At 49.7% G+C, this 66,965-nt stretch overlaps 1 protein-coding gene across 9 annotated transcripts; it reads right to left on the reverse strand.

Annotated features, from left to right (window-relative positions):
- Positions 1 to 3,772: 3,772 nt before the first annotated feature.
- On the reverse strand, positions 3,773 to 50,183 carry RXRG (retinoid X receptor gamma). Of its 9 annotated transcripts, none has more exons than XM_072814929.1 (11): positions 38,932 to 39,205; positions 32,010 to 32,257; positions 22,949 to 23,093; positions 20,387 to 20,566; positions 14,042 to 14,202; positions 13,773 to 13,902; positions 12,541 to 12,673; positions 11,232 to 11,323; positions 9,602 to 9,707; positions 5,141 to 5,333; positions 4,854 to 5,034 (listed from the first exon to the last, which is right to left on the reverse strand). In XM_072814929.1, the coding sequence occupies exons 1-10, from the start codon at positions 39,101 to 39,103 to the stop codon at positions 5,186 to 5,188; spliced, it is 1,515 nt and encodes a 504-aa protein (XP_072671030.1). In that variant the 5' UTR covers positions 39,104 to 39,205; the 3' UTR covers positions 4,854 to 5,034; positions 5,141 to 5,185. The 9 variants fall into 9 exon arrangements, with proteins under 9 accessions (XP_072671037.1, XP_072671030.1, XP_072671034.1 ...); XM_072814933.1 differs by having other exon boundaries at positions 4,854 to 5,333; positions 38,932 to 39,013; positions 39,130 to 39,175; XM_072814930.1 differs by having other exon boundaries at positions 4,854 to 5,333; positions 38,932 to 39,013; positions 39,098 to 39,130.
- Positions 50,184 to 66,965: the final 16,782 nt, after the last annotated feature.

Raw genomic sequence — 66,965 nt, forward strand, 5'->3', positions numbered from 1 at the left:
GATTTGACTTTTTTGGAAGCAGCCCCAGATCATCCAGAGCCGAATCTTTTAAGCGGAGGAAATAAAGCTGGTATGAAAGAACCGAGCCCAGGGCCTGGTGTAGGGTAGGAGCCGGGGAACCGGGAGTGGCGTGTGAATCTGGGTCACGTGGTGGTTATCATCCTTGTTGTTATTCGGCAAGTTTTTTAATACAGAACCATGAGATCATTTTTTCTTAGGTGGCCTCCAAAGCAGCTCTGAAGACACATAGAAAAGAGAACTTTCCAAAGAAAATATCGTTGCAGCAAACGTCTTAAAGAATGTTTCAAGGCTACATGTGATTTGTTTGTCCAAGCTCCACATTTATTTAAAAAAAAAAAAAACCCTCCGTATTATTGCATATCTGCTCATTTTTCATGCCGATCCCCCAACAGACAGATATTTCTTGGGCACAGAAAATACAGTTAGCTGAGGATACGGGCGCAAAGGTCTTGCTGTGTATTGGCAGTGACGTGGCTGAGCTCCACCCACTGCCCACCATGTGTGTCCTGGCACAAGGCGCTGAGTTTCCAGCATCTTCCTCTCTTCATCTTTAAAATGAAGATGACAACAGTTCCCTGGCCCGCCTCTCGCAGGCCACGTTACAGTCACAGATCTGCACGTGCTCTGTAAACTCTGAATTGCTGCAAGACATATCGTTGCTGAGCCTCCCTTGATCCTTGGGCCTTGTATTTTTTTTCCAGCTAGGAGTTCCCTGAAGGCAAAGAACATGCCTCAATGTCTCTGGTTGCGGCCCACTGTGCCTGTGAAGAGCAACTTGACAGGCAGTGGAGACCTTACACCTTCTGTTAGCAGTCTACCCGAGGCTGGTTTTCTGGCTCGTGGCTCCAACGGGGAGGCTCCCAGGCTGGCTGGGGGGACTGCACCGCTTGCGACAGGCTGCCATCTCTGGGGGGGACGAAACCAAGGGGACCAGTCCCGCTAAATATTCACTGAATGCCAACTTCGGGCTGGGCACTCTGTTCGGAGCTGCGGTGGATCCACAGCTGAATCGGACATGATGTCTGTTCCCGAGGCATTTGCACGTGAGGTTGATTGTACATACACCTACTTCATGGTGGAAAGCACAGGATAGGTGTGTGAGAGGCGCAGAAACAAAATCATGCTGACGTTACAAGGATGGAGAGGTCCCGAAAAGCGCCACAGGGACGTGGCACCTGCGCTGGCCGTGCGAGTCCAGTCGGACTTGGGTGCGTAGTGCACGTGCAGCGGTGGTGCCAGGCCGGAGCCGGGATGGACGGCAGGTGCTGGAGGCAGGTGTGCCATGGATATGGGAGGAAGAGGAAGCTGGCAAGTTTCCCTTGGGGGCCCTGGCCATGGAGAGCCACGCGTGCCCTGGGCTCGTCTCCGAGGTGAAATGAAGTCCCTGTAGCTGCTGCGCAGGGGCCCAGGCACACAGATGGGCCACCTGCGCTAACTCCGCGGGGGCGGCCCGGGGCTGAGGGCCGGATACCCAGAGATGGCAAAGCCAAGGTGGTGCCTGCCCGGGGCCCCAGTTTGGACTCGCACAGCTGGTACTGGGAAGCGCTGAAAGTCAGCGGGACGCACACAGGGAAAGGCGTTCTCTCCTCTATGGGATCTCCAGAGCTTGCCCGTTGGCAGACGGCGCCTCATGCAAAGCTCAGAACATCTCATTTTTGAGGCTAAGAGCCCCAGTCCCCAATCCAAACATCGACCTCACATCGAATTCCAAGCCCCGTCCAGTCTGGGGCTGCTTGCTGGCCCCAGGACGGTGCTTTCACCCCTCCTCCACCTTCTTTCCCCTTTTTTTGGGTCTTCCTCTCCTCTCCCCACCAGGGACTTGGGGCCTCGGGGGAAGATAGGGAGAAGGGAAAGTCCTTAAGACCTGTCGATGCCTCCCGTGTGGCGAGTACCTGCTGGACGCCTCTCTCTGGGGGCTCCCGGTGAGTTCTTGGGAAGCCCCATGGGGAACCTCACAGCTTCACAGTCACCAGGTGTGGGTACTGCTTGCTCCATTGACTCATGTGCAAGACAATACCCTCCTGTTTGACCCCTTAGACACTGCCCACAACAGTGTCTACCCCCCTGTTCCTGCGGGGGCCCCCTTGCCTTGGCAGGTCAATGTCTTGAGCTTGGTACCTGCAGGATATTCTAAGCACGACTACCTTCGAGAGTATTAACTGGGCTCACCCCCTTTCCTGTGGGTCCAGTGTCAGTGAGTAGATCCCACAGGCCTGCCCCCCCCCCCCGCAAGTACCCCTTATTCTTAGGAACTTCCTTTCTAGGAAGATTCCAGAATCTTCTAGGAATACTAGCTCAAGATGAAATATAAGGTAAACGTTACTGAATCAATTCTTCTACCTTAATAAGTTCGTGTGGGCATGTCTAGTAGTTCCTCTAGAACTCGAGGAGCCTCCTGGCCTCGCCTTGGGGCTTTAGCCAAAATGCTAAAATAACGGGAAATCCCATTTGATTTTCTGTTCCATTAGTGACACCTGATAGCAGAGTTTCTCAGTCTCCGCACTGCTGACATTTGGGCCAGACACTTCTTTGTTGTAGGGGGCTGGCCGGTGCCCTGGAGACGTTTAGCAGCATCTCTGGCCTCTCCTGGCTGGATCTCCCCAGTTGTGACAGTCTCTTCAGACATCACAAAACCTTCCTCGGGGGGCGGGCAGAGCAAAATCGCCCGCTGGCGACCATCACTGCTTAACAGACAGGAGGAAGTCACTGAAAGTTTTTGAGCAATGAAGGGACGTAAAATTATAATTAAATGCCATTTGGTTGGTTGGGTCCACCGGATGGTATGAACGGGAGTGGTCAAGGCCAAGAAATGTCAACTGCACCAATGACATCTTTTTGGTCATCCCTGGTGGTGAACAAAGAGGCGGTCTCGCGGATGTCCACACAGACCATCCCGGGAAGGTAGGGGACGATGCCACCAAGGCGGTTAAGCGTGTAAGGAGGGAGGGGGCTGCCACGTGGGGAGCTGAGGAGCGAAGGCGTGAAGGGGTCAGGCGTCGGGTGGGAGCTTATCCCTGGAGACTAGGACTTCCCTTTCAGAAGAGGAATCTTGGAGAAAGATTTGGATGGAGAATGGTGTGACTGGAGTTCATTGAGAGCCCACCACGCGCTGTGTCTGTCTCAGGTCACCCCGTTTGGTTTCCTCGACAAGCCCTATGACCAGGCATCACGGTCAGCCCCAGTGTGCGGACTCAACCACGAGGGGCTGGGAGGCTAAGCCTGCGTCTCAGAGAGAGCACAGGTGGAAACCTGGGGGTGACTGGCGGGGGGCCTGGCAGCTTCCTGGGGTCGCGGTGATCCTCACAGCTCTGCACCGTCAGCACCGTGGGGGGCTGGGGGGCCGGGGGCCTTATTCCCTTTGTACTAAGGAACACACCGACCTGAAGGAAGGTGTTAACCAAAACCAGGAACCAGAGCTTTGTGATTCCTTATGTAGGAGCAGGTGGGGCGATCCTGACCGGGCTGTGGAATAGGATGTGCGAGTGGTCCCCTCAAACACCCGAGACGGAGTTGGACCTACACTCGCACCCTTCAGAAGAAAGTCAATCGAAAGCTTTGCCCACCTCCCCCACCAGGTAATGTGATAGAAGCTTCCACGCGTTAGCTTCCGTATAAAATCCTCGCGAGAATCCCAGGGCAAGTAGTATAATTGTCCCATTTCATAGATGAGCCAGTTGAGGCTTGATGAGATTTAAGTCCGTCACGAATTGGCACAGTCGGGCCCCAAACCACCACATCTCAAGCTCTCACATGGGGCTTTATGTGTCTTTTTATCTTTTTATCCTTATCAGGTGTGTATTGTTTTGTTTTGTTTTTTTTTTTGAGGATTTTGTTTATTTATTTATTTGAGAGAAAGAGTGAGAAGCAAGAGAGATCACAGACGGAGAGCGAGAAGCAGACTCACCACTGAGGACAGAGCCCGATGCGGGGCTCGATCCTGGGACCCCGGGATCATGACCTGAGCCGAAGGCAGGTGCTTAACCGACAGAGCCGCCCAGGTGCCCCTATCAGGTGTGTATAATCACGGACATTTACAAATAAGGGAAGAAAAGGAGCCACAGAGGCCGAGCAACCTGCCCCCTAACACAGGACTATCGGCCATGGGCAGTTGTTCATGTCGTACACGGACAACGCTAGGGGGTGTCATGTAAATCATAGTACAGATTCGTGTATCCATTAAGTCCTAGTCCTGCAGAGGGCAGGACGGTGACTCGAAGAGGATGGACCAGCCACGCATGTGCGTGTAACTGTCGCATCACATGTAGTCTCGGCCCTCAAGGCACTCGCTGTCCAGCAGACAGTGGGGCTCGGGGACGACTGGGAAACCACAGGCTAGATGCTGCGAGAGGCTTTCTCTTTCTCTTCCAGGAACAGGCTACGTAGAGTCAGATAATGATGGAAAACAAATCAGGTGCCCTCTGGTCTTTTTTGTTCACGTGGCTGGTGAACAACAGGACATTCCTTCCTTTTGTCACCACCTCCCATCCACTCCCAGGATCCAAGAATCTTCTTCCGCCCAGAGAGCATCTTCTCTTGGCCTGATGCTCAGAGGCTCCCCACCAGGACAAGGCTGTTAGTGCTCGTGATTCTTAGGAGGGAGAAAACAGAAACAAGAAACCACGCTGACTCTGAAAGACAACGTTTCTTCCCAATCTCGCCGCCGCCAGCGGCTGCCCCGGGGCAAAGCTGGCTGTGCCCAGTTTAGACTCGGGGTGCCCAACAGTGGGGTTGACTATTTCAGGGCCGCAGCCCCATTCCCCACCCGACAGCTTTCCTCCCCCGGCTGACAAAGCCTCCCCAAAGCACAATAACACACCCCGGGCTCCAAGCAGTGCCAACATCATATATATTATTTTATTATTCGCTCGTTTGCTTTCCATGGCAAGTGAAAAAATAATTTAAACCAATTATATGTACAGAGGCTTGGTTAGCGTTTCCAAGAACTTCCAGAAAGATCCCCAGCCCCTCAGATGGCCAAGAAGGGTTTCCTTTCACATCTATACAAAACTCCACCTATAAAAGTCGCGCATGTAGAAAGGTTTCTTTATTGTAAGCATCACGTGTGCGGAACAGGAAGGGGTGGGGGGAGGAACGTGTGCGGGGTGGGGGTCACACACACCTGCCCAGGGGTGGTCCCGGGTGGGGCGGCTGCGGCCGGGGGCGGTCAGGTGATCTGCAGCGGGGTCTCCAACATCTCCATGAGGAAGGTGTCGATGGGCGTGTCTCCGATGAGCTTGAAGAAGAAGAGGTGCTCCAGGCACTTGAGGCCGATGGAGCGCAGGGCCGGGAGGCGCAGCAGCAGCTTGGCGAACCTGCGGGAGGCCCGACGGGCGTTAGCGGCCGCTGCCACCCGGCACCTGCCGTGGGTCCCCGCCCTGCAAGGGGAGACTGAGGCAGCCCGGCGTGCTGGGGTCCCGGGAGGCCATGGCTCGTAGCTCCCGGGCAGGCCGCGGGCTGCCTGGGTGGCAGGGTCTCGGGCCACGCGTGTGTGCGTTGTACCCCCACACGTGTGCATTCACACCCACACATTCTCTCCTGTGCACGCCTGCCACACCTCACCACTGTCACATGCACACACAACCATACACACGTGGCCTGACACACATGCACACATACGCACACCCACACGTTCTCACATGGGTGTGTACACATGCACACGCCCCCACCACTGTCACACACACACACCCATATACACACCCATACACATGTGCCTGACACACACACACATGCACACCCACACATTCTCACATGGGTGTGTACACATGCACACACTCCCCACCACTATCACACATGCACACACACCCATACACACATGCCTGACATCACACATACACACACCCACACGTTCTCACATGGGTGTTTACACATGCACATGTACCCCACCACTGTCTCACATGCACATATTCAGACATGTGCATCCTTATACACATCCATAGACACCTCCCTCACACGTGTCACACATGTTAAAATATATACTCATATAGACGCTCACACGTACCCTCACTGCTGCCACACATGGGTGCACACACGCTGACACTCTTGCACACCCTCACAAACATGAGCTTGTGCACATACACGTACACCTATATACACTCACACATCCTCCTACACTCTCGCACACCCTCACACAGGCACACACACACACATGTGCACGCCTGCACTCCTACACACTCTTGTATAATTAAGGATGCTGGCTATGAGGTTCACCACAGGGAGAGAGGCCAGGGTGTGAAGAACTAGTCTCACATCTGCACACCCTTCCCAGGCCCCTCAATCTGCCGAGTTTTCCATCCTGCTTCATGGGGTCCTTCTTCACCTCTCAAAATCCTTTTTGTCAACAAAGCCCAGTTTGAATGTTATTAACAGTAACTGCAAATCAGTAGGTCAGAATTTCCAGTTAAAGGACAACGACCGAGACCATACTAGCCACTCCGGCCTTAATCAGAGCCTCCGGTGAGGCTGGGTCTTCACTGAGGGCCACAACATTATTTCATGAGTGAGTTTCCAGTTGGAATTTTAATACTCCTTGAAATTGTGTATGTTTCTATAATCGTGCCACATGAAGGCTTAAGGACCTGGGGCAACATAAGAAAGACTCACAGCAGCACCCAAGAAGGTAGGCATTACTGCTTTCCATGGAAAAATCAAGGGTCTGCACCAAGGCCCACAGAGCCCCTCAGAAAGCGCTGACTGTGAGGTCTCTGAGCGCATCTGCGGGATGTCACCCAGCAGGAGAGGCGGTGAGATGTGAACGCTGAGCTCCTGGGCCTGACTGCATTTTAGGGAATTAGGTGAAGGGAACGGCTTCTCTGTAAAGTACAAAGCTGGGCTGAGCTGTAGCTCTGAACATTTTTGGCTCTAAAAATGCCAAAGTCTGGCAACACATACAGCGCGGACTCCACGAGGACACCGCTGTCCTTGCTGACTGCCCTTGATTTAGGCACGGAGATGAGGACGGTGGAAGCAAACACGCCCGTGGAGAGCCACGGGCCTGGGGAGGGCGCCGCACCCATCCTCAGGCACGGGCGGCAGCCAGGGCCACCAAGCACCTGCCTGCAGCCAGGGTCACGGAGCACCTGCCTGCCCCAGAGACAATGTGCGTGCAGGCTCCCATCCTCCTGGATTTTCATCTCTGCTTTCAGGATGGAGAAAGTAGGACTGGGCCCCTGCAAAGTGTACTTCTGAAGAGTCTCCATGGAGTGGCAGCATGCCGCCACTCAGAGCACGGCCCTGACCCCGTGGGGCCAGGATCCATCCACTGGGTTCTGCCAAGTGGAGGCGGCCAGCAGTCGGCACACTCACCTACCTGGCTGGGCCAACTGACGTCCCTGATGCACCTGCTCAGCCTCAGGGTGGTCGCCCTCCGTCCAGACTGTGCTGGATGCACCCAAGGGACATGCGGAGTGCCCAGCCTCGACACCCCCTCCCTGCGCTCCCCGATTCCGCCCCAGACCAGCCAGCAGGTGGGTAGCCCAGGCCCCTGGCGGTCGCGTTCCTAGGAAAGGGGGCACGTTCCAAAGTTCGGAAAGTAATACTTGCTGGAAACGACCTAAATGTTCCACAGGATCATGGCTAAATACATGAGGTTACATCCAGCCTGTGAAATATCACAAAATCATGGAAAATGAGAATTTCGCACTTTTCAGTATCTGAAAAGTGCCTAAAATGGCTAAGAGGGGAAAATAACACGCCAAACTGTATGATTCCCTATCCGTAAATATGCACTTCTATGTACACGTGCATCGATACACAAGGATCCTGGGGGGAAAAATATATATCCCCCAAATTTCTGATTAATTTATTACCTGCTTTATTTCTTAAATACTTGCCTTATCTCCCACAGAGGCATACTCTGCTTTTATAATAAGGAAGAAAACTGGTTTAGCTTTTCTTCTAAGAGATTAAATAATAGGACCTAGAGCCAATTTCAAAGGAAAGGGTGAGTATGAGCCTTCTTATTCCTAAGGCCCTGCACGCAATATGTGCCCAAGACACCACGCTTGATGCTGCCTCATGCTGGGAGACTCCATAGAAATCACCCAATCCAGGGCTTTCAGTCAGCTCCCGCCGGCCAGGGGTCCTATTGCAAGGATAGGGGCGACTGCCAGGGGTCCACCAAAATCCACTCTCCCCTTCTTCCTTGGCAGACAGTTGCCCCCATTCTCCAGAATCTTCTGTGGCTCGTGGGGCCACGTTGACTAAGGTTCGGCCAACGGCAGTGAGGGGACAGGGGATCCTTTCCAGGCCCAGGTCTGCCCCGGGAGCCTCACCTCTGTTCTCCTGCGCCTCTTTCCCCTCCCATCAAGATGCAAAACAAGATGTGGCTCTGGGACGGGTGGGGCCCCCAGATGGAAGGAGCGGATCCCTGAGGCATGACACGGAAGTCAGCCAGCCAGTCAGCCAGCCCTCTCAACGGGCTGCCCACCCAGGCCTGACATGTAGGCAAGAAACACATTTCCGTCGTGATCAACTACGGACTCCGGGGAGGTCTGCTACCCCAGCTTGGGCTCCCGACCACTCAAGGCCTGCGTGTGCTTCGTACTGAAGGCCGGAAACCCACCCACTTGGCGTTAAATTAAAAACGCCAACAAATAACGGAGCTCAGCCTCTTCGGGCCAATTGATACATGCTGGCTTAGGATCCAGGAAAAAAAAAAAAACACAGCTTAAAGGGAAATTAGACCTCACAGAGGAATGAAAGCCATCAGTGAGAATTCAGAGCATATAATATTAACCCTAAAAAACAAAACTAATGCCTTTAAGGCAGTTCTGTCAGTTTCATTTTCGAATTTCTAGGAGATTTGAGGATCACATTCTCTCTATTTAACTGGAGTCAGCAGAGGAGGAGAACTTTTGTTTAGCTGTGCTTTGGGGGAAGCATTTGAGACAAGTTTTTTGGTTGGCTTTTTCTTTTCTTTCTTTCTTTTCTTTTTTTTTTTTTTTTTTTTTTGCGACTCGGGAATACTTAAACTGGTTGATGGCCTCGGAGACCTTCTGACCACTGTCCTCCTCTTTAGACAAGGAGCCCAAAGCCAGAGCCAGCACCTTGCCAGATGCCACACAGATGACCTCAGGGGACAGCAGTCACATCTCACATCTCCTGGCCACCGCGGTCTGTGCCTCATAGCGCAGGGGCTTCGGTGGGGGCAGCGCACAACGCTTGGCTGCCAGCCTGGAAAGCACAAGCTCTTTGAAACCAGCCAGACCTGAGCTCACATCTCAGCCCCGCTGCACACCAGGTCCGCGACCTCGGGCCAGCGCCTTACCCCTTCTGAGCATCAGCACCTCGTTAGAAACTGGAGGTAACGAGACCCACGTTCATCTGTTCACTTGCTTGTCTGTTCAACGTCTCAAGCTGTGTGCTACGTGCCAGGCACTGCTCTAGGCTCTGACACCAGAGTGCGGAGCGCTGAGCAAGATAAGACCTCGGGTTTCAAGGAGCTAATGGGTTCGCAGCCCTCAGCTTGTTATAAAGACTAAACAACCCGTGAAACATCTAGACAGTGCCTGCTGCACACTGCCAGGTATTCAGGGTGAGCAGCAATCACTGATGCCATTAGATTCTTCTAGCACTCCCTCACCTGCCAGGTTGTTCTGGATACTTCTGCTTGGTGTAGGCCTCAAGGGTGGCGTAAACCTTCTCTCGCAGGGTCTCCACCTCCGAGGGGTTGGACAGCCCCTTGGCATCTGGAAAAGATGACTGAGTTAGCCTCGGGTGGCACACGTCAGGTGGACACCCTTCCATAGGGGCTGTCCCCATCCACTCAGGCCTCACCCCAAGAGTTACGAGGGACACGCTGGATGGGGAACCACAGTGAAAGAAACAAAGTGGGGGGTCCTCTGTGCCCCCCGGCTCTCTGCTCTATGCCCAGTCTACCCAACAGACTCTTGGAACAAAGGCTTAAAACCCTGTTAATAGGGGCACCTGGGTGGCTTAGGAGTTGAGCATCTGCCTTCAGCTCAGAGCCTGATCCTGGGGTCCTGAGATCGAGTCCCATTACCTACAGGGAGCCCACTTCTCCCTTTGCCTGTGTCTCTCCCTCTCTCTCTGTGTGTGTCTCTCATGAATAAATAAAATCCTTTAAAAGTTTTTTTAAAAACCCCGTTAAAAAATTAAAAAAATAAAAACCCTGTTAATACCCAAACACACCCACTACTGACTCCAAGGAGGAGTTTTATTTTATCCGATCATTCCAGAAATATCACACTGACACATTTACTGAGTGCCTACTATGTGCTAAGCATGGACTGAACGACGAGATGGGGTTCAAAAACCAGATCCTCTCACGTGCTGCCTCAACTAACTAACCACCTGATTCATGAGATGAAACTGGGCATGAATTACCACATAATTCTGAACAGTCATCTTTCTTGACCCACAGCAGCATTTGACGAAGATGATCACTTCCTCTTTCCTGAAATGTGTTTCTTCCCTGGGCCTCGAGGACACCACTCTTCTGCTTCTCTCCCTGCCCCCTCATTGCCCTGCCTCAGGCTTCTCCGCTGGCTCTTCCTTTTCTCCCCAACCCCTACACGAGGGTGCACCCAGTGCCTGGTCCTGAGCCCCCTTTTCTGCCCAAGCTTAACTGACTCCCCATGTGAGTTCACACCTGTCTCTGAGCCTCATGTGCCAGGTAGAGGCTGACAGCTCTCACACACACATCTCTGGTCCTGACTTGCCCTCTGAACCCCAGACATATAAACAAGACCTTCCCAACAGGCTACTCTTGGATGTCTACCATCCACCTGAGATTTGAAGGCACAAGACAAAGTCCTGATTCCTACCCACCCACCCTTAGGACCCCCATCTCAGCAAACTAAACTCCATTTTCCCAATCACTTAGGAAAATGAAACAAAACCCCTGAGAATTACATTTAATACCTCTCTTTCACAATCTCTAATCTGTCAGCAAACCCCATTGGCTTTGCTAAAAACTATACGCAGAGCCTGACCACTTTTTTACCACCTCCTTCACCATGATCCTAGGCCACTATCCTCTCTCACCTCCCACGTGCCCCCAAATATGCACACTCCATTCAAGATGCTTTCAGGATGGCTCTAGGAATAGAAACCATGAAGAATCGACTTCCCACCCTCACCAAGGATGGGTTCCTCAGCCCTGCCTTGTCTGTCTCAGCTGAGCTAGAGGACCAGAGGACATCAGAGCTCGGAGGCCGAGCCCAGAGGAGGGCAAACCACTGCATAGTCACCTGGGTTAAACAGCACAATGGCTCGCAGGCACCCCAGCTCCGACTTGTCCATCTGCATGTCTTTCATTTTGGAGACCAGCTCAGTCAGGACTCTGTTCACAGGAAACAATGAGAAGTGATGAGAAAACCACGAGTACCAGGCCAAGGGCTGATAAAATGAAGGCAACCCACCCCATTTTCCAGACCATGCATCAGGGACTAGGGGCAGAGAGATGAATAGGACGCAGTCCCTGATCTCAAGGAACTCACAGCTTAATTGAAGAAACAGACATGGAAACAGACAGGTGGCAACACAAAGCCAGTAACTGCCAGGAACAAAGTCCAAGGGAACACCCGGGAGGAAGCAGGGGGTGGGCTGGACGCTCTGGCAGGGAGGGCTGGAAAGACAGCCTAGAGGATCTGGACATTTAAGAGGCAACGCAGGGTGAGGGTGTGGCATGTCTGGAGGAAGACAGCAGACAGCAGCATCCAGACATGAGGGAGAAATCCCCAGGGACCATGAAGAGGGTTGAATCAACCAAAGACCATGCTGGCCTCTGTGTGGAACGTGTTGTGGCAAAGGGCAGGAAAGAGTAGAGGCATCTCGGGTGGACGTGCACGTGGCCTGGAAGACCATTTTCCATGGATGTGGAAGGGGGCCACAGGGCCCTGGCACAGGACAGACAGGCTATTTTCAACCCTAGCCACCTCTTCACCAGTTCTCCATCCCTATGTCTCAAGCCACTCACCTCTACTCATTTCATTCATCTCTTTAAGGCATATGCCTTCATTCTCCTTTCACATCACTTAAGGCAGAGAGGCCCAGATGTTGGCTCCTGCTGCTGCCTGGCCCGGGGGCGGAGGGGGGGAGGGCTGCTCCTGCTGCAGCCCTTCCCCAGAGATTCTGCTACAGAGTCCAGCAAAAACTTCAGCTCGTCGTTCCCGACTCCTAAAGTCAGATCCTGGCTGCTTGTCCTCATCCCGGCCCCTAAGCAGCTCCAGCTCCCCACCCCAAAACCTCTCAGGTAACGTCAATGATCCAGTCTCTCCTTTGGAGACCCGCAGAGATAGCAGGTTCTCCCTCCTGCCCAGCAGCTATGCTGGCCCCTGACGGCCTCCATCTCATCATTTCAAACCTTCTCATAATCCACCTGTCATTCTCCAGGTTTCTGTTCTCATGTGTTTCATGGTCTCTGCTTCTTGCCCCGTGCGGCTGTTGGGGTGGTACATCCTGCATCCCCCCACCACCCCCAGATCCCCACACCCACATGAGCACATGTAGACACACACACACACACACACACGAGCACTGGAAGCAGAGGAGAGCCACCTGTCAAAGATGGAGCCAACCCCAGCGCTGTGGGCACTGCTCCGGTGGACGTGTAAACCCGTGGCCAGAAGAATGCCATCCTGGACAGAGACCGAGCGGTGGGAGAAGGAGGCAATTAGCAATTCATTCCACCCTGCAGGGATAAGAAGGAGGCCTTGAGGGACAACCGACCACGTTCTTGCTTTACGGATGATCATCCGCAGCATATATCCTGACCCCCCTCCCAGCCCCCATGTAACAAAAGCAGAACCAGAAATCCACGGAGCTTGGAAAACCAGCTCCAGACAACACAGCCAATTAGTGAAGAGTCAGGGTCCCTTGACTCACAGCTCTGCATGTCCCCCACCGTCTCCCCAGTGGTGGTGGGGGGGATGCAGGATGGACCACCCCAACAGCCGCACGGGGCAAGAATCCCCAGTGCAGCTCAGAATGGCAGCTTGGGGATGAGGACTCTTGTTTCCCCCCAATCAACAAATATGGACTGAACATTTAATGGGTAATAGTCAATATGTTGGGTGCCGTGGTGGATGAAGCGAGCATACCCTGTACCTCCGCTCCCCAGGACATGACAACCCAGCTTTATTTCTTTGGTGTTGTCTCCCAGCACCAAGGACAGCACATGAGGGACTGCTCATCATCTAACAGGGATGAGACAAGGACCTGGCTCCCAATGCTCAGCCAATCTTCAAGGAAATTTCCCTGCTGGCCCAGTGACAAAGAGGATGTGCATGCAAACTGCACGGTGTACCAGAAACAGAAGCCCAGAGAGAAGACAGCACACAGACTTTAACGTAGGAAGGGTCCCTGAATAAACAAACTTGAGCAAAAAAATCTTTGGCTTGTCTTATCTCACCCGTGAAATGGGAATACCTCTATTTTCCAACAGTATAATAATAACGAGGCACTGCCTCGGACTGTCCTCAATGAAACTGTCTCTGAAAATTAAACGCAAATTATAAAACCATGGTAAAATTTGCACGGGAAGTGAGTCTCATCCTCCATTAACAACATTTCATTTGGGAATCAAAGTTTTGGAGGAGGGCCACCCAAGTTTAAGAGCCCATAATTCATCTGAAAAGAATAACTCTGGATGGGGTTATCCGTCAACACGGCACACAGCTTGGGTGGGTTAGAGCTTCTTCAGGTGACTTGTTTTAGGATCCCAAGGGTAGTTCCAAAATGGCAGCCCAAGTGGTTGTCCTAAGAAAAAAACAAACCCCGATGTCCTTTACCTGCCCGGAGCAGGATGACCTGGTCCTCCAAGGTGAGGTCAGAGAAGTGGGGAATGCGCTTGGCCCATTCAACAAGAGTGAAGAGCTGCTTATCAGCAGCATGGCATATGTTGGTGACAGGGTCATTTGTCTAAAAAAAAAAGAAAAAAAGAAAAAACCCAAAGTACCCTGAGGGGTGGATTCCAGGATTCCAGGACTTGAATACACCCCTTTCCTGTCTCCAGTACCCCCAAGATGTGGGAGGTGGATGGACGCCTAAGACCACATACCGAGTTCTCCAAGTTCATATCACCATAGGATTCTGTCTTTGGCTCAACAGCAAGCTCCGCTTCTAGAATCCTCTCCACAGGCATATCTTCATGGCCACTGTTGGCACAGTCTGCCTCACTCTCGGCCCGCTCCCGGCTCCTCTGCCTTTCTTCTTGCACAGCTGGCCCACGGGGAAAAAACACACAGACGTTACCACATGCCCAGGACAATGGCAGGAAAGCAAGTTACCTACCGGGGCTTCCGTGGCCTCATCTGCAAAATGGGCATCCTCATGGTCCCATGTCAAGAGATGTTGTGATGGTGACAGATGACACGGAGCAAGCAAGGTGATTTGCTTATGCGTGTGCACGACTGTGGGTTTTATAGCCCGTATCCTTTCTAGTTCATGATGGTGACGGGTCTAAGAAGTTTGCATTTCAGATTTTAATAACCTCTGATGCTCCCCTCTCTCTGGATGAGCCACTTCCTCCCCAGTCCCCCGAGGACAGTCTCCTGCGTTTTACCCCCAGCTGCTCCCTCCAATAAACTGTGGGCAAGCAATGGTTAAGTAGCGAGAGCATTGCTTTGAAAACTCTGTCAGATCCTATGCATCACGCTTGGCATTCACGTCCCATTAGGTCTGCCCCTAATGCACCAGCCTGAACACAGCATCACCTGATCCGACTTGTCAGGGAAGATCTTCGGGGAGCCAGGAGGGTATTTAGTAAGTGAAGAGGTGGAAATGGAATGTCACCTAGATGACATTTCAGAACCAGCAGCTGATTTGGGGGGTGGGGAAGGGTACACGGGCAAAGGTGTGGGCTAGAATGATCTCTGCCTCCCCATACTCAGGGTGTTTCACCAAAGTTCACTGTAACCCTCAGAACCCTAAGGGGCTGCACACGAGCATGTCAGGTAGATCCTCTTCCCAATTCTGTCCTCTTCGTTGACACACGTTCTCTGTTGGGTCAGTCTCCATAATCCACAAAGCTGTGGTTTCCATCTTCCTATTCCCAGCATGAAGGAGCAAAATTCAATGTTGGTATACTTTTTTTGTTTTAAATCCCAAGATTCAAGAAAATTATCCCCTAAGCAGGTGGCTAATCTGGAACTCAGTGACAGCTCCTCAGCCAGCAACCTCGACCTCTCAGCTTCTCTCCTTTCCTCCCCTGGGGCCCACCCCCAAAGTCACCTCCTACTCTCTGAGGGCATCACGAGGCACCAAGGCTGCAGAATGAGCTGGAACCAGATGCTGGGCATCCAGTTTGTCATGCAAGTGACGTCAGTGACCTGTCAGGGTAGGTCAGAGGAGGGTATGACAGCAAAAACACAACTCGTACCTCAAAGTCTCCAGTAGAGAAGTGCCAAGACGCCTTGAGATGCAAATGATATTCAGTGGTCAGGATGAAGGGAGGGAGGGAGAGAGCAAGGGTAGGAAAGAAGGAGGGAGACATGGAAAAGAGAATAAAGCAGGGCAGTGACAGAAGGAAGACAGAAGGGAGAGAGCATGAAATTAGGAAAGAGGACAGCAAAAGTCATGTACTTGGGACTCCAAGAAGTCTTTTTCAGAATGTGCTGTACCAGGTCCTAGCCAAAGAACATGGGACATAGGACTCAGCCCACCCAGCCTCCATCTCCCTACTGTATACTGGGGAGCATCATACTCGAGTGAGGTTGTTTTGGGAACATTAAATGAAATAATTATAAAAAAGCTCCCCCAAAGATAGGAAGTTCCCCTTCTCTTTGGCCCTGTTTGTGCTCTTGGTCTTCTCTCAGGTCCTCTCCTCAGCTCCCCTGGGACCTTTTCCTCCCTCGTCCTTCCTCTGTCCACTCTGTTGGCCTTCATCGACTGACAGCATTACAGACACCGCCATGGGTATTTGCATCAGCAGTGACTGGTTAAAGTCGAGTGCTCCTTGTATTAACTATTTTAAGGTAGGTGAAGAGGCTTCTGTTTTTGTCTTGATTTTAAAAGATGGGGAAAAGCAAATGAAGTTAAGTCTCCTCTGTGGTCCTCAGTTGATTTCTTCTGCCGATTTGTGCCATGGAAGGAGGATAACCTTCAAGCTTCAAAGAAAATAACCTTGGCTTCTGGGAATTAGATTCTAATTCCAATCTTGCCGTTAATCGAGTGATCCTTTGCTATTCCCCTCTCCGTGTCATAAATCTTAGTGTCATAGAACAGGAGTCATATATATATATATATATATATATCTGTTGCTGGGGGAAATCTTCCATGTGGCAGACATTCTGAGCTACCACTACTACATACATTCGGGATATATCCAGGGGATGTTGGGTGATCTAAAATAACACCAAACTCCCGCCTTCCGAAAGAATTTTATCCATTAGTCCAACATACATTTATCGTATGTGCACTATAATAGCCACAATTTTTTTGGAGTTTTTTTTTCCCTCTGGGTCAGGAATTATGCTCAACACTTTACATAGATTATGTTTCATCGAATCCCCACAATAACCTTATCTCTCAAGTACTATGAACCACAGAGTAGGTATGTAACCTACCTACCATAGGTCACAGAGCTAAGAAAACATGGAGCCAACATGTAGACCTGAGCGGACAGCCTTCTAAGCCCACCCCTCAGCCCTCTGTACTGTCTCCCAGGCTCTGGGCTGGTTGTACCGATCAAGACCACATGGGGCTCAAGAGGGATATCATATGTTATCCAGGAACTGCCTTAAATATAGTCCATTATCTAACCCTCCAAACTCTAGTATATGACAAGAAATCATGGCAATATATTTCCCCAAGACCCCTGAGGGTTATTTGGTAACCTGGAAGTCAGAGGGTCATGGTCCTGTATCAGCTCTGCCATTAGCTCACTAGGTAAGCTTAGGCAGGTCCTGAGGCTCTCAGAACTTTTGTTTCTTCTTTTAGGAAATGACTGTGTTGAATCAGAGAAGAGCAAATGTCCTTTCCAGCTTCACCATTATGTGTCCTGAAAAGGCTACGGGTCCTGGCCCCTGGCTCTTGGTAGATACATTTCTGAGCCCATCCCCACGACATCCTTTCCTCTCTCCAGACAGAAGTGTCAATTCAATAGTTTCTCTCAGTTAACTGTGAGACAGTTAATGTGTCTATTCAATAGTTTGACACTAGTGTCAATAGAATTGACACTATTCAATAAGTGTCAATTCAATAGTTTCTCTCAGTTAACTGTGCCAGAATTTTGTTATTCTTGTCCTCAAGGCAGTGTCCACTCTGAGCCCCTGATTCTGTAAATCGTGGGCAGTAATGATCGTGGTGAAGGAAAGACTGCTGAGCAGCTTTCTGAAAGGAGCCCTTCCTATAGTGAGACCAGGAACAGATTCGCTCCTTTGCCTTCTTTTTGTCGGGGTAAATAGCACCAATTTCTTTGGAAATTTTTCCAAAAATTAAGGAAAAATTTTAAAAGGGCCTCTTTCCCCTCTTAACTTTTACTACACAGCCTTTCATCACCCCCATTTCCCCACATTGTTTTCAAAGAGGCAGAAGCCCAAACTAGGCCTGTATCAGACAATCAGAGCAATGCTGAGTTTAAAGGAAGGTCTGCCCTGGCCCTTAGAATTCACATGTCCCTGTCTGACTTTTTCTTTCATGGAAATAAAGAAAAAAGTCTTTCATGGACTTTTTCTTTCAAGTGTGGAAGAGCCACACTTCCCACCCTTTGACTGTGCACCAACCACTCTGACTGTAATGGAGCTGAGGGCTGTTGGGCGGAGAGACAGCGTGAGCAGTAGACGAGGTCACTTCCCTGATGGAAGCCTCTCCTTGCCTTCAATTCAATCTAATCTGTATAAGGAAGACAATTACTGTTCCAAGTCATCTTGAAACTTATCTCATCTGTCCTGAGAGGCAAAAATGACACCCACATTCAGATTTTGGGGCACCTGGCTGGTTCAGTCGGTTAAGCATCTCCCTTCGGCTCAGGTCATGATCCCGGGGTCCTGGGATGGAGCCCCACATTGGGCTTCTTGCTCAGCGGGGAGTCTGCTTCTCCCTCCCCCTCTGCCTCCTCCCCCAGCTCATGCTTTTTCTCTGTCTCTCCCTCAATAAATAAATAAAATCTTTTTAGAAAGTGGCCCCCTATAGCAATCATGCTCTTGCTGATGGGAGACATTCCTTTGGGGATGTCATTAATTTTATGTTTGACCATCATGGTGGCAGAAGCTATAAGGAGTATCAATTCTATCTTGGTGAATAGAAGACAGTCTCCACCGGCCGATTTTTCACATCACGTGTTCGGATCAATAAGATCATTGACTCCTTAAAAAAAAAAATAAATAAAAAAAAAAGATCATTGACTCCTTGACACCAAGAATGACATGAGCATGAAGCAGGCACTTGGTTAATACTTGGTGACTGAGTGAATTAGTCCTTTTAGGAGCTCCCGCATGAGTAAAACTTTTGATTCCAATAATCGGTTTAAAGCACTCACCCATTCACTCAGCAATTACATATCATGCCTACTGTATGCTAGTCACGGGCAATACAGCAGTAGGGGGACAAAGCAGAAAAAATCCTTGCCTTAGTGGAGACAGGTAGTAAACTAAGTATGTTAGAGAGTGATACACGCTCTGGGAAAGACACCAGGCAATGTCCAGGGGGGCAGATGAATTCTAGATGGTGTAGACAAGCCTTTACTTAGAGGTTGACCATTGAATAAACGTCTGAAGGAAGAGAAGAAGGGAGCCATGCAGGCACCTGGCAAGAGGGCATTCCAGGCAGAGAGACAATAAGTGCAAAGCTCCTGGGGAGGGAGCACCCCTGGTGGCCCAGCAGAGACCAGCAAGGCTGGACCAGAGTGACATGGGACAGTCAGGTTGTGCACAACCATGAAGTCATAACCAGGGTTTTGCCTTTTTTCTGGGTAAGAAAGGAAAGCACTGGAGCATTCTGATGCAGGTAGGGCTTGACCTGACCCACTTGTTCAAAGCCTCTCTGGTTGCTCTGGAGAGTGTAGGGAGGGTTTTAGGAACTTACGTGAATCAATACAGAAGGTAACAGTGGCTTATGCTGGGAGCATGAAAGTCAGGAGACATGGAAAGATTCTGGACATATTTTGAGGGAGAGACAGGATTTCCTCACCCACTAAATGTAGCAGAGGAAAGAAAGGGGAGCCCAAGAGTTTCTCATCCGAGCAACTGAAAAAAATGGCTCTTTCCTAAAATGGGGAAGGCTGTGTGATAAACAGGCTGGGAGGGCAGATGATCGGGAGTCCAGGTTTGGGTCTGCCAACCTGAGATTCCTGTCAGGTAACAAAGGGGGAGCCATCCTCATCCCAGAGCACCCCTGCACCCCGGCAGGAGGGGAGGCTCCAAATAGGCTCTGATCTGGGAAGAAGACCTACTCTGGGCTCATCAGCTCCCTGTGGGACCTTGGAAAACTCACCTCACCGAGCCAGGCCAGTTTCCTCCACTGTACAACAGTGAGCACTATTACATTATTCTGAAGGGCCACCTCCATCTATCTCAGCCATGCTAAGAATGTTCTTTTTTTTTTCCTTCCTGGGAGCATTCTCTCCTAGGAGGGGCTCCAAGAACCTTTTCTACATTGATCCTTTCAGTCAGCCTCCCCTCTCCTCAGAGAAAAGAAGTTCTTGGAGAAGAAAGAGTCACCTGGGACCAACTAAATGCCCTGATCCTATTTTCTGGAGAGAAGTGTCACTTGATCGCTCCGAAGTCTAGTACGATGCACCATTTACACTATGCCCTTGCGTGAGTTCACGAGCTAATTAACTGCCCAGTTCGACTTATTTGTGTTATTTAATGGAAACGCTCTTCGATTCTCTAAATGAACAGAATGAACTTTCAGATTTTCTTTTCCTGCTCTACAACCCAGCTAAGCCACACTGTAGATGGAAAGACATATCTTTAAAACATACGATGATGGTCTCTCCAAATGAGAAGGCTAAGTCTGATTACTGGGAAAGCCGATAATCCCCCCCCAAAGACCACAGATACACCAATATCAGGAGATCTATAGCAGCCCCAGGTTATAAAACCCCAGAGAGATGACTCAAACCAGCAGGCTCCCCCAGTGAGGATGAGAGGCGAGACGTCAGCTCTCCCCAGAAAGCCAATCGAATGATCCATTTATGGGGTGGCCCACCAGGACCCTGAAACCGGCTCTGACACTTGTTGCCTGGCTCTTGGGAGATCCAGGGAGAGGGTCCAGCGTGCTGACCATCACCTGAGCTCCAGGAGAGGACAGGTGAGCACAGAGGAGGGAAGTGCACCTGTTCTCTGCTCCGGGGTACCCACCACTTAGGGCAGGGGCACTCAACCGCACTCCTCGAGAGGTCACGAGGATTTCTACCGTGATTTACAGGCAAACCAGTCTCCCCAAGGGGCCGAGGCCTCACCTTCCCTCTTCATGCCCATCACCAGGCACTTCTGGTAGCGGCAGTACTGGCAGCGGTTCCTCTGGCGCTTGTCAATGAGGCAGTCTTTATTATCGCGACACGTGTACATGAGGTCTTTCCTTATGGTTCTCTTGAAGAACCCTTTGCAGCCTTCACAACTGTACACACCGTAGTGCTTTCCTACTCACAAGAAAAAAAAATGAACACTGCAGAGATTGTCTTCAAGTTTATTCGGATCTTTCATTCACAAGAGCCCCTTGGCTCCCCTCCCCCCAAGGACACTGGCACAGCACCCAGGCACCAGGACGGGCAGCTAAGAGAAACCAGTGGAGGAGGCAGGCTTGGTCACTGGAACCAAACTAAGGCAGAGGAAATATGCCCTTCCTCGTGTCTTCCCTCCAGAAGGCATTCTCTGGAATCACCAGTTCCAGAGCGCATTATTAGAAAAGTCTTGACCCAAGATTCTGTTTACATTTATTTTATTAAGGCAACTCCTGTGTTTAGTTAAGCAAAAGGGTCTGTCTCCATTCAAGACATTAGTGTACATAATAAATAAAAATATTTATGCTTGTTATGTATGATCTAGCAGGAAAAAAAAAAACCTCAGCTTCCCTAATATTTCCCCATAACTGAGGCCCAAGGACATGGGAGCCCCACGGAAAAGCATTCTCCTTCACCATAGACTATGAACAGGAGCCTAAGTTATGGATTTTCTAGATGCTCCTGCCTGCTGGAAAAATAAGTTGGTATACAGTCTTTATAGCCTAATAGGATTTGCAGTCTTACGACATACAGATCTGATGAGGGGTGGTTTTGCCTTATCCAGAATAATCTGTTAGATGTTTCATTGCTTCTATTATGTGTTCCACACAGTTGTCAATGACCCCAGCCAAGGATGGCTCATTTGAGTCAGGAGAGCCACCACACTCACCCGACACTCCTTCTAGGCGGGACCTCTCAAGTCTACACCCCAGGCAACTGTGCCTAATTGATCTGAATGTAGGACTTGAAAAATAGAAGGACGCAGATCATTTGAAATGTATTTACCTCTGATTCTTCGGTGTAACACATGATGTCGTTTAGCTGTAGACCCGACATTACTTTCTACTTTAGTTATACTCAGGCTGATAGAAAAGTGAATTTGAAGAAGTCCTTGAGAACTAGCCAATGTACAAATTTGCATCCCTGGAGCTGCCATGTCAGAGGAAGCTGCCCTAAGATAGAATGAGCACTCGAGATAGCCTGCCTCATGAAGCCAGTCTGTGCCTACTGAGTCGACCACACTAATCCACTGAATGCCCAGCAAGAATAAATACGGGATCTTATCCTAGATGAGAAAATCCCAACACTCTCAGCTCTGAAGTACCTGTCATTGAGAAACGTGGTGCCTCCATGACATTCCCATGACTCTCCCATATTTGAGTGAATCTCTCAGACTTTCAAATAAGTCATAGCAGAGGAAACTCTGCCGGGGTGTGACTGGTCTTCCGTTGCTATGGCAATGGCCAAGTCTGCGTGATTTGGCAACCACTTTTTGAGAGCAAACAAGCATCATCAGCCACATAGCGAAGTAAGTTCCAGGCTCCAGGAACTCTCGACGGAGTGAATTTTGCAGGGCCTTTGGTGACAACAGGAAGATGAGGAATCTTCGGTCTGTCACCATGGACAGTCACAGAAAAGAACCTTCCTCATCTTCTCATTCATCAAAACAGAGATTCACATGCCCTCAAATGTGGTGGGATTGGGGGGTGCCTGGGTGGCTCAGTGGTTGAGCATCTGCCTTTGGCTCAGGGCATGATCCTGGGGTCCCGGGATCGAGTCTCACATCGGGCTCCCTGCATGGAGCCTGCTTCTCCCTCTGCCTGTGTCTCTGCCTCTCTCTCTCTCTCTCTGTCTCTCATGGATAAATAAATATAATCTCTTTTTTTTTTTAAGTGGTGGGTTTGAGAGTGAGGGAGAGGAAGGAGAAGAAATCAAGAAAAAAAATCATTTGGGCAAAAATGGAAGAGGATCAGAGAACATGAAATCTGTGAAAACACATTTATTTCTACCCATAAAAACATGTTAAAAAACCTAGAATGCTGTAGAAAGAAATATGCTAAAATACTAAAGGGTTTATCTTTGTTTGGGACATTATATACAATGTTTTAAGTTTTCTTTTGTGCTTTTCTAGTTCTTTCTACACTGGGACGTATCCTACACAGGAACATCATTTTTAGAATTACAAAAATAAATAATTTTAAAAAGATTTTAAAGAGATCCTGTCTAATTACAAGAGCGTCCCCATCCCACACACACACACACAGTATGTAATGCAGGTGTTTCTGAAATATTTCTGATAAATCCAATCCTTAAAAATGAAATCATACTTTAAATTCATCTAGATTGCAGCCTATGAACCCAGTGACAGCAATTTACCGCCTGGGTGCCACGCTGGACCATCCTAAAAGGCCCTTTTCCTTCCATGGGGTACAAGGTAGTCGGGTGGGCAATCAAACAGGCACCATCTCTGGGTTCACCCTGCTGCACGGGACACCTAATGGCATCTGCTTCCACACGTACCTGAGGACCTATCCCCACAGATTGCACAGATGTGTTTAACCAGAGAGCCAGGGCTGGCTGATGGGTAGTTCATGTTTCCAATCCCAGGAAGCCCTGGCAAGGGCTTGATGTCCTCTGAAATGCTGACACTGTTGACCACATTTAGCTGCAGGAGAAAAAAAAAATCCAATAAAACATGGAGCCAGGGGAGACCCAACGCCCAAGATAGAAGACGACAAGGGTATCCTCACAAGAAAAAAATAATAATAAAGTTCTATTTCAAGAAGTAGTTTCTAAGTACAGAGTATCCAAAACCGCCTGTGGGGGAATAGGAACGTAAGGGAAGAAAAAACAAGTGGCGCAAGGGGACTAAATCATTTCTGGACACCAAACCCTAAATTGAATATCACCAGACATCATCAGAGTGCTCTGCTTGTACTCATTTTACTCATGTGTGTCATTGGTGCTAGAAATCCACCCTTGGCACGCTCAAGACACACTTCGGATGGGTCAGTTATGTGTTTTTAGATTTTGTAGTAAGTACCGTCTATTCCACCGTGCTCCAAGAGGAGCTAGGGCTCTCAGGCAAAAGACTGACTTCAAGAGAGCCGAGCAAAAAAGAATGCAAATCCACCCGTTTAGTCCATCAACAGACACTCACTGAGTGCTCACCCTGAAGGCGCTGTGCCAGGCTCTGGGGGTCAGAGGTGAGGTGTAAAAATGCACTTTCATGAGTTCACAGTAAAGTGGAAGAGAAGGCATGTGTAGGGGTCATCTCAACGAGCCTGCACAAGGTGCTAAACCAGGGACGCCTGGGTGGCTCAGTGGTTGAGCACCTGCGTTCAGCTCAGGTCATGATCCTGGGGTCCCAGGATCGTGTCCCACATCGGGGTCCCCACAGGGAGCCTGCTTCTCCCTCTGCTTGTGTCTCTGCCTCTCTGTGTCTCTCTAATGAATAAACAAAATCCTAAAAAAAAAAAAAAAGTGCTAAACCAAATGCCCAAATCATTGCAGAAGCACCAAAGTGTTGGGTAGAAAGTCCCAGGTCATGGTTTTGAACTCGGCTGTAAGGAACAGACCATCCTCCTGTGAAACTGGGAGATCTGCACAGCCAGGGACTGTCTGCCCTTCTTCCCCGCGTCCCACATGGTCCCAGCACGTGTGGCTGGAGAAATGGATGTGTGTCCCTGTCCTCTGCCCTGCCACAAGGTCACATCGGCTCCTCAGCACCACCGCCTCCAGTCTCCCAGTGCTCAGGGACATTACCCAGAAGCCACTGCTGAGTGGCCTATATTCATCGAAGACACTGTCAACGCCTAAGACGGAGTCGTCCCGTTAGCAGGCACGGTGAGCGCCCACGGGCACAGACCAGCATGCTAGGCAGGCACTGTGAGGAAGATGGAAAACCCAGAAGCTCTCTCCTTCCTCCAGAACGCACACGCTCGCTGAAGAGCTGGGACAGGCACCAGAATTAAGAACACTTACAAGTAATCGCAAAGGTGGTGCGGAGCACCTGAGCCCGTGTTTAAGCGTCCAGCAGGGGCCCCCGGCAAATATCTGGGAGCTTAAAAGGGGTCCCACTGACTTCTGTGTGGTCTATGTGGATTTTGCTTCATACCGTCTCCCCCGGGTGACCGCATGTCTCACACTAAGCCAAAGAAAGGTAGGATTTCTCTATTCAAGGCCTTTGGGACAGAGGGGATGATCAATAAAACATAACCCACAACACAGCCTGAGTTAGGTTCCTTCTAAATTTACCAGCTTTCCAATCCACTAAGCAAATATGTATTGAGCACAGGAGGTGGGCAAGAGGCTCGGGTCAAGTGCAGGAAGGGATGCAGAAAGACAAGACCGCCTGCAGCTCCAGGCTTTGAAGTCAGGGCCACCAAGAATTTTAAAAAATTGATTTGTAGCATGAAAACACACATGAGATGGGGAGAATTCGCTCTCTCTCTCCCCTCCCTCTTCTTATACAAGGCTAAGACAAGACATCTAGAACTTGCCCCCAGTGTTTTGCTTCGTTTTAGTGTCGTACCATGGTTCTCAGCTCCAGATGTCTACCTGGGAGCTTCGGGAAAACACCGATGCCACGGCTCCACACCCAGGAATTTTGAGGGTCTGAGGGCCATCGGTACTGCTATTTCTCTAGGGTTACCAGGCAATGCTAATGTGCAGCGAAGGGCTAAGATTCGCCAGTTTGGCAGGAAAAACAGCGCTTTGGAGTCCCACGGAGCTGGGATTGACTCCCAGTCTGCCCTGATGGGCTACATGGCTTCAGAGAAGTTACTTAGCTTCCTCCACCCTGTTTCCTTATCTGTAAAATGTGCCTAGTAAGGCCTAGGTTACAGAGTCACTGGCGGGATTAGATCACGTAACACCGAAAAATCCCTATCGCGGTGCCCGATACATAGTAGGGACTCTATGGCTGCTGGCTCTTATCATTCCAATAAAATCTGGTTAATCAAGACAAGAATTTTTTGAGTCTTTCTTATAAGCCCACATTCTACTCTGTGCTAGGAAATCTTTTTTTTTTTTAAGATTTTTAATTTTTTTATTCATGAGAGACAGAGAGAGGCAGAGACACAGGCAGAGGGAGAAGCAGGCTCCCTGTGGGGAGCCCAATGCGGACTCGATCCCGGGATCCCAGGATCATGGCCTGAGCCGAAGACAGATGCTCGACCGCTGAGCCACCCGGGCGTCCCTGTGCTAGGAATTCTGCAGGAAATGAGCCCACATTCACCAAAGGTGTTAAATGACTCCATTTCTTGGTGGGGTGGGGGTCGGAAAACTAATGCTGTCATACTACTAGGTTAGCATTACTTCAGATGTGGGACATATGTAGATATGTACTGGTTTTTAAGAAATAGGTTGAGGGGGTTTCTGTTGGTGTAATTTCTAGGTGACAACTCTTTTCAAGTGCTTCAGTGGAAGAGATGTCACCACTTAAATCCACCCTTGAGACGGAAGCATTGTAGGTCTGGTGACCCCAGAGAAAGAACGCTCTGGTTGCCCGAGGCTCTGTCCCAAATCCTCAGATGGACAAGAAAAGGTATGGGAATGAGGAGGAGGCCACCACCCCTTGAGCCTCAAGAGCCCCTCACTCACCTTCCCCTCCCACTGCCGTGTCCCATGGGACCAGCCTCGCCACCTGCAGCCCGCAGAGGTCACGGGACAGCAAGCACTGTTAATGCTACTGGTAGCACTGCCCCCTATAGAAGGCTTGCTTGGTGCTCACAACAACCCTATGAGGTCATCTACTCTTCAGATGAGTTTACCAGGCCTTAGAGTGGTTTATTCATGTGTGTTCATTCAGAAATACTAAGGGGATACAGAAAGGAGGATGGCAGGTACTGCCTCGAGGGACTGGCCACTGATGAGACTAAGTCAGCTGGGATTGTTTAGGAAGGAAAGACCCCAAACAACTGAAATTAGGGAAGACTTCCTGAAGGAGGTGGCATTTGAGCTAGGACTTGACCCAAAGTGGGTAAGACTTGGATGGGCTGCTGATGGGCTAAAGGCTCTGAGAGCTAAGGACACCCCCTCCCAACCCCGGGGGAAGCCCGGGGTTCATGGAGAGTGTAGATGGGTGGGAGACGAGGCTGGGGGGGGGCGGGGGGCCATGTCACAGCCCAAGGCCTGACTGTCTGGCTACGGAGAGTGGATTTAATCTTGGGGAGCAAGTCAGAGCAGCCACTGGAAGTTTCGGGCTGAGGAATACAGCTCTTGGAACTCTGCCCCAGGGAGGTAAGCAAGGCAGCGGCAGGAGGGGAGCCTGGAGGAGACCCGGAGGCTGGCTGGGGATCTTCCCAGGCTCACAGGCTGGAGCAAGGACACTGGGCTCCCAGGTCATTCCTCCTTCATGGGAAGGTCTGTCTGGCGCGGCAGGGGACGCTCAGAGGCCCTGGCCTAGCAGCTTCCTGGCCACCCCCGCAGTGAGGGGCCCTCACTCTCCCAGGGGGGAGCCAGCAGCCCCTCCCCACCCCTTCTCCCCATGGGCCAGGCAGCAGGATGGAGGGGCTGCTGCTCCCCTCTCCACCGGCCTCTCTGCAGGTGGGGGGCCACGGGCTCCCAGCACAGGTTGAGGCGACAAGAGGCAGCCGCCTGAGTGTGAACCCATTAGCTGCCTGGCCCCGAGCCTCCGAGCCCGGCTGTCTTGTTCCATTAGAAGCAGCTCAGCAGAATCGAGCACTTTCAGAGCGGGGGATGCACCAGGCGGCTGGCCGCTCCCTGAGAACAGGGGGAGACACACTTGACTGGCCTGGCTTCCATCTGCAGACTCCCAGCCAGGGGCCAAATGCTCCCTGAATGCCCTGGAGCCATCACGGAACATCAGGTCCCACATTTCTGAGCTGCTTTTAGCCAAAATTATTCCACTGGATGCAGATACATGGCCGGCCTGCCAGGCCGCAGGCAGTCGCTCCTTTTCCAGGGAGTGGACTCTGGAGAGCGGCGTTCCTTTAGTCCCTTCAGGGTCTGGGCCATGAGGAGTAAGGAGCCAGGACCCACCCCCACCCCCACCCCACTGGGCAGAGAGGAGCCCTGGGTTCTGGTGGACACCTGCTGCTTCCTCCCCCCATGAGCTTGGCCAGGTCACTGCATTTGAGACAACGTTTCCTGGTCGACAGACTAGATCAGTGGCTCTTCCAACTGGGAGTGTGCGGGTGGCAGGGGAGGGCCAACAAGAAGGCTTCAGATCTGCCCTGAGTTCGGGATCCCTGGGTGGCTCAGCGGTTGAGCATCTGCCTTTGGCTCAGGGCGTGATCCTGGGGTCCTGGGATCGAGTCCCACATCGGGCTCCCTGCATGGAGCCTGCTTCTCCCTCTGCCTCGCTCATGGATAAATAAATAAAAATCTTAAAACAAAAAAAAAAAAAAAGATCTGCCCTGAGTTCAACCAAACCTGTTTGTCGCTGACACAACACCTTCCAAACGTGCTTTCTCTCTTGGAGAAAAGACTTTAATGGCTTAACTTTTTAAAATCATTAAACAAGATGATCTTTAAGGTCTGTTCCAGCTCTGACATTTGTAATTTTTTATTACTTATGTATTCTCTACAATAATCTGCAAGAATAGTAAGTCGGTTATCAATCACTACCTGGGCAGGAACTTTCAGGGACAGAACCCGGGTCAGGCAGCTGGGTTCAGGAGGCAGGGGGCATTCTAGGGCCTTGCAGGGCTTGCTTCTGAGTCCAGGCAACTGACATCACACACACACACACACACACACACACACACAAAGTCAGGAAAATGTGGCCTAGATCATTTTGTCTGAAAGTCACATAAATATCTTCCCAATTATATATTTGGTGTTTCTGGAAATTACTCCCTCCACTCAGATACTCCCCAGAGCAGAGCCTGATTCTTACTTTTTTTTTTTTTTTTTAAATCTCCAGGGCTTGGTTCAATGAACGCTTATTGAAATGAACTTCTCTCGAACCTCTCAGCAAGAGTGCACCAGAATCAACGGTCACACGGGGGTAGAGTCTCAATCACTGAGGTGCCTCATATCACCTGGGGATAATAACAATCCTATCACCACCTTAGTGCCATAGAGCCCTTGAGAAGTGATTTTTCAAATCCCTAGTTCCTTTAATATTCCTACCTATCACTTCAGGGTAACCCGGGAAAAGCACGTTCCCCCGAAATACAGAAAGGGGAACTGAGATACCTGGATGCCCAAGTGGTTTACAAAAAGGTTACACAGTCCCCGCCTCCACGGTATCGGTCCGGCTCTCTTTACTCCTCAAGAATGAAAATCCAACAAGAGCAAAAGAGAGAAGCTCAAACACCAGAAGGGCAGAGCAGGGAACGGGAGACACTCACTGCCTGCAGCTGCCTCACCACCACAGCCCCCTCCCCTCGCCCCAAAACTGTACTTACCCTGGACCCAGGTCACAGGAGGAGCATGCTTCCCTCCTGAGACCCCCTCGGACCCATCCTGGGTGAGGAAGACAGGATGCAGAGAGACCGTCTGTCCAGATGGTTCAGAGTCCAACTCACCTCAGCTAACACCTAGGGTACTAGACGTCCCGTGTCATCTGGTTAATCGGGCAAAATGTTTCTGCCGTGTGGCTCCAGAGCCCGAGCCCACGACACTGTGCGGTGTCCAGGGCTGCTGAGCTTCCCCAGAGCTTGGCAAGCTTAATATAGCTCCCAGAGTGAAACTTGGCCTCGGCCTCTGCACACAGCCCAGTTGGCCAGGACCAAAGCTTTCAGCTGACCTTTCAACCCCAATCCCTCTGTACAGACATATGGTCCAGGAATAGCGGCCCTGCCACTCGCACGGCTAGGAAGCTGAGTTTATTGGCTAGGTTTGGCTCAATCAGACCCGAGCATGGTTGCTAAAAGCAGCCTTGAAAAATGGTGCCTTGCCCACTCCCCACCCACAAGCCCTGTCACTGTCTATCACCTCACCCTGTCTTATTGCTTCATGGATAGAATGACTGCTGTTTGAAACCACCTTGTTCGTTCGTTTGGTGTCTGTCTGTCTTGCCTGCTACAGTGTCACTGCCACGAGAGTGAAGACCTTAGCCACCTTACTCCGCACTTATCCCCAGAACCTAGGATGGTGGCAAGTACCGCCAGATGCATAGTAGGGCCTTCTTAAATAATTAGATGAGTGAACGTGAGCACCCGCGCAGGAGTCTACTTTCAGCCCAGAAAGTCCACGTTTCCTTCTGTCTCTGGCCTGTTGGCTCCGACCTGCCTTTCTGGGGGTCCATTCCCATGAAGAACATGGATCAACAAACCTCTTCGGGGCCTCACATTCTGAAGCGTATGTGTCACCGGCTCTGACAATGACAGTAGGTGACAGTGGCATAAATACGTGTCCATCCCCAGGGCCACCTGGTCCCCACTCCTCTGGGTGGTCACACACTCTCAAGAAACACACGTCTGGGAAGTTGAGAGGTCCCTTTTTCCTGTTCCCTTTGGCTTGGCCCTCATACCTACCATAGCCCATGTGCCACTGCCACAAAATTTACCTGCAGGAAGTGCCATGCTGCCCCCCCCCCCCGCCGCCGAGACTCTTCAGGAGCACTGATGAGTCACCTTCTAATCCTTGGCAGCCAGTGGAGGATCCTGGGGCCACCGATTGAGTCAACACACGCCACAGCAGCAGGTGAATGCAGCATCATGAACACAGCATGGGGGGGCAGGACACTTGGGTGTGAACCCCAGCTCTGCTGTCCACTGACTGTGTGCGGCTGGACATGTCACTTGAGCTCGCTGAGCCCCTGCTACTTCATTTGTGGGAAGAGGATGACGTAGACAGATTTAGTGGTTCTCAGCTAGGCTTTTACCGGCTCCACAAGGACCAAAATATGGGGTGGGGGAGAAATGTGCACCCTAAAGAAGGTCCTACAGGTGAAACCATCAGATTACAAATTGGGGTTAAAAGGGCCAGCCAAAGGTGACCCATTTGCTGGGCCTATGCAATGCTTTCAAAGCTTCCCATCCGAATGGCTTCAAGGGAAGGGGACAGACAGCTCCCTGCAGGGCCCCACCAGCCCTGCCGATTTATGTGCGCCTCACTCGCCCACCTCTGCTGCCTGCCTGCTCCGGTTCCTGCAATCCCACACTCGATGACCCCCAAGGTCTTTTCCAGATTCTCAAATCCCTGGATCGGTAGATCTCTGAAGCCCTTGCTGGCTCTAAAGTTCTGTAACTGCAGGTGACTTTGCTTTCAAACCCTGTGTGCATGAAGCTCTTGAAAGGGACAGTCTAGGGATGGTCTCTGAAGTTCTCCCTGTTGTAGAAAGAAACCCTGGCACAAAGGGATTCTTGCCTCTTCTCCCAAACTATAAATTCCAAGGAGGCTACAGGACCTACTAATTCTGCCTCTGGGTGTGCTGGTGGTTGGGGCGGGATGGTGCCGGCCCAAAACTGAGATTCCCATATGTGAGGGAGGAGAACACAGTAGATGGGATTATTGTTCCTAACTCTGTGGAATCTCCCGCTAAAACAGGCCCGGCCTAGTTCCCTGCCCCGCCAATGCTGGGGTCAGCCATACCATTTTCTTAGTGGGCATGATGTGAACAGAGACTTCACTGTACCCTACTGATGTGGCTTTGATTTTGCACTCCTGTGACACACCATGAGAAAAGCGTGTCCCGACTAGCTGTTGCTCCTTCAGTCTGGGACACGAGGAGAAGACCGGCCCCCCAGCCTGCAGCCTCATCCAGCTCCCCCACCACCTGCTGAAGTAGAGCCATCCTAGCTGACGTAAATTTGTGAGCGAGGGGGGAAAAAACATGTTTTTGTGCAGACCATGACAATTTGAGGACGGTTCCACAGCATCATTACAGCAACAGCTGACCAGCACAAGAAAGGAAAGTTGATGATCTCACTGCGACATTGCCGGGAGGAAGTAAAAGGCAACTGGCCACTGTACAGGGTCCTCGGAGCAGCAGTGCAAGGTCCCCCGTGCACACACCACCTGCCCTCTGTCGGAGCAGAAGCACTAGGAGTTAGGTGAGGTTTCCTTCCGGAGTTCCCAGTCTTTCTCTTGGAGACCACCTACAGGTAACACAGACTGCCATGTTCTAGATTCATCCATGTGCCACACCTGCCTATTTCCCCTCTCTCAGCTATAAGCTCCTGGAGGGCAAAGCCCACCGTTCCCATCATTTCCGGATCCTCTGAGCCTGGAGTAGAGCACCAGGCACTTCATGGACTCCATAAACACTCATTGTTGAATTGCAAAGAACAGAGGGGGCCTGTCCCCAGGATGACAAACAGCCCTCAGAATCAGCGAGCTCACTGCCAGGGCTGAACCATTAAAACACAGGGGCGGCCTCTGGGCCGTAGGCTTCTGGCCCTGGGGTGTTGTCGGTGCTCTGGGCTGCTCGGCCTGGGGACACACTCGGTGAATTTGGCAAGTACACGTTAAACACCTGCCAAGCGCGGGCTTGGCTCCAGGAGCAGCCTGGGAGACACTGTGTAGGGATGCCGGGAAGTCGCGCGAGAGCAAGGGCACTTACCTGGGGAGTTGGGTGGAGCAGAGGGAAGTCCCTGAGAGCAAGGGCACCTACCTGGGAGGTGGGCGGGGCAGAGGGAAGTCCAGCGAGAGCAAGGACACCTACCTGGGAGCTGGGCGGGGCGACCAGGTTGATTCCTGGAGGTGCTGCCAGGGCTCCCGAGGGCGGGCCCATGGCAGACGTGATGACTCGATATGGAGAGCCCAGGGCATTGAGGGGGGGCCCCACTGCACTCAGAGTCCGCGGGGCACTCACTGGTGTGTCCGTGTAGCTGGGGTGGCTGTCCATGGGCTTCCCAGTGGACAAGGCTGCCGACGGGCTCATGGACGTGGAGCCGGAGTGGCCGGGGGAGCCTGTAAGGAGAAGAGCATAGGTGAGGGGAGCCTGGGCCCCAGGATGGCCCCTGTGAGGATGGAGGCCTCCCTTCCTTCTGCCACACCCCGTACCTGTGAACCCAAGGTGCTCACACCCCACGCTGAGCTGGCAGGATAAAGGCAAGTGAGGGACAGACAGAGAGAGAGCCTCTTAGGGCCACAGGTGTCCATGGTGTTTAGGTTCTCGGCTGCCCGCCTTAGAATCTACCTTGGCCTGGGTCACATGGACAGCCGGGGCCGCAGGGGGCACAGCCCATGAGCCCCAGGGCATCGGCGACGTGGCCTGGCCCAGCCAGACAGCGAAGGGGACTCAAGTCCAAACTCGCATGTGCAAGTGGAGGGAGCAGGTGCAGGGCTGCTCCAGAATTCCGGGTTTCGCATCCATACTGCTCGGAGAGTTGGGGCAGGGCTGAGCCTGAAAGTCGGGAGAAATTCCTTCACTCACATGCAATGAACATTTACTAAGATGCAGGTACGATTCCAGGTGCCAGGGATCCTGGAGCCCAAAAGGACACAGTTCCTGCCGTCAGGGGTCACGTTCCAGCATGGTAAGGCAGGCGGGTGGGGTGGGGTGCAGGTGCGGGCAGAGGCTGTTGTCATACCCTTGACTGCCCGGATCTTTTGCAGCTCTGGGCCCATTCACGTTCCTTCCCTGCCTGTCTTCACACCATGGGGCTTTATCAGCACTCAGGGAAGAAGACTCAGGAGGCCTGGCCACAGCTTAAGGGCCGCAGAGGCCCAGGAAGGCCGGTGCAGACAGGCCTGTCCAGACTGTTCCCGCCTCCAGACACAGGGAGCCGTGGTCGCAGGTGTCCAAGGAACAGGCCCTGGGCACATGGTCATCTGGTACCATTTCTCCCACGTAAGTTAACTCCAAGGTCCCTTATGGTCAGCCGTAGCTCAAGATGACAGAGAAGGAGGGCGCCCCACCATCCTTGCAGGGGCCCGGCATGAACATTCTCTCCAGAAGGGAGAAGCTATGAACCTCAGCATGTGTAGCAGCAGAGCAGAGACTGGAAGCTCAACAGGGCAGCGCTGCTCCCCTGCGTGGTTCCCTGTTCATTCGGGGAGTACCTGCTACATGCACGGTGCTGTCCTAACCCTCGGGAGACAACAGGGGTCATTAAGGGTGGTGTTGGGAGCAGAATCGGGGGAGGGACGTGCTCCCTTTGAATGCTGGGGAGGAGCACAGTGCCTCGGAAGTAGAACTGTGGAGCTATTCTTGTTTTTTTTTTAATAATAAATTTATTTTTTATTGGTGTTCAATTTGCCAACATACAGAATAACCCCAGTGCTCATCCCGTCAAGTGCCCCCCTCAGTGCCTGTCACCCAGTCACCCCCACCCCCCGCCCTCCTCCCCTTCCACCACCCCTAGTTCGTTTCCCAGAGTTAGGAATCTCTCATGTTCTGTCTCCCTTTCTGATATTTCCTACCCATTTCTTCTCCCTTCCCCTCTATTCCCTTTCACTATTATTTATATTTCCCAAATGAATGAGACCATATAATGTTTGTCCTTCTCCGATTGACTTATTTCACTCAGCATCATACCCTCCAGTTCCATCCATGTTGAAGCAAATGGGGGGGGGGGTATTCTTGTTTAATTATTGAGATCATAGGTAATAGTAGACACACAACACCATATTTTAGGTGTACCACATAATGATTTGATATTTGTATATGTGGCAAAAATGATCACCACAGATAAGACTCGTTAACACACATCAGCACACACAGTGAGAAATTTCTTTCCTTGTGATGACAACTTTCAAGATCTACTCTCAGCAACTTTCAAACGTACAAGACCGTGTTATCGACTACAGTCACCACGCTGTCATTACGTCCCAGGGATGTACTTATGACTCGAAGTTTGTACCTTTTGATTCCCTTTCCCCATTTCTCCCACCCCCATCCCTGCCTCTGGCAACCACCAATCTGTTCTCTGGATCTATGAGCTCGAGGTATGATTATTATTATCACCAATATTATTATCAGACTTCACAGAAGTGAGATCACACAGTATTTGTCTTTCCCTGTCTTAGTTCACTTAGCACAGCCCCCTAAGGTCCATCCGTGTGGTCACAAATGAAAAGACCTCATTCTTTCTTATGGCAAAATAGTGTCCCATCTCATATATATCCATTATCCATTCAACGATGGACAGTTAGGTTGCTTGCACAGCTCGGCTATTGCAAATAATGCTACAATGAACGTGGAGGTGCGTTTTTGGCTTTTTGTGTGTGTGGGGGGTGTTTTCTCTATGCAACTACTCCTTTTTTTTTTTTTTTTTAAGATTTATTTATGGGGCTTCCGTGTGGCTCAGTCCGTTAAGCTTCTGCCTTCAACTCAGGTCATGATCCGGAGGTCCTGGGACTGAGCCCTGCATCTGGCTCCCTGCTCCGCTCAGTGGGGAGTCTGCTTCTCCCTCTGCCTCTGCTTCTCCCCCTGCTCATCCTCCCTCTCTCATTATCTCTCTATTGCTTACTGTTTCTCCCTCTCTCTCTCTCTCTCTCTCTCTCTCTCTCTCGGTGAGGGGAGGGGTAAAGGGAGAGAGAGAATCTCAAGCTGAGTCCCCTGAGTGCAGAGCCCTTTGCTGGGCTCAATCTCACGAACCTGAGATCATGGCCTGAACCAAAATCAAGAGTCAGACACTTAATGCACTGAGCCACCCAGGTGCTCCTCTCTGTGCAGCTACTTTTAAACATAAATATTCCACTGGGAAAATGTCAACCTAGAGTTTCTCTTGAGCTGCTGCTAACATGGTTAAGGATTCCCCGTGGAGAGAACTGTCACTGCCACAGTCAAGGAAGCTCTGACCCTCATTCATCCTACCCAGGAGTTTCCATCTATCAGGGACAATTGTCTTATAAACGGATAAATCCCTAATCACCTGTTCTAAGTAGCACGACTGAGGATGAACCACGTTCTGTGGGTCCGCAGAGAAGTGCCAAAGGGGTTCGCATGAACGGGTCAGCCACTTACCACGTGTCCTGAGTAGCATTAGGCAAATTCCATACACTAACTCACTTCATCCTGACAGTTAAGCCTGTGAGGATCATTTTAGCCTTTTAAAAAGATGAGGAAACTCATGCTCAGCCTCACCCCCATGCTGCTCCCTGTTCAAGATGATTTGCCCTCCCTTCCATTTCTAGCAAGTTCTAACTCATCCTCCCAGGTCTAACACAAGTGTCACCTCCTCCAGGAAGCCTTCCCTGATGTTGATGTCCTTTTCCGTTTTCTAACAACAGTCTGGGCCTGCTCATATCTTCGCACTTATTATACTGTGTCACCATATTGATTGATTTCCCCATCTTTTCCATTGACCTGGGAGAAGGGAGGAAGGTGTCCGTTCTTGCTTCCCCGCCCCCAGCGTGGTACCTGGCGCTTGCCTGGCTGTTTAAGTGACAGAGCTTAGATTCCAACAGTCAATCTGAAGCCCACGCTCTCCCCTGCGTGTGCGGTCAAGGACAGCAAGGATGATTTGGAGAGCCATCACATCACAGCGTACACGATGACTCAATTATGGAGGGATCTCAAGCTGAAAGTTTATCTGAAGGAGAAAGGGCAGCTTCCAAGAACCGGAGCCAGAAACACCAAAAATCCTCCCAGATGGCCACTGATGGGAAAGGACAATTTTAGACTCTTCTGAGGCCCTGGAAGGCTGTGACATTTAAAGAGGCCAATGTATATCTTGAGCCTGTTCCTAAGATAACGTGTGACAGGTGAGCGGGGAGCCGTGCTCTCCGCCAAGACACTGGCCACCCCGCCCCCACAGCCCGGCCACCCGAAGGGAATCGATGTTCCCTTCCGCTCCAGCTTTCCAGACACAGACCAAAGGACCCTGCTATCCTCCTTCACGTGGATCGCAGAGAGCCTGCGCCCTGCCCGTCTGTACCCCAACAGCAGGCCCGGAGCTGGGGGGACACACAGGGACCAGACTCTGCATCACACATTCATCAACCCAAGAGTTCCTGGGGTGTGGAACCTGCGACACGGTGGTAAGGGACATTTTAGGCCATATGTGAAGTGACAAACTCTTGAAAAACATATTAATAGTTCTTTTTTTTAATAGTTCTATAATTATTTTTACTGTTTCCTTCTATTTATAGCAAGTGACTGGGCTTCTATTTTTGCGTTGAGATTACCTTTCTAAAAATAGCTATTTAAGTTTTCAAAATGAGAGTAAGGGCACCTGGGTGGCTCAGTCAGTTGAGCATCTGACTCTTGATTTCGGCTCAGGTCATGATCTCAGGATTGTAAGATCCAGCCCTGCATCGGGCTCCCCACTCAGGGGAGTCTGCTTGAGATTCTCTCTCTCTCTCCCTCGGTCTCTCCTCCTGCTCTCTCTCTCTCTCTCTCTCCAAAATAAATAAACGGGCACTTGGGTGGTTCAGTCAGTTAAGCATCTGCCTTCGGCTCAGCTCATGATCCCGGGATCCTGGAATCAAGCCTCGCATTGGATTCCCTGCTCAGTGGGGAGCCTGCTTCTCCCTCTCCCTCTGCTGCTCACCCTGCTTGTGCTCTCTCTCAAATACATAAATAAAATCCCAAAAATAAATAAACAAATGTTTGAAAAAAAAAATAAATTGACCTAGGACAAAGTAAGTACAAGGACCTCAATATGTAGGACACTTGGGAATAGGGACATGTAAAGGGATGATGTATAAGAGGAACACTGACCTGCACAAAAACATAGAAACACGGACTTTGGGGAACTCACAAGTTGTCCCAAGAATAAAAGAAGATGATGTGAGGGTGACTGAAATTAAAAGTGCACTGTTTTTATTGATAATAATAATGAGGACAGTCAAAATAGGCCTCGGCTGCTCAGTGAGGAGCATAGCATGGCTGAGACAGGATGAAACAGACTTAAAGCTTGCTTTGCAATGGCCCTACCATGCGGTTTGCTTCTGCTGAGTCAGTGATGCAGAAGAGGTGGGCTACTTTATAACCACACTTCAAAGAATAAAATAAAATTCAGAAAGACTGATACAGCTGACACGATTGCATGTTGGTTCTGTGTCTCTCCCATGACCCACTGGTTCTCAGACATGAAAGCTTTGCTTTTAGAAAAGGTGGGAATCAGTGCCTCTAATGATGGAAGTGTTTCCCAATGGGAAGTGAACCTGTCCTCCAAAGAGACCACAGAGCGTCAGACCCACAGATGGCCCTTTCATCACCTTCCCTCTCTCTCTTTTTTAATTAATTAATTAATTATTTTTTAAAAAGATTTTATTTATTTATTCATGAGAGACACAGAGAGAGAGGCAGAGACATAGGCAGAGGGAGAAGCAGGCTCCATGCAGGGAGCCCAATGTGGGACTCAAACCCAGGTCTCCAGGATCACGCCCTGGGCTGAAGGCAGGTGCTAAACCACTGAGCCACCCAGGGATTCCCCCCTCTTTCCTCTTTTTCTCAAAGCCATGTTGGAGCCATAGCCAGGACCAAAAGGTACACACGTTTTTTTCCAGAAACCCGGTTTCTAGTCTAGATCCAAGGTCAAGGTATCCTCCAGTGCTTCCCTCTTGTTCCTACAGCCCCATCCTCCCTGGTCTCTGCACCTCAGCAGCCTTGCTCCATCCCTGACCCTACATCCTCTTAATCCTCTTTAGCCATAGCCGGACTGTGCCCGCTGCCAGATGCCTGGGAGATGCACAAACCCTCCACTCCGCAGAGTCGATTCTCTTTATTCAGGCAGTGATTTGTTTAAATAAAAAGTAACTCATCTAATGGGAAATGGCTAGTGGGCTCTCTTTTCTTCTCTCCTGGCAACATACTTAAGAAAAGTCTTTCATATTTCCGGGCCTCATTCTGCTCAGGGGTCTCCGAGACCCCTCCCACTACCACTCCATGAACATGGATGAGGATGCGGCCCACTGAGGTCTCAAAGAAGCAGCGCCAGTCACAGCAATCTGGCATGGGTGTGAGTCTGGACCCCTTTCCGAGGGGCCCCTGGTCCTTGGCAGCTGGACCTTGTTAGACCTTCGTTCTGTTTGGGACGCTGAGTGTCACCAGCAGTCAAGCTGTCTGGGAATCTGCAGGGCGCCCACACCAGCATGATTCCTCACGTCTATGTGTGCATCGTGGCACTGCAGTGGCCCAGCCAAACACAAGACTGAAGCCACAAAATCCTAGGTTGGATTCGAGGCTCCACCTCCTTCCAGTCACGTAGACTTGAGCAAGGAATGTGACCCTCGAACTGCAGTTCCCCACCCAAAGTGGGGACACACGTGCCTACCTCAGTGGCCTGCTGAGAGCACCTGAGAGCACAGGCCCCATGGTGGCAGGTGCAATAATTTACTGTTCTGTAATTGTTGTGAGCAAGGCACTGTGTGTGGCCTGAATGCCATTGGAGAAGATCGTGTACGTCGAGGGCTTAGACCAAGCCAGGCCTGTGGTAAATGCTCTATCGAGGAAAGTCGTCACCACACACTGGTACGGACATACCAGTTGTTTATAATATTGAGTTGTCTGAATCGGCTAGTACAGCCACTGCTCTGAGCCCGGAGTGCCCCTCCGTCATCCCAGCTACTCCACCCTCCTAGGATCGCCCAGGTCTCCCCATAGCCCAGCCTGGCACAAAGAGGTCCCTCCACGTGACCCCCCCCCGACCCCCCCCCCCCGGCTATCTGCTGTCTTCCTGGTTGTCACATACTTTTAATTTCCACTTGCCGTGAATGGTCACCATCATGGTACCCAGCACTGAGCCTGGAACTTGGCAGATGCTCAAAAAGTACCTGACGACAAGACAGGATCAGAGATGGGATAATTTTTTGTTGATTAACGTGTATGACGATAGGGAGTTGATCAATAGAAATTACTTGCATAGGAAGTCTACAGCCCCACTGTTTACCAAAGTGAAAATCTCTGAGTAACAAATTGCATGTGCATGTTGAGGGGGTACTTGTTGAGAAAGAGAAGCCCGGGTACTCAGAACTACAGAATTCTTACCAAAGTGAGGAGGTTGCCTAGCAACCTCATCCTCAGCCAATGAAAGGAAAATGTCAAGCATGAGTCTTTCTGACTGGCCAGACAAGGGAGCAAATGGCTCGGTGTTTCCACCCCTTTCTGCTGTGCCAGGGTAGTTCGCTGGCCTAACAAGCCTCTCCTGCACGGAGTGGAAACTTGTCATGAATCTTGATACTGGGTCGTACCCACCCACAGGGAAGGGGACAGAAGTAGAGACATGCTATTCCAGAGAGGCAGGACTCTTGTGAGGTCTAGGGAGCACCACAGGGCTCCATCCCATTCAACTCTCTCCCCCGGAGACACCATCGCACATCCAAGCCTGTCTGCTTGTCTCCACTGGAGGGACCTGGTGCATGAGCCCCAGCATCAGAGAGTAGTCCGACACCTGGCTTGTTCTTCCTTTAAAAAAATATATATTTTTATTATTTACAGAGAGAGTGCATGGGGGGGAGGTGTAGAGGCCGAGGAAGAGACTCTCCAGCAGATTCCCTACTGAGCTCGGAGCTGGATCCCAGGACCCTGAGATCATGAACTGAGCCAAAATCAAGAGTCGGATGCTGAACCGATGAGCACCCCTGGCTGGTCATTCCCAGTCTAAGGGACCCCTACTCCCACATCCTTTCCCAGCTTGGCTCCAAACACACAGGCAGGCTGAGGCCCGCCACAGGAAGGCACTTTAACTGATGCTTCAATTGTCGCCTCCTCCCATGACTAACAACAACAGCTCAACATTGGCTGAGCGACTGCCGAGTGAAGACCAGCTCCGGTTCTCAGCACTTGACATATATTGACACGTCCTGCACCCACAAGCCCCATTAAGGCCGGCATGCTGCTCTCCACTGTGCAGATGCAGGGACTGGGGGCCAGGGATGTTGGAGACACTGACCAAGGGAACACCACTCGTGAATGGGACCAGCGGCCTCTGAATGGAGCAACCAAGGCAGCCGATGTGGGTTTTGCCCCAGCCCCACCACGGGAAGGACTCCGCTCTGCGACTCCTCCCAGCAGCACAGGACAGCTCCCTGCCTCCCCCGACCCAACCCAACATGAGACCTCCCTCTGGATCTTGACCTTCGCACTTCCTTTCTTTTTGTTTTTTAAAGTTTTTTTTTTTTTTTTTAAGAATCTCTACACCAGCATGGTGCTCGAACTCACAACCCCAAGATCAGAGTCGCAGGCTCTAGGCTCTGAGCCAGCCAGATTCTCCCACCCCCGGCACTGTCTGCTGAGGACGCAACCCATCCTGACTCTGGCCCCTCACAGTTCCAGGCTGGCCAGGGCGCCCATTGTCGGGGTCCCAGCTCAGCCCGACCTCTTCCTCTACCTCCTTCGGTAGAAGGGGCACTCGGACGCCCGGTGCTAGTCCACATTTCTTACACGTGGGTCACGACCTGCATGTTCAAAAGCACCTACACTCGGGACACCTGGGTGGCTCAGCGATTGAGCATCTGCCTTTGGCTCCAGGCGTGATCCCAGGGTCCTGGGATCGAGTCCCGCATCGGGCTCCCCATGGGGCGCCTGCTTCTCCCTCTGCCTATGTGTCTCATGAATAAATAAATAAAATCTTAAACAAACAAACAAACAAAAAAGCACCTACACTTAAACCTCAGGGCTTCACGGCCACCCTGACATGGGACAGGAAGGACGGGCACAGCGCTCTGCATGTTAACAGGTGCCAACCTCAAGTGGGGAGACGCTGAACTCAGTGCGGGGGGGAGTGAGGAGCAGAGGTGGAAGCCACATTTTTTTTTGATAAGAAGAGTCCTCTGCTACCAAAGCACTTTCTGGCTTTCTAGATGGGGAAAACCAAAGGAACGTGATATGCAAGGGGAGTGTGTGGGAGAAGGGGCTCAGCACCCGGGGCCCCTCAGCAACATGTGGGAACCTGTAGATGAGCAGCCCACAGGTTGCCTGCAGCTGGCCATCCTTTCAGGGGCGCCCAGGGCAGCTCTCCTGCTTCCTGCCCTGAAGGAGGGGAGGGCTCAGAGGCTGCTCCGCAGGAGGTATGGGGCTGCCTCTTGGGGTGCTAGGCCTGCTAGGCTGAGGGGGGAGAGCACAGGGGCATCCCTCTCTCCTCCCCTCTCTCCCCCCTCCCCACACCCAGCCCCTCCCACACCCCCCTCCCCTAAAATCTGCAGTGATGGAGGTAGTGAAAAGCAGGCAAAGATTGATAATCAGCCTCATTATTACCAGCATTATATATAATTATAGCAAAACCTTACTCATTTCGATCAATTGAGAGGAAAAAAATCAGTCTAAATCCGTGACAAGTTGGCAGATTACTTTTAAATTACAATTTTATTACTCCTAAGTAACACACGTGAAGAGTTTGTGTTTCGAGTACCACAAGCTAATGGTTATTAAGTGGAGATTTTATAAAATCTGCTTTAAAAGACTCTTTTGTAATTAACACCCCGTTAATATGCTAATGATGCTCCTACCAGGCTTTTTAAATTGCTTCAAAACAGATGTAACTTAAATAGGGCAACACTTCTAAGATGCTATTTGCTCCACAAACCTTTTTTTTTTTTTTTGGTTGTTTTTTTTTTTTTTTTTGGTGAATGAGCAAATACAAACTAGTTCATAGCAGGACCGATTTAATCAAACCTTTCCAAATGAGATAGGCCATAAATTATTAAGGCCACATTGCTTGGGGTTAGAAACCAGACTTCTAGGATTTGAAGAACTACCTTATTTTAGAGAAGAGAAAACAATCCCACAGAGGTTGCACGACTTGCTCAAGGCCACACATGGTCAGGACAGAGACACTGGGTCTTCTGGCTCCCAGGCTCCAGGACATTCCACATTCCACGAACCGTCTCACTCACACAAAACGCTTCCCAACTATAATGCTATTTATTCCCATGTCAGCTATTGGTTCAGCCAGTCAAAAAAAAAAATATATATATATATATATATATATCCGTTGAGTGCCTACTATGTCCCAGACCCCAGACTAGGCGCTCTGGAGAGAGGGGTCCCTCCTGGGGGGCCGGTGCCTGTTTCACGTAAGCATCAAACTGACTCACAGTAATCGCCAGGGCAGAAATGATCCCCATTAGGGAGATTTAGAAAAAACAGGTTCAGAATGATAAAGTGACCTTTCTAAGCGCCCCTTGTGAATTGTTACAGACCTAGAATCTGAGTCGAGCCTAGCACTATTTTTTCTTAACCTTCCTGCATATAATTAATGGCATTTTGCTTGCGTCCCACCTTTCCCACCCAGGACCACATTATCTGCCTTGACGGTATGGGCGGATATTGTGCTGTGTCTGTGGCCTAAGAGGTACTCCACGATCCTGAGGCAGGGGTGACACTCACAAGGGACACCGTCTGCCCCTTCAAGCCACGTTCATATACTGGGCACACCATGTACCCGTGGATCCACCAAGGCAATGCCAACAAGTGTTTCAGGCATTAGCTGAGGGTGCCCCCACCTCACCTCTTGTCCCTAAAGTCCTTGAACATCAATCCTGTCCACATCCAGCTCTTGAACCCGTGATCTCAATCCCTTTTCCAGTCTCTCTGGACTTCTTGTTCAGATATGCTCTCTCTGACCTCTAAATATGGACAGCCTTCTTCTTTTTTTTTTAAGATTTTATTTTATTTATTCATGAGAGAGGCAAAGACACAGGCAGAGGGAGAAGCAGGCTCCCTGCAGGGAACCCGATGCCTCGATCCCAGGACCCCGGGGTCGCGCCCTGAGCCGAAGGCAGATGCTCATCCGCTGAGCCTCCCAGGTGCCCCTAAATATGGACAGTCTTCTGAAGACTGCAGATCATCTTAAAATGCAGTGAACAACATCCCTAGTGCGGTGTTATCATTAGGTGATGCACATAGGATCATTTGTTCTCAGGTTCTAAACACCTAAATTCCTGGGACCCATTCACCTATCCCCAGGCCCAAAAAACATTTCTAGAAATAATTCATCTCCAAATGTTATGCAGACGTCAGAGCTTGTAACTAGTTTATCATCCCGGGATGGGTCCTCGTTCTCGGGGTCCTGCACAACCCTTGCACAAGCCAGATACTTAGTCAATGTGTGCCGAACAACTGATTGGCACTCCCAGACAGTCTAGAATATTCTCTCCCAGCGCATGACCTCTAATCTTTGCTCTGCTCCCCTCGTCGCTGGGATGAGAAAGCACAGACACCAGGAGCCCCAAACTCTCCAAGAGACTGCTTCCCCGTGACACGAGTGACCAGCAAACGAGGGATGAAGGAGACCCCGAGTCACAGAATGGAAAGCCAGGCAAGCCAGCCGAGAAGAAACATCCCAACATAGGCGTTAGGCACTTTCTCGGCCACTCCTCTGACTTCTTGTAAATGCTTTCTGAATTAAAGATCACAAGCTTTTCCATCTTTTAAGTTCAGATGTTGAATTCTGAAATCCCATCAGGAATTTGAGCTTGATTTTGAACCCAGAGACTTCCTGTCTTTCCTCTTTCTCTCTTAATCAGAGGATCTGATAAAGGCAGCAGGGGGCTCCAGGTTGTTCAGTGACTCATCAAAGTCACTGGCCCAGGGCCAGGGTCTCCTGAAGCCTGGAGGGGTTGCAGGTTCCAGGTCCCAGCTCTCTTTCTGCCAGATCTCCTGAGTGCCTGCCCTAGAGTGATTTGTTGAAACAGAACTTCCTGTAACAGGCACAGAATCCACGTCTCACTTTGCTTTGTCAGCATCTCCGGGTGTGCCATCTGAGGCTTTAACAACAGGCACACCTCCCCTAAGAACCATCTACATACAAAATTCTAGCTGAATTTAGAACTGTAGTCTCTAAATTTCCTGAAATGGGGAAAGGGATCTTTTACCGTGTGTTTACAGCAGCCCAGGCTTTATTTTATTAAATCCCTACACCAGGGTGCTCCTGGGTGGCTCCGTGGTTGAACATCTGCCTTGGGCCCAGGGCGTGATCCTGGAGTTCTGGGATCTAGTCCCACGTCGGGCTCCCTGCATGGAGCCTGCTTCTCCCTCTGCCTGTGTCTCTGCCTCTCTGTGTGTGTGTGTGTGTTTCTCATGAATAAATAAATAAAATCTTAAAATAAAATGAAATAAAAATAAATAAATCCCTAACCGTAGAAGGCTAACACTGACCCTGCGTGGTGGAGAGTATTGAGTTATTTGAGGGCTCTCTGAGGCTCCCCGCACCATCTCCTCCTCCTGCCTCCCCAGCTGGCCCCTCAGGGGGTTCTGGAGAGTCCAGTCTGAAGATCACAAGCAGCTGCAGATCCTGGGCAAGCCACACCTGCTTCTCCAAGTGTCCTCAACTGAAACTAAGGGGTCACCCCCATGGCCCGCAGGCCCCTCTGTCTAGCTCTGAAGACTCAGCTCTGTGGCAGGGAAGCCGGCTGTTCAGAGCCAATGACAGGAACCACTGTCAACTGGAAACCACTCAGAAATGGTAATAAACCTTCTCCAGAATGACCCCCGAGCGGTCCACAAACACCCAGATGCAGGGCATCCCTGTGCCTCCTTTTCTGCTGCTTTAGTTACGGTTCCTCTCCCCCCAACAGGATTATCGAGCGGTTGCAATGGAGACCCTATAGCCAGCAAAGACTCAGATGTTTACTATCCGGTTCTGCAGAGAAAGAGCTTGCCAATTCCCACCCTGGAATGTAAAACTGGGTTCCACGGATTAGAATAAAGTGGGACCCATCTGGCAAAGTTTTTGGGTTTTGTTTCCTAAGGACCTTTGAGTACCTGGTGCCCTGCCCCCACCCCCACCCCCTGGTCATTTTATTCATTTGCAATTACGTACATCCAAAAAATTACGTACATCCAAAAAATCCCTAAGAAAGTTGTAGAAGAGCACAGAGCAAGAACTGAATATGTTAGTTGCAGTTCTTATACAGAATTCACCAATTTGTGGCAGATCTGGGACTCTGTTCCCCCTGCACCCCACTCCCTCTCTCCCCTACCCCCCTGCAAGCAGCAGGCACAGCACAGGGCTTCACACAGCAGCCCCGGCCCCTGCCTGGGTTAGGATCCTGGGTCTGCTCCTTACCAGCTGGGTGTCTTGAGCAGGTTACTAAACCTCCTCGTGGCTCTACATTCTCATCTGTAAAATGGGAATAAGAGTAGCACCTTCCCTCCAGGGACCCTTGAGAATATTAAATGGGACGGTTCTTGCAATGCCCGTGGAAGAGGGTTTGGCACCCAGTAGGTGCCTCAGGCACATTAGCTACTAGTTGCACTCTTAGTGATGATCGCTGAGCCAGGACCTAGATCGATCCCACAAGAACCGCCCAAACCCAGGCATTCCAGAAAATAAACTTTACATTCCCTGGGCCTCTGAGTCTTCTCCTTTCAAATAAGAGAAAATCGCAACTTCCTCTGGGAGCCGCTGGCATCCCGGCCACCCAACTCTGGTGGCGAAGTTCTCTGCAGATACAGAAGCAACATAATGAGGGGAAGGAAGAGGTGGAGAATTTAGATTTAGTCTTTGCACAATTTCTTCCCCCAGTTCCTACCCAGCTCTCTGTCTCCTGGTAAGATTGTAAATGTTTCAGAAAAATAGTTTACACTAAATATGTTCCTTCCTAAATCTCATAAACAGTTACTCCTTCCCACATAAACCCTAACCACTTACGTCCATGGTAGGTCCCAATTAGCCACCCACACATTGGCGGAGGGGAAAAATATGTTCTGGCGCACACATCCGTGTACGCACACACACACACACACACACACACACACACGCAGATCTGCTCCCACATCCACACACACCCTCCTCTTGCCCCCCATCCGTACACACATGCTTGTGTGCACTCGTACCTCGAGCTCAGCCCTCCCCCAACCCCCCATCCCGCCAGCTATTCCTGGGTAAAAAAGCAGAGCTTTCTACACAAATGTCAGGGTCAGCTGCACAGGACTCTTGCAGAGCAGTAGGCCTCCAGGAGAAGCACCAATTAATGCTCCAGAGTCCCTTGCTCCCAAGCGAGCGGCTGCTGAGCTCTCTCGTGTTTTAATTCCTCAATGGCCAGGCCACCTGTCTGCAGCCACTGGGGATTAGGGCTCTTGCACCCCAGCAAGGGGTGCGCTGCTCCCCACGGCTTGCCACCCTGGAGCAAGTGCATGGCCCACAGGAGTCCCGAGAGGCAGCCCAGTGGAGCAGGGATTCTGGGACCGGACTGCCTGGGTTCAAATCCTGGCCGGGGCCACTCTAGTCACCATAACGTCACACGTTACTTCACTGCGCGGTGCCTCAGCTTCCTCGTCTCTAAAAGGAGTAGGGTAATCGTGGCACCGGTGCGTCCTCAGAGGGGCGTCACTAGCCGAGGGTGCAAAGTGCTCCCAGGGGTAGCTGGCCCCCGAGAAAGCGTGGCAGCGGGCTCATTAACCGACATGCGAGACCCCCGCCCCCCCTCCTGATCTCTGTTCTCACCCTGAGGATTACCGCACAATTGGATGGGGGGAATTACAGGCTTTGTTTTGCCATCTTCTTAGAGGTAGCAACTGTCTCATCCTGGCAAACAAATCTCTTACTGAGCAGCTGGCAAAGCCAGGACTTGGCAGAGAAGGAGAGAAGGGTTCTCCGTTCATCACATGGCAGGGCCGGGAGCTGGGAGACGGAGCACCTCGGTGAGACCACTGCCACCCAGGCAGCCACCACCCCCTCGCCCATCTCACCCGTCCCTTGGTCATGGATGGGACAGTGATCTCACCTGCGCTAAGCACGGCCCTAGACGCAGCCCCCAGGGATTAGTTCCCAAGGGTGACTGCACATCCCTGGGGGGATTCTCAGGAGCCCCCTGGGGTTCCATTTGCTGATATATCAAGAGGTGGGGGGCAGGCACCCCCACCCCGTGCCGAGGCCGCCGCCGACAGCCACTCCGGTCCTGGGGTCTGGCCTGTTCCTGTGGGAGGCGGGGGGACGGTCCTCCCTCACCACCCAGTTCACAGACAGACCTCCCTCTCACCCAGCCGTGTCCTCTGGCTCAGTGTTTCAGCAGCCTCTTCACTGGCGCACGCAAACAAAATGGAAAACATCCACAGGCCTAAACAAGATAATTACTCTCCTCCCTCGGGAACAAGGAAGAGTCGCGTCAGAGGGAGACACTCAAACAACCTGGTGGCCCCTCTGCCTCCGGGTCCCCCACGTTACATCAACCTACTGTCTCCCCACAGCCGAGCTCTTGTGTTTCCGCTTATCCGAACCCTAATTACACCAAATACCAGGGCTCCCCCAATTCTGAGGCTCTAAACCAGCAAAGTGTGTGGGTCTTTGTGGCTTCCATTTGATTTCCCCCGATTCTTAATTCATTACCCTCCAGTAATGTCTGATTTTTAAATCAATTTGCGTGTTAATGGTTGAGCAAAATGGAGGGGATGGAAATACTAACTTTGATTAAGTACCAAACATGTGGCCACTAAAGTAGCTGCTTCTTCAATGTTAGCACATTTAATTCTCAAGACAAGACTCTGAGGATGAGATTATCAACTCCATCTTAGAGGTGAAGGCACTGGGGCTCAGAGAGGTTCAGTATCTTGCCTAAGGGCACACAGCTAGGACGTGAACCACTCAGTTCTCTCTCTCTCTTCTCTCTCTCTCTCTCTCTCATGCTCTTTCACTAGATCAGATTGAAGGAGTACTATTAGAAGTTTGGGTCGGGGGCTTTTCTGGGAGGGGTCTCCCATTCAGCCCCACATAGCCTTGGAGTGCCCCTGCCTCCCTTGAGGACTCAGTTTCTACTCATAAAATGAGAGGCCCAAGATGCTCCTCGAGGTCCCTTAGGAGGCTAACATTCCGGGATTCCAGAAGGCAGCCCTCGCTGAATTTGGGGCTAGACCCTTCTTCATCCAGTCTTTCTCTAGCTCTTTCAACCCTGCTCTTCACTCCCACTGTCTTAGAGGGTCTCCATGGCATTCATGAAGCGATGACCTCACAGAACTCCTGAGGCTCTTGAAGACAAACACATTTCTCAGACCTCACGCAACTGAATTCAGAGGGAAAAGGAAAAACTGCCTGGGTTGTGAATGGGACCAAGATGGGAGCTGAGAAGGCCTTTCACACCCAGGACCCAGCTATAAACTGGAGATCAGATGTCCCGGTCACAGGCTTGGCCACCACTCTCACTGGGTCATGCCATGAGACTGGCCCCAATAACTTAAACATCACCTCTTCCAGGAACCCATCCATGGCCCCCTCCTTCTTGTGTCCCAGCAACAGCTTCCTCCTGCACCCCCGGGGAGCACACAGCCCCAACCAGGACGATGTGTTGGTGCAATAAGCCTACACTGTCCAAGGGGCAGAGACCGTGTCTCATTCACATCTGTCTTCCCAGAACCTAATACCACGCTTGGCTCACAGAAACTACCCTGAATGAATGAGCAAGCCCCCGGGCCCAATGCCTCCGGGCCGGGGCCACCTGCAATGTCCACCTTGCAATGTCCCTGCACGCCTCACAGAGGGTTTTGCCCAGCAAAGTAGGCGAGCTTTACTCCCAAGCCCTCCGATGAATCGCTGATCTGTCCACACAGGGGGTCGGGAGAGCAGGGACTTTTCCGTTCTCAAGACCCAACAAGAATTTCTGCTTTGTCCTGTCTGCCAGCATCCACAGCGCAAAAGCTCCTCTTTGGCTCCCAGGAACACAAGCTACATGCCACCAGCTGACAAGTGAGAGGCCAGTTGGTCAGCTGTTGGTTCCATTTATTCAAAGCTGGACGACTGAACTGCTTCTGCCACTGAATCGTGGGAGCCTTAGGGTGCCTGTCAGGCAGCCCCTGCAAAGTGTGCCCGTCTGCCCTGCCTGGCTTGGGGATGTGGGGAGGGGGGGATGTGGACCTTCAGCTGAGTGCAGACCCCTGCCCCAGAGCCACCCCTCAGACTGGAAATGCAGGCAGAGACCCTGGTGGTGGACTTGGGGGCTGCAGCAGGGAGGGGGCGCCAGGCTAGGAGCAAATCAAAAGGGAAGACAACAGAGGAAGGAAAACGCGGTGGCAAATTCAAGCACTCTGTTTTCTCTTAAAAAAAAAAAAAATCCAATTACGGAGGGGATCTGCTTTGAAATAAAACAAGCATGCCCTTGTTACTGAGTGTCCCGGGGAGTCTTCATAGAGAGGCAAAACCCTTTTCCATCACATTTTCTTTTTTCTCATTACAAGTTGGATAATAGGTTCATCAGAGTAATTCCCTTTGACTCTTCCACTTTGCACACCCACACAAACACGCCGGGTTCTAACAATGGATATCTGGGTATCTTCTCCTGGGGCAGGTGGGTTTGAAGGCGCCCCCGAGTGTCTGCACGCCCTGTCTCTACGCTCCCTCCGGCCCGGTGCGCACGGTCCTCGCCCCCGACCCGGCCCCTCGCCCTCCCTCTCCCCTGCACGCGCAGACACACACTAGGATGCATCTAAACGTGCGTGCCCTCCTCCGGGTTCAGCAGCGTCCCGGGCCCCGTGGCGCGGTGCCCTCCTGCTGCGGTCCCTCCAGGCAGGTCCACCTCCCCCCTGCGCCCCCGGGGCAGCCCGCGCGCCGGACTTACCGCCAAAGCCCGTGGGAAACTTCATGAAGTGCGAATAATTCCCGTACATGGTTCCTCCTCAGTTCATGTTCCTCCCTCCCCAGTGTTCCGAGGAGCGCGGCCTCCCGGGCTCCCGAGCGCGCAGCCGGGGCGGCCTTCAACTTGGGCTAACGCGAGCGGTCATCGCTCCCCCGCCGCCCGGGCAGCTCGGGCTGGGCCAGCCCTCCGGGATTAGTCTGGAATCTGCCCCTCGCTCGGAGCGGCCACATAGCGCGTCCGGGCGGCGCGGCAGCTGGTGCCTGTCAGTAACCGCGCACCGCGCCGCCGCCGCCGCGCCCCACGGCGCACGGGCTCCTGTTGCTGCTCGGCGGCACTCGGGCTCCTGTTGCTGCTCGGCGGCACTCGGGGCTGGGCCGCCGCGTGCGCTCCCGGGCTCCGCGCCTCCGCCCCCCTCCCCGCCCCGGGGCTCTGCTCTCCCGGGCCCCCGATGGCGGCGGGGAGGCAGAGCTGGGGGCGGGGGCCTCCTCCTCCTCCTCCTCCTCCTCGACGTGCACCCACAGTCGTGGGGGGGCGGGGGTTCGGAGAATGCATTCTTTTTTCCCCTCCAGGCTCCTCCTCCGGAGGGTGCACCGCACTTGGCATTTGATCTTGGAGGGCCCAGAGAGATGTGGGAGCCTCCATCCCCAGCTGCAGAAACCAGAGCCCCCCTTGGATTTGGGGTGGGCCTCTCCTGCTCTGGCGGGGGGGGGGGGGGGGGGCGGGCTACATACGCATATGTCTGCCCTCCCAGCAGTGGCAGCCGGACAGGTGTGCTTGGGAGCCATGGCCCATTCACAGGGACGGCGGACCAGGAGGGAGGCCGCGTTGGCTCCCCGTGGTGCTGGTCATTGGATGGAGGGATGCATCCACCTTATACACCTTATACACCACGGCCACCCCATCTGGCCACTTGCTCAGAAAGCACCACTCGGTCCTCACTGAACCAGAGACTCTCGTGGGTGAAACCCAGCCACAAGAGAGTCTAAGGATCCCCTTTTTCCCTCCTTTAAAAAAAATATTTTATTTAAATTCAACTTGCCAACATGCAGTGCAACACCCAGTGCTCATGCCATCGTGTACCCTCCTCAGTGCCCGTCACCCAGTCACCCCCAACCCCCTGCCCTCCTCCCCTTCCACAACCCTTTGTGTGTTTCCCAGAGTTAGGAGTCTCTCATGGTTTGTCCTCCTCTCTGATTTTTCCCCACTCAGTTCTTCTCCTTTCCTTATGGTCCCTTGCACTATTTCTTATATTTCACGTATGAGTGAGACCATATGGTAATTGTCTTTCTTCGATTGATCTAAGTGGCCCTTTGATATTCAGATCTGTTATACAGCTTTCCTGACAAGCCACTGCAGAACCTATAGTTGGACACCTCCAATAATGGGAAGCTCACTACTATCCCATTCCATTTCTGGGTAGCTCTTACCATAAGAAAGTTTTTTTTTAGGAGATCCCTGGGTGGCTCAGCGGTTGAGTGCCTGCCTTCAGCCCAGGGCGTGATCCTGGAGACCCGGGATTGAGTCACATGTCAGGCTCCCTGCATGACATGCTTCTCCCTCTGCCTGTGTCCCAGCCTCTCTCTCTGTGTGTCTCTCATGAGTAAATAAAATCTTAAAAAGAAAAAGAAAAAGAAAGTTTTTTTTTTGTTTTTTTGTTTTTTTTATTAAGCTGACGTCTGCCTTGCCTCTGTAGCTTCTGCTGACTGGCTCTAGGGTATTCCCTGCGGCCGCACAAGAGGAGCCTATGGGAACCTTCTGCAAATTCACAGATAAATCTCCCATGCCCATCATCGACTTCCCTAGGCAATCCTGTCTCTTTCAACGGTTCCATGCATCACCAAGTATTTGACTCTATTCACAACCTATTCTTTTCCTAGGAATATATTTCAATTTCTAGAGACCCTCATGGAGGGGAATGGGGTTGGCCAGACTTGAATACAATACTTCAGATACAACCTGGCTTGTCTCCTCATAGTGTATGTGTTGGCAGGGCAACGGGGGTGCTGTCAACATACCCACCAGGTCGTGGGCTGAGCTCTGAGAGGCTGAGGCAGGATGAGAGCTTTGCCCTTGATGCAGTGTGGCGCACAGAGAGGCAACTCAACTCAAGGCTCACAGGGAGAAAAAAAACAAAAACAAAAACAAATCAAGATTCAAATGCTAAGAGAATCTAGAACAAAAATTAAGAATAAAGGCCCAGAGACAGGAATAGAGTCCAGATGACGAGGGAAGTGGGGGCCAAGCTGGGGATCAGAGCCAAAGTTGGTCAGGAAGGAGGAAGAAAGACGCGCTGTCACTGGGAAGGCGTGGTGTGCCCCGGGCTTCCTTGGCTGGGTGCTGGCCTCAGAGCCTCGGTTGAGAACTGGCGTAGATGCGGGCAGTGCATATGGGAGGACTGTTTGCCTACCTGCGTGGGCTTCTGGGCAGCCCCACAAGTTAATTCCTATAGAACTAACTTGACAAATGACCCGCCCGCCCAGCTGTATTCTCTCTTATACGCATTCTTCAGCCTATTCTCAGGCGATCGGCTTTGGGACCAACATGCCACATGCAATCCTATACTCCTCCGAAATGAAAACATTTGGGTTCACTCATCACCCCGGATCTTCTGGGGTCCTGCTTCTTTCATCCAGTGTATTCATTATTCCTTCTCCCGTTTCATGACTTCTGAAGATCTGACACACTGCTCTCCATATTTTATCTAACTTATGGACAAAAACATTGATAAGGACAAAACAAGGACATCTTACAGCATACCACCAGAAAGTCCATTTATTAGGACAGCACTAGTTGTGTGGCCTGAAGTGACTGTGTCTACAGAGAAAGCAAGTCAGAAGCCAACCATACTGAGTACAAATCCTGGGCCCATTGTTTACAGCCTCACGACACTGGCAAGTTACACTCTCCCTGGACCTCAGTTTGTGATGACACTTGAGTCCACACGTGTTAGTAATCACTTAGAAGATAACAGATGCATAATTAATGCTCAATATGTACAAGCTATTTTGATGATGGTGATGTGACTTAAGCAAGTCACTTTGCCCCTTCTTGTTTCTTTTTACTCATTCGTAAAATGATGGAACAGGGCTTGATGAGTCCCAAAATCTCCCCTCGACTTTAATGAAATGCAGATGAGTCCAGCCCCCAATTCCATACCTGTCCATTTTCTCTACAGAAGTGTCTGAAGCAAGTGTCTCATGAAAGCACAAACTGCAATTTTGTACACCCGTCCAAGAAATAAATGAGTTGTTCCAGCACAACTGGCTTTTTGGTGAACCGGGTGCTGGCAAGGGTTCTTCCAAGTACTTGAAAACCATCTTTAAGAAGCTCTCCCTAGAGCCTTATTCAAGGTCGATGTCAAGACGATCTGTGAGCAGTTTGCAATAGATTCTACTTTCTTCCCCTTTTTCACCAAGTTAGGTGTACCTGACCACTTTCCTCACAGAATAAAGACCAAAAGCCTTAGTGTGGCATGGAAAGGCCCCACCATATTGTCTCAACCTACCTTTTAAGCTCTGTGGGGAGGAAAGTGCTCTGGGATGTAAATCACAGGCCCAGGCCCTCCAGTCCCACTGCTCTCCTGCTGTGTGACCTTGGGCGAGCTCATTTACTCTGAAGGGGTGGAAGAGGACACCCACACCACCCACCCCACTAAGGTTTCTGGGGTTTGTTTTTGTTTCATGATCAAATGCGATGAGAGGAGTGCATGTTTCGGTTTAGGTTGGGGGTTTTGTTTGTTTGTTTTACACTCCAAAGTTCTCTGCAAATACAAGGAAGTAATATCTTTTGTTTGTCTGTTTTTTTCTTTCCTTTCTCCGGTGGTCCCTTCCGATCTGGCTCTTTTGCTCACTGTGGGAGCAAAGTATACTCATCCTAACTTGTGGCTCATTGTTCATGCCCCTTTACCTTCTCCTGACCTGCTTCCCCACATAAATTGTTTTCTCACATAACTGCTAGAACACAGTAGGTGTTCAACAAATATTTTTGCATTAAAAAATGCTTGATGTGCTTATACCAAACTATCCCAGCATGCTTTCCTTGGGATACCTTCTGTACGGTTTAACATCCCATCACAAGCCAGAAACTTTGACTAAAGTACAAGAAATACGAATGTGACTTTTCCTTCTAATCCACACTTTTGGCTGGCACCACTGTGTCTTGTCTAAGACTATGATTGAGGCAAATGGTGGGTATTTGTCGTTTCTAATGGCTGAATGGATGGAACTGGAGGGTATTATGCTGAGTGAAGTAAGTCAATCGGAGAAGGACAAACATATGTTCTCATTTATTTGGGGAATATAAATAATAGTGAAAGGGAATATAAGGGAAGGGAGAAGAAATGTGTGGGAAATATCAGAAAGGGAGACAGAACATAAAGACTCCTAACTCTGGGAAACGAACTAGGGGTGGTGGAAGGGGAGGAGGGCTGGGGGTGGGGGTGAATGGGTGACGAGCACTGAGGGGGGCACTTGATGGGATGAGCACTGGGTGTTATTCTGTATGTTGGTAAATTGAACACCAATAAAAAATAAATTTATTTAAAAAAATAAGACCATTATTGATATAACAACAGTAGCCTGACCTGAGCCCCTCCCAGATGACCCCACTGATTTCAGGCACTCGGCTGCCTCTAGCCGTTACTGGATTCTCATTAGGATGTCAAATGAAAAACCAAATGCTTGATGTCCATAGTGGGAATTAGCTAATTCATTCATAAGAATTCTGAGCTCACTTCTTGTCAAGGCTAATTATCTATTCCTCTTAAGTGATATGTTCTGCTTTTATTAAAACCATTAGTGCCTTTGAGTAAATGAAAAGGGCATCTGTTTTCAGTAGTATGTTTGACACAGACTGTTATCTTATGTGCACCCTGGTAATACAAGGATACCACTGGTATCCTTTGTGTGTGTGTGTGCATGTGTGTGCATGTGCACACGTGTGCACTTTTGAACAATGGCAATAGAAAACAATATTTTGCAGTAAACATGAATGAAAAACCAAAGTCATTTATTAGATATAAAATTTAGATGCAAATATCTCCACACTGATGGCACCAATTAATATTTTCATAATTGTATAGTACTTCACCAGCCTAATAGTATATAAAGTTTGAATGTGTTTTCCCAAATATTAGAGTTAAACAGGGCATATAGTATTATCCTATTTTATCAATAAGGAATATGAGCCCAAGACTGTGAAGTCAGAGAAGGAAAGATAGCCATTCTAATAAGTCGGATCTCAGAGAGGGGGGTCTCACAACTATGAAGCGAAGGAAATGGGCATAAAAACCAGGCCCCCAATTCTGACTCCCAGCCAATGTGTCACTCACCAGACCTCGATCCTTCCCTTATGAATGATGGGTTTCTATTATGTGTGTTGAGGGGTGGGAGGTTCTTACATATTGTTTTTTTCCTCTTTGCTGTCATTCATTCATTCAATTATCATTCAGCCAACACTTATTGAGAGCCTTTTGCCTGTCAATCACTGGGGATACACGAAAAGACAAGATATATGAAGTCCCTGACCTCATGGAGCTTATGCAGTCTGATGGAGGAGCTGGTTAGCAAACAAATAGTCACAGACATAAATATATCATTATGAGCCATGATAAGTGCTATGATGGAAAATAATTGGATGAGATGAGAGACTATAGAAGGGAAATCTAGTTTAAATTGAAAGGTCAGGGAAACTTCTTTGAGGAAATAACTGTTATACTCAAATCTAAAGAAAGAATAAGATTCAGTTGGACGGAAAAAGAAGAGGGGGTGGAGGGTGGACAAGACAGAGAGAACAGTAGATCTAATAGCCCCAAGGAGGAATGAGCTCAGTGTCTTCCAGAAGTGGGGAGTATAATGTTCAGGTTTCCCCTTTATATGATCTGGCTTCCCAGAGTTCAAGGGGTGCATTGTCTTGCCCCTGATTCTGCATATGACATGCCATGTCAACTGTGTACTGCTGGAAACCTCCCTTCCTGGCTTTGTCTCCCCTTCACATGCTGGTCAGATTCAGATAACTGCCTTTCCAGTCATGCCTCCCCAGTAATCCATCTTTGCGTATGTGTTCCTTTTGCTCCTCCGCTCAGAATAGCCTTCTCTCGTTCTGTTCTCTGTCCAAATACCATCATTCCCCAAGGCCATTCTCACGGGCACTTTTATATGGCCCTCCGTTTGAACTGCTCTCTCCTGGATTCTCACAGCCTGGAGGTGGGACCATTCTTATGTCATTCATCACATTCCTTCTTGTATGATTATCTTGAATGCTTCTGAAAAGACCTCTTGACCTGACAGGAAACCCTAAATAACTGGGTCTGAGTCATTTTTGTAGCCCCAACAGCCTTTATGACAGAGTCAAACACTTGATAGAAATTCAATAACTGCAGGATTGATGAATGAACACCTGTTGATTATATGGACTTCTCCTGAGGTCAACCCCAGGGTACCAGACACAAGGAGGTGAGAGTTTCTAGGTCCAATAGTTTTAACAACCCACATTTCACTTCCATGGGCTCCTTCTCCTGAAATCATATACTCATGTATGGACAGGCTTGATACCGGCTTTAGTACAGTACATCTGTCTTGGTCACTGAGAGGCTTCAAGGGCAGAAATGAGGTGTCCGATTCAGGAAGAGCACTGATTAGCTTGAAATGAAGACTGTCTCAGCTGTCACCAAAAACTGGGCCATTTCCAGAAGGCCTAAAATGTATTCAAAGGCATATGCTTTATCTACAAGGTCTCATCCATGACTTAGCAACCAGTCATGTTTGTATCGTAGCCGACGGCTCCAGTCACTAGTGAAACAAGCAGAGTAAAATTTGCCCTAAGGGAGTCGCTCCCAAACTTGGCATTACCATTACCCAGGAAGCTTAAAAAAAATTAGAGAAGGCTTTATCCACCTCCAGAGATTATTTAATTGGCTTGGGGTTGTGGTCTGGGCTTGGGAACTGCTAAAAGAACCCCAGGTGATTCTAACATGCAGCTAGTCGAGTTCAGGAACAACTGGCTTAAAGAGAACCTTCTTTTAACAGGAAGCTACGACGGAGCCGTCAGCAAAAAATGAGAAGCCACGTCCCAGGATAATTCCAGGAACCGGGAAGATCCACTTTGCCCATTTGCTAGTACACACAATTGGAACCTGTGAACTCATGAAGCTCTCGCTTAGCAGGAGATGTGGTGGCTGAGGCCATCGGCTGTGTAGACCAAGCACTTACTAGCCTAAGGTTTGCTGGTACTATGTGTGACCTCCTCAAACCCCAGCCCCTGTGCCATCGGAATCTTACTCGTTAAAGGCACTACCTCAAGGCCATCTCCACTGTCAATCTTCCTTACATACAGTTAGTACTCCGCTGTTCTCCAAAAAAAAGTTAGCTTAAATACTTATTACAGCACCAGTTTAATTTCCCTTTGCATCATATTTACTTGTTAACCTAGAGCCTTCTTCTTGAATATAGGGACAACTTCTTATTCATCATTATTAACATCAGAGAATCTAGCATTTTGCTTTATAAATGCTTATAGAATGGATGCTAAGATGACAACTATCAACGGGACGGCTCTGCTCTGCGCTGTTCTAAGCTACAAGTTTAAGGGTAACTTTTAACTGCCCTTCACTCCAAACCAAGTAACATTGTCATAACATTTTCAAGGTAGAAAGAATAGTTACATAGATGCCTCCATCTCTTGGTTCCCAGTCAAATCATGGTCATAAAACCCTCTCTGTCATAAACAACTCGACCACAGCTGCAAAGCACATGGGGGCTCTCAGGATACAGAACAACTGTGATCACACAGAGCTGAGACCAGAGGGAAACATCTGGTCCCTTCTAGACAGAGGCCAGCAGTTCAAATATGGGACACTCTAATCCAGACTGGGTCCAGATCCAAGGAGTCACAGCCAAAGAGGTGGATGTAAGCACCTGACCTCAGGAAAGCCTGCTCAAGTCCTGTGAGGGAGGAAGAAATACTGGACTAGAGCCCAGCCCCCAAGACCAGGCCACTGGCACTTGCATTCTGTTGAACAGACATGCATTGCGCTGGCTACTGGCTACATATATTCAGGTGTAGATTTAGAGGCTGCAACCCAATCGCACACAGACCAAGTGATCTATTTTCAGATCCAGCTCACTCTTGGGGAAGAGGCTCTAAATATACCCTCCAGTGACTGCAGGAGGCAGATTATCATTGCTGGCAGCTGAGCAGGGTGGGGCACACAGGGACGTCAAGAACTTCACCATTACCCTCAGCACAGCGCCAAGGCCCCACCACTTGTAGAGCTATATTTACATAAGGGCAAGTGTCTGTTATATTTGACAGGGTTTTCATGTATAAGCGCCTGGCCGTGGGCTCTGTATGGCAACAAAACCACTCTTCTGTTCCCTCTGAAGGAACATGTCGATGCCACGAAGGAGGACTTTGGTGAAACTGACCTTGTTCTGTTCTCAGGTATTCTATCGTAGGAAGGGCTTGCAATTATATAAGCAATGGTATTGAAATCTCCCCTGTGCATAACACCTGATTGTCTACAACATGCTTTTATAGCTTATTTATAAGCAAGTATGAAATATTATTAAAAGCAAACCCAAGGGGGCTGTACTCAGAAAGGATGTTGGATATTAGGACATGAGGATTTATCTTGCTGTAATGATTTTCTCTGTAACAGGGAAGGCCTTTTGAGTCAATGTTCAGCCAAGACATAGTTCTCTTACTGCCAAAAGCCAAACACTGTATAACTAACTCTATTTCCAGGCAGCTAATCCCAAAAGGCCAGAAAGCATTTAGTTCCAGAAGGCACTGAGTGGGAGCTGCATTAACCACCAGCATTCAGGTAACTCTGCCTAACAGCAAAAATGAAGAGGAATGGCTAAAGGCAGAGAGATAGTTGATTAGGGGCAGAGGTGTGGCACGAGGAAGGCCTTTAGGTCAATGTTCAGCAATATCAGCCTGTCCTTGAGGAATCTCTGTACTTAGGGTATTAGAGTAGCCTCAGAAGACACACAAGGCCCAATCTACCTGGGATCAACCATGGGACACCAAAGAGAATTAGTGGAGAAAGTGGCGATCTGAGACATTTACCACTGAAGCAGGGTTGCTCAAAGGGTCCGGGCTCCATCTGCATGAAACTCATCTGGGAAGCTTGCTAAATCTAGGGATTTCTGAGCCCTGCCTGGACCCTCAGAATCAGAATCTTCAGGCCAGAGAAGGCCTGGGCAGGAGGGTTTTTAATAAGCTCCACAGGTGATTCTGATAAGCATTGAAATTTAAGAATCACAGCTTTATGCAATGGTACATAGAGAAGGTCCAGTCATAACCTGGTGTGCATGCCACCTTGCAGTGTTTGAAATGACTCATCGGTGCCTCCTGGTTACCCTGCAGAGCCAACATTAATGTCTTTTCACAGCCTGAGTTCCTAAAGTCACGGTTGTTCTAAGTAGTGTGGAGTCAAGCTTAGGGAATTCTTTTGACTCTAAATATTGTGTTCTCCCTCCCACCTTTCACCTTGTAGATGTAATCCTTGAACTGTCCATACTTCTGTCCTCAGCAGACAAGAGGCCAATGCCCTGGTCAGATGAAGTTTCTGGAAAATGGGTGAGGTCCGATGGGGCTGAGGGGGTGTTTGCCTGCAGCTACAGGTCTGAGAAAGTCTTAGTTGGGGAAAGTAGACCCAAGAGACAAGAAATAGTTCAAAGCATTCAGGGTACAGAGGGTTGGCCGAAGAGGAACAGTTTGGCAGAAGCAGCCCCAGGAGATGCCCAGTTAAAGCCAAGGCTGCAGGAGCCAAGGACGGCGGGGGAGGGGCAGATCTAGAAGCAGATTCCCGCCACTCAATGGCCCCCAAGGAGAGGAAGGCTTTTCTGGCTGCCTGTGACGTCACCCATGGGCAGCTGTTAGGGTGAAGCGTTATTTCTAAAATTGCCCAAACATCAGTGACTCTTAAGGGGTAATTTCAGACACATCAGCAGGCTGGGCACAGATATTTAAGGACTGGAGCCATTGTGCCGCCACCTAAAGCCTACATCTGAGGCCGATGCCGCCCCTCCCGCCACGGCCCTGCACAGATGCCCTTTCCAGATCCTTCACAGGCTTCGAGCCAGCCACACCTGGAAGGACTCTGAAATCAGAGGTGGAGAAGGCAGGGGGCAGCAGAAAGGACTTCCCCTTGACATGCTGGCAGATGAAAACAGCTCCCAAGGACTTCAGGCCACCCAGAGCTAATGCAAGAGGGGAGGAAATTCAATCCATCCTATAAATAGTTCTTGAATATCCATTATTCCCCCAACTATTTGAGGGGCAGGGATATACCCCTTCTAGACTTGAGGGAAGGATCAGTCATGCCAGGTAATTTTAAAAAGCAATCACGATTAGGGCTAAAATTAATCACCATTTTTCCTTTGGAAAGTAGGCAGAGGACTGTGTTAAAACTTCTACTTATTGATCGGTTCGCCCATGGTAGGCCAGGAGGACAGTGGGAGTGAGGTGGAAGGGCTGCTGCCAGCAGCCCCCGCCCCAGCCATCATGCACTCCCGACAGATTAATCTCCTAATGCATAGCTCTGATGTGCCTCCTAGGACCAGATACCTTCATGGCTCCCCCTCTGCCCACAGAGGTGTCTACACTGGGTCCCCTTCCATGTCTCCAAATCTTCAGCCCTTTCCTTGACTAAGCGCACTCCAGTCTCCAGAAAAGTGCACAGCATACTCTTCCCCAAACACACCTGGCACGCTCCTTGTCTGTTCTCTGCTTTCCTTCGAGCTGCTTTAATCCTCCTGGAACACCATCCTCCCCACTCTTCATCCCCATTGGCTGAATCCTAGCTGGTCCTTCGCTGGGCATCTACACGCCACTTCTTCCTGGTCCGCCCAGGTAGGTTTCTCTGTCTCTGTCTCTCTCGTCTACCCCTCTCCCTCTTCTCTGTGTGGCTGTCTGTATCTCCTTCTCTCTCCCTGCTCTTGAAACTCCCACCCCCACCTCCCGGCTTTGAGTACCTCCCTGTTGTGAGCCACAACTAGCTTAGCCATGTGACCTTGGGTTTCCCAACGTGAAGCATCTCCACAGACTAATATCATTGAACTTGGCTGCTACTAAAAACCCCTCCTTCTTGCCCTTTGAAATTCATGCTCTTTTCTCAATGTCCACTGAGGGCTTGGCCTAATTGTGATGAGGCAGGGACCTCAGTTTCCGTGGGGGGGAGGAGGGGCGGGGCACATCATACCACCTCCGTGGATCAAAGTCTTTTCCTCATGAAGCTTTCCATGCTACACCTCCCATCCCTGCACCTCAGCAAAGTGGGGACCTTTGCCTCTACTCTCTGGTTAAACATCCACTCACCTTCATCAGCACATATCATTTAACAATTGTAGAACTCTTTGCTTAACACCTGTCTCCCTCCACAGACAGAAAGCTCCACAGATGCAAGGCCACATCTTTTTCATTCATCATTGGATCCTGGGTAGACAATGAATAGTTGGTGAATGGATGACTGGCTTTTATCACACTCTGTGCTGGATTATAGCTTTGTGTACATAGTGTGTGTTTTACTCATCCTTCACCATCTAAGAATACAGGTGATATAGGGCACTCTTTGTACTCCCCAAAACTTCCAGGGGGGGTTATTCACAGCAGGTGCAAAAAAAGAAGAAGGAAGAAATAAGAAAAGAAAGAAAGAAAGAAAGAAAGAAAGAAAGAAAGAAAGAAAGAAAGAAAGAAAGAAAGAAAGAAAGAAAGGAAGGAAGGAAGGAAGGAAGGAAGGAAGGAAGGAAGGAAGGAAGGAAGAAAGGAAGAAAGGAAGAAAGGAAGAAAGAAAGAGAAAGGAAGTTGTTGAATCTCATCCTCTACTGGGAAAGTAGTCCAAAGCCAATGATGGTGAGTCAGTAACATCACATTTGATTCAAATGCAGATACATTTAGTCTAATAAATCAACAAATAATTATTGAGCACCGAAGAGGCATAGAATTTTTTGTCTGGCTATCTGTGTGCCTGTCTGTCTGTCTATGATAAGAGGAGTGGCTGTAGGGACAGCAGAGGGTCTGGTTTGCATCCTAGCTTTGCCATTGGTACTGAGTGTATGACCTTGAACAGTCAGATTCCCTGGCTGTCAGCTTCCAGTTTCTTCAGCCTTTAAAATGAGCACAAAATTCTTAGTTCACAGGGACACTGAGGAGTGAAAGCAGGGATGTATTTGAAAGCCTTTTGTAAAAAATGTGAAGTGTGATAACATGTATAATTATTACAAGTGTGTGAAGAAAAGAAAGGCAATGAAAGGAGACAGGGCTGTGAGTCCCAGTCACCCTCTAAGCAATGAGGCACAATCCACGAGTGGGGTGTGAGGGCCAAGATCCCTGAGCCCGTCTGTCCTGACCCCCTGACAGTCCCTAAGCCTCCCAAGACACAGGTTCATCATCTTGTCAAATGGGCTCTGAGGCGCCTGGCTTCCTGGGAGGAGCGGGCTTACTAATAAAGAGATTGTCTTAATAACGTGAAGTACCGGGTGCCATGGTAACGGGCATTACATGATCTGGAGAAGAGGAGCAGCTTTTGATAAGAATAGGGAGCCTGCAGATGGGAAGGGGGGGTGGGGATGCACACGGGATGGGGGTGGAGGAAATGCAAACATGGATAGACACAGAGTAAGCACCAACAGGAATGAGCAGACAGTAAGTGATGCCTGCCTCTCCTGTCTGCGCCCTGCTAGCTGGCGTGGATCTTGACTATCTCCAGATTTTCTGCTGCTACCGCGATTGAGGAGCTCCCCGGGTACTTAACCTGGTAGCCCCCAGTGTTTTTTAAAGACATAAACTTACACAAAAATGTGGGTAAAAGCAGGTGGTGAATTTCCCAAAAAAAAACTAGAAACATGGGTTTTATTCGTACTCACCGATGAATGACTTTGGGGAGTACTCTTGTAACTCGGTTCAGCACAGCCTCTTGGTTGATGACGTTCTCCATGAGTCCTACCAACGTGGAGAACCAGAGTCTGCGCACTGTGCCTAGCAGGGCAATGCCAATACTGATTTCCATGCCATCAAACTTCATCACTCTATTAAAATATTGTCTGTCCACCTGAGGACACGCCACACAGCCCAGAAGGCCGGGAAAGGAGATTAGATGGAATAAGGTGGGGGATTCACGCCTAATGAGTCTTGCGTGCTCCAGATGCCAGATTGGGGACTTTATCCACATTAGCTTCTACAGAGGGGTCTTACTATCTTGGGTTCTGGGCCCAGCTTCCCCTGGCCAGCTGTGAGATCTTTAGGTTTTGTTTTGTTTTGTTTTTTAAGACAAGAACATCTGTTCACAGACGTCTTTATGATGCTGTTATTAAAAAAGCTTCCCCAAGTGTCTCCTCCTTAACCTTTGTTTCCTTTTTCTTACCTCCTGCTAGGTCATCAGTTACAAGTGGGATCCTGAGACATCGTGATGGAGACTGTTTTCTTCTGGGTTTTCTCTCATCTTTTGGCTTGGGTCCTTCGGTAAAATAGTAGTTGCCTCAAGGGCAGATTGAGTGGCTGTCTTTGTGTTTATTGACTACAGAGATGTTTCTACCATTGCCAGGACTAGACAAGGTAGGTCTAAAAAAGAGGATTATTTATATTTAGAACAAAAGAGTTCCCTGCTACCAGGATGTGGGGTCCACAGGAATGTCATAGCACGAGTGGCTAAGAATATTCCTTTTCTGTGGATTTTTAAGAACAACTAGATTCTTTCCTTCCTCTGTTCATGCAAGATTAACGTGATTGCCTGCAGGGGAAAGGAGGGACTGTCTATGATTCCTTTTAATATTTTATGTGAATCCAAAGGGGCTTTGGACCTTTTCAAAAAATATTCTTTAGACTGGAATGAGGCAAAATTTGAACAACGATTGACTGTAGGTCATAGAATTTTTAGATGATTTTTTTATTTTCTCCTGAAAAACCCTCAATATTTTATAAGTTCCCTATTACCTTTTCCTATTACCAATTATATTTACAATGAGAAAAATAATTTAAATATTTTTAAAATTTTAAACAAAATATTTTGTAGTTTTCTGAACTGGTTCATTGTTTTTTTTTTTTTCCATTGGTACATCAGAGATCACAGCTCCCTTCCCTCTATACATTTTATTTCATAAGTCACATAGTTGAGGAACAACAAAACAAACAAAAAAGCCTGGGACCCTCACCTCCCTGAAAGAGCCATAAGATTAGAGCCAAAAAATGAAGGTTTTATGAGCATCCCCTTGGCACAGCAGCTCAGGGGCCCACCCACCTGAATCTTATCCCATTAATGAATCAATCTTTTCAGCTACCCTTCCCCTCCCTTCTCCTCCCCTTCCTCCCACCCAGGATCATTTAATTACCATCTGCTTTTCATGTCCCTCGAAAGTCACTGAAAAGACGAGCTATCAAGATTCTTGGACCATGAAAGCCCATCTTGCTCCTCTTCTATCCTGCTGATTTTCCATATGCCTTTATAGAGTAATGTGTGTGTCGTGTGAAATCAGAAGACCTGGGTTCAGATCCTGACTCTGCTATTTTTAGCATGTATGACTGACCTTGGGAAATACACTTACCTTCTCTGTGCTTTCATGCTCTCATCTGTGAAATGTGAGCGATGGTTGGGAATATGAGATATTTGTGAAAAGATGAGAAAACATATGAAAATACAGGGCATAGTAGGTATTCACTAAACATAAGAAAAATTTCAGTTCTTATATTGAGAGGACTGTTGGATTCTACAACCAGTGTCTGAGGTTTACCAGCAGGCCCACCAGAGCCTTTTGCTCTTTCTGAAGTAGAACCTTCAGCAGCTTAACCCCAAGAGGTCAGGCTGACAATGATAATTTACACAAGTCACGACTGTTGACAGACAGCCTGCAATTATCTGGACCTGTGATTGAACTCCGCAACAGTACTGCAGCCCAGGTGTTGAGCAATCTCTACCTGCCATGAAACATTAGAATGGTTCTCTTTCCAAGGCTTCATATATTCCAGGAGGTTCAATAACTGTGGTTTGCTCATCTCTCATATTCTAGCCACTGTGCTGGCCTAGGGGACAGAAAGTATAAGAAATGGCTCTGGCCCTTCTCGAGGGCAGTGAATAATCTAGTGAATAATTTTGATGTGGAAATCTGTATTATTCTAGATCACTGTAGCCCTGCTGTCTCTTCCCCTTCCCAAAGGTGCTGTCTCAGCACCCTTCCCCACCTCCACCCCATACCCATCAGTTTGTTCACCTTCCACTTGCTTCTCAGTCCACATAGTCTGGCCTCCATGGCCACCACTCTAATAAAACCACTCTTTCCAAGGTTGTCAAAAACCTCTTCACTTCAGATTTGAATTAATATGTCTTAGCTACTGTTTATTGGACAATGGGACAGCATGCAGCCCTACTGACTGTTCTCTTCTCTTCTTGAAGCATGATCCTTTTTGGCTTCCTTGGCACAATCTTCTCCAGACCCAAGTATTCACAGGCCCTCTGGATACCTACACTTGGATGCCTCACAACCAACTCACACCTGCCATAACCTAACTTAACTCAGGATCTTGCCTCCAGAAAAAAGCAGATCTGCTTTTCTTCCAGGGTCTTCCATCCCAAGATGGACTCTCTATCCACTATGTTGCTCAAGCCGGAAATATAAGTCATCCGTGAAATTACCTTGCCCCTTGTTCCTTTAACCTTGTCCACCACCCAATTCTGTTAGTTCTTCTCTTCATCTTTAACATACCCAGCTTGGTTTCCCATCTTCTTCTGCCTAGACTACTACAAAAACCTCCTTTTCCCCCCATTTCCACTGTTACCCTCTCCCTTCCATTAGCCACACAATAGATTTTTTAAATGTGGATTTAATTATATTACTCCCATGCTTAAAATCTTTTAATGATTTATAGTTGAACTGAAAAGTAACTTCCTTTACCATAACTTGATCTTTAAGGTCCCCATGACCTGGCCCCTGGCTACTTCTTTACCCTAAACTCATGCTCCTGCCCTCCATCACTGTGTCATAGATGCATAGCTGTCCTACAACAGTGCCTATGACATGCCACACCCTTTCCTGCTCCAGAGACTTTAAATATGCTATCCTTGATGCTTACAAGGCTCTTATGCCAACTCTATGAGGCAACTCCAACCCATATTCCAACACCCAGTATAAAATGTCCCCTCCTCAGAAAAGCCCTTCCTAAAATTCCAATCTAAATTAGATCTCCCCACTATACTCCTTCATAAAGCCCTGCTATTTCTCACCAAATCTTATCAAAATTTTACATTTACTTACCCCATTATATATGTTTGTATCTCTAAGACTTTAGCATGAGCGCAGGCATTTTATGACCTTAATTGTCTTCTGTTGAGGAAAGAGACCCAGTAAACAAACAGAACTCTACATCTGCAAAGGAAATTCATGCTGGCTTCAGAGATTAATAAACTTTCTCCTTCATTCAAAAAAATAGGAGTGGAATTCCAAAGACTACTAGGTATTTGAGAAAATTCAGCATCACAGAAGAATCTAGATGAACAAATAAAACACCCCAGAGAAAACAAAAGAAACCTTTTGTTTTTATTTTTTTAAGATTTTATTTATTTAAGAGAGAGAGCACAAGCAAGGAGAGGGGCAGAGGGAGAGGGAGTAGCAGACTCTCCTCTGAGCATGAAGCCTGACATGGGGCTCAGTACTAGGACCCCAGGATTATGACCTGAGCCAAAAGCAGACAATAAACCAACTGAGCCACCCTGGCACTCCTAGAAGAGACCTTTTAAATGATTCTAATTCCCATGCTCAGAAAGATTCAGGGAGACAGTACACACATAAAACAAAAAGAGTTGCTATAAAAATAAAACATTCAGAGGACAAGAAAGGGAGATTAGAAATTACAAACACAGTGACTAAAGAGAAAACGTCGATAAAGGAACTGGAAGACAAATCCAAAAACACCTCCGGATTGTATAGATCATAAAGACAGAGATAGAAAATTTCAGACAAAAAGTTAAGAGACTTAGATGATCAACCTGGTAAGCAGACAATCCATGTAAAGAGCATTCCAGAAATGAGAACAGAGAAAATCATAAAACAAAGAATGAAGGACAAATGCCTGGAGCTTACAAAAAATACCGGCTAGGCTCATCACCCAAATATATCCCAGTAAGAGCTTAGAAATGCCAAAGATACGTAAAACCTAAATAATAGAAAAAATAAAGCTGGTAATCTATAAAGCAATGTGTATCAGACTGTCATCACTAAAACTGTATGCT

This window comes from Canis lupus, chromosome 38, assembly GCF_048164855.1.
Source record: "Canis lupus baileyi chromosome 38, mCanLup2.hap1, whole genome shotgun sequence".
Classification (NCBI taxonomy): Eukaryota; Metazoa; Chordata; class Mammalia; order Carnivora; family Canidae; genus Canis; species Canis lupus.

What these genes read in the sequence shown, in the direction of transcription:
- RXRG (XM_072814929.1), bottom strand. Translation starts at nt 39,103, where the DNA reads ATGCAAGTAATTTCTATTGATCAACTCCCTATCGTCATACACGTTAAT. An exon ending in TCGCCCCGCCCAGCTCCCAG is followed by an intron (nt 23,094 to 32,009) that starts GTAGGTGTCCTT and finishes TTTCTCCTGCAG; the next exon opens with CTAAATGTGGTCAACAGTGT. An exon ending in CTGTGGGGATAGGTCCTCAG is followed by an intron (nt 20,567 to 22,948) that starts GTACGTGTGGAA and finishes TCTTGTGAGTAG; the next exon opens with GAAAGCACTACGGTGTGTAC.